The sequence below is a fragment of the Cervus canadensis genome, chromosome 11 (genome assembly GCF_019320065.1).
Source record: "Cervus canadensis isolate Bull #8, Minnesota chromosome 11, ASM1932006v1, whole genome shotgun sequence".
In the NCBI taxonomy this organism is placed as follows: Eukaryota; Metazoa; Chordata; class Mammalia; order Artiodactyla; family Cervidae; genus Cervus; species Cervus canadensis.
Window position 1 is genome coordinate 32,036,716 of NC_057396.1, and position 72,089 is coordinate 32,108,804.

At 38.8% G+C, this 72,089-nt stretch overlaps 1 protein-coding gene across 2 annotated transcripts; it reads right to left on the reverse strand.

Annotated features, from left to right (window-relative positions):
* Positions 1 to 10,322: 10,322 nt before the first annotated feature.
* Positions 10,323 to 50,615, reverse strand: NUCB2 (nucleobindin 2). Of its 2 annotated transcripts, XM_043481649.1 has the most exons (14): positions 50,469 to 50,615; positions 45,218 to 45,371; positions 32,305 to 32,448; positions 31,588 to 31,695; positions 27,715 to 27,841; positions 22,085 to 22,188; positions 20,854 to 21,039; positions 20,481 to 20,571; positions 19,849 to 19,907; positions 19,659 to 19,751; positions 18,425 to 18,514; positions 11,202 to 11,372; positions 10,852 to 10,930; positions 10,323 to 10,435 (listed from the first exon to the last, which is right to left on the reverse strand). In XM_043481649.1, the coding sequence occupies exons 3-13, from the start codon at positions 32,446 to 32,448 to the stop codon at positions 10,856 to 10,858; spliced, it is 1,248 nt and encodes a 415-aa protein (XP_043337584.1). In that variant the 5' UTR covers positions 45,218 to 45,371; positions 50,469 to 50,615; the 3' UTR covers positions 10,323 to 10,435; positions 10,852 to 10,855. The 2 variants fall into 2 exon arrangements, with proteins under 2 accessions (XP_043337584.1, XP_043337586.1); XM_043481651.1 differs by lacking the exon at positions 45,218 to 45,371 and having other exon boundaries at positions 50,469 to 50,599.
* Between the last annotated feature and the right edge of the window lie 21,474 nt (positions 50,616 to 72,089).

The following is a 72,089-nucleotide window of genomic DNA, read 5'->3' on the forward strand; positions in this document are numbered from 1 at the left end:
TCCTATATGCAGGACAGAAAAAGAGACACAGATGTATAGAACAGACTTTTGGACTCTGTGGGAGGAGGCGAGGGTGGGATGATCTGAGAAAATAGCACTGAAACATGTATATTATCAGGTGTGAAACAGATCGCCAGCCCAGGTTGGATGCATGAGACAAGTGCTCAGGGCTGGTGCACTGGGAAGACCCAGAGGGATGGGATGGGGAGGGACGTGGGAGAGGGGACCAGGATGCGGAACACACATGTAAATCCATGGCTGATTCATGTCAATGTATGGCAAAAACCACTACAATATTGTAAAGTAATTAGCCTCCAACTAATAAAAATAAATGAAAGAAAAGAAAATTAATCCTGTTTTAATAAAATCACCTCCAAATTTTAATTAGTAATACAACAGACTTCCTTAGAGAAAAGATTAATAGTTTAGGATTACAAGGGAAGAGGAGAATTTATTTCAAATACTAGATAAGTGCCATGAAGATGGTGGCCATGAAACCTTAAGATGGCCAACAATGATACTACAACTTTCTGCACCCCTCTAAGCTTTCTCTGGTGATTAAGGAGGTGCACTGGAAATACAGTAGTGGAAAAGTCAATACAACAGTAGAAAAATGGTAGAGTACTTAGAGAGGAAAGAACTTAATTAAAACTCAGATCATCCAGGCAAAAGTAATAATTCAACAATACACTATGCTACTTCTCATCTAATCAGTGAGTGCATGTGCTAAGTCACTTCAATTGTGTCCAACTCTTTGTGACCCTATGGACTGTAACCCGCCAGACTCCTCTGTCCATGGGATTCTCCAGGCATGAACACTGGTTGCCATGCCCTCCTCCAGGGCATCTTCCTGACCCAGGGGTCAAACCCACATCTCTTAAGTCTCCTGCATTGGCAGGTGGGCTCTTTACCACTAGCGCCACCTGGGAAGCCCCTCTCTTCATATCAGAGATTGTCAAATTTATGTCCTGGTCTTCCTGTTCCCCAAAATACTTATTTTCCTTTACTAACAACTGTAAGATGGAAAATGTCTGTTGGGATGCACAAAGTATTTTCATAAACACTATTATTATTTAAGGAGGGTATTAAAAAGCTAAAGAATTGGACAAGGGACATTTACTGCAGTCTGAACGGATGCTTTTGCTCCATAACCTTCTGTTTCACTCTGTTAAAGGGAGGAAGTCAGGACATCTCTACTCATGAGTCAGAAACTTTCTTCAGGGTTAGAAACACTCTCTGCAATGCTCAGAAACCACTCTGAGCAGAAACCACTCTGAGCTCAGAAACCACAAGGAAGATTGCCTTGTTGCCTAATGAGCCCTAGAAAACCTGACTTTTCTGCAAACATGGTTTTCTTTTCCCCAAGATCAATTCTTGACTCTCAATGAAAGAGATGTGTATGTGTTTTCAGAGAATGAAACACATCAAAGGAAACAAGAAATAAATACAGGATTAGGACGGAGTTTTAGTCAGGGAAAGAGTTAAAAATACAAATTCTAAGATACCTTACTCAATGCTAGAGAACAAGAAGGAAAAAAATGCTTCAATACTACCATTAAAAATGTTTAAAACATCAAGGGACATGGCAAATATGTCTCAAAAAGGAAATAATCTTTAAAATATCACTATCCAAATAAGGAAATATTTATGAAGGAACAATCCCAAGAAAAGAAAGGATAAAGTTCAAAAGTAAAGCAAACTTAGATCACTTTAACAAATGTAGTGTAACAGTGGACTGTTACACACAATGGGTAAAGTCACATGGAACAAAACAAAAACAGAATGGCATAGGCTGAACACAAGTTTCTTACTCCATACGCAGGGACTCTAAAGTGAGGATAAGGATTTAATTAAAGGGCACATATTCTCATATCACTAAAAAAGAGCATTTTAAATGGACTAAAATTTAAAAGTAACATTTTAATACAATGATTCCCGGGAGGTGGCAAAGAATACTAATAGATGGAATTTTTTTTTTCTCCCTTATTTTTAAAACACTCAGACAAGGAAACTTTAAAATTAGAACTTTAAAATCACATGGAAAATAAATTATTCATTTAAAAATTTCAAGAATTGTAAAATGAAATTTTTTTTTTGCAAGCAAATAGGATTTGTTAAGAAAGAAAGTACAAAGCTCTCAACATAGAAACTGAGAGGGGATAAACAGTCCCTTAAAATGAAATATTCTAACACTTTAATTGCAAGATATATTTTCATAATCCTGGACAGTCTTAGGAAACATACTCATCACTAAGGATAAAACAAAAGGAGGAGGAATTCCCTGATGGTCCAGTGCTTAGGACTCGACACTTTCACTACTGTGAGCCTGGGTTTCATCCTGGTTGGGGAAGTAATATGCCACAAATTGTGTGACATGGCCAAAAAAAAAAAACCAGAGGCAAGAAAATTTGCACAGCAAAAGTCGTATCTATTGCTTATAGTAGATTGTAAACAAATTATAAACAAAACAAAACTTATTTTTAAAATTATTTTTTTAAAAAAAACCTTGTTTACAGGCAGGCAGAGCTTGGAAAGCAGCTGGAACGGTGAGCCTGTAATAACAGTCAAGGGCTGGCTGACCAAGCTGGTACACAGTGCATCATCCAGACTATGACTAATATCAATTAAAATACAAAATAAATTTGTGAAAATTATAGACGTCTGTAAACATGAAATGTTTTATTTTGGGGGGCTCCAAAATCACTGCAAATGGTGACTGCAGCCATGAAATGAAAAGATGCTTGATCCTTGGAAGAAAAGTTATGACCAATCTAGACAGCATATTAAAAAGCCTCTGTTTTTCACTTTGACAACAAAGGTCTATCTAGTCAAAGCTATGGTTTTTCCAGTAGTCGTGTATGGATGTGAGAGTTGGACTATAAAGAAAGCTGAGTGCTGAAGAATTGATGCTTTTGAGCTGTGGTGTTGGAGAAAACTCTTGAGAGTCCCTTGGACTACAAGGAGATCAAGCCAGTCAATCCTAAAGGAAATCAGTCCTGAATATTTGCTGGAAGGACTGAAGCTGAAGCTGAAGCACCAATATTTTGGCCACCTGATGTGATGAACTGACTCTTTGGAAGAGACCCTGAAGCTGGGAAAGACTGAAGGCAGGAGGAGAAGGGAACGACTGAGGATGAGATGGTTGGATGGTATCACTGACTCGATGGACTTGAGTTTGAGCAAGCTCCGGGAGTTGGTAATGAACAGGAAAGCCTGGCGTGCTGCAGTCCATGGGGTTGCAAAGAGTCAGACACCACTGAGCGACTGAACTGAACTGAACTGAAAAATGAAATGTAAGTGTTTTTCTACATAATTCTAATAGGAAATATTTGGAGGGAAATCCTACATTTCTAAAATGTAATAAAAGGTTTTATTGGTTTTGCTTTGTTTTTGTCTCAATAAACAGGTTGGTAGTGCTGGCAACCATAAGTCCAAATTTTTCAATTTGGTGTCTTCACCAACTTGCTGCTTCTGCTTGCTGTGGCTCAGTTCTTGAATTCTCTAAGCATGGTTACTAATTCATAATAACTATACAATCATAAAAAAGAATGAAATAATGCCACTTGTAGCAATATGGAAGGACCTAGAGATTGTCATACTGAGTGAAGTTAGTCAGATAAAGACAAATGATGTCACTTATATGTGGAATCTAAATAAATGATACAAATGAACTTATTTATAAAACAGAAACAGACTAACAGACATAGAAAACAAACTTATGGTTACCAGGGGTTAAGTGCACAGAGGGATAAATTGGGAGGTTGAGACTGACATATACCCACTACTATACATAAGATAGATAACTAATAAGGACCTACTGTACAGTGCAGGGAACTCTACTCAACACTCTGTAATAGCCTATATGGGAAAAGAATCTAAAAAAGAGTGGATATATATATATAACTGACTCACTTTGCTGTACACCTGAAATTAACACAATGTTGTAAATTAATTATACTCCAGTAAAAAAATTTTAATGGAAAACAACAAATAAATTATAGCAGCACTATTTATAATAGCCAAGCAATCTAAGTGTCCATAAGCAAATGAATGGATAATGAAGATGTGGCATATATATAGCTATATGTGTGTGTGTGTGTGTGTGTGTATAAAACAATGGAATATTACTCAGTCATAAAAAAGAAATGAAATATTGCCATCGGCAGCAACATGGGTGAACCAAGAGATTATCATACTAAGTGAAATAAATCAGAGAAAGATAACTATATAACTCATACGTGGAATCTAAAAAATAATACAAATAAACTTATTTACAAAACAGAAACAGACTCACAGACATAGAAAACAAACATGGTTATCAAAGGGGAATAGAGGAATGGAGGGATAACTCAGGAATATGGGATTAACAGATACATAACACTATATATAAAACAGATAAACAACAAGGATTTACTGTACAGCACCAGGGAATTATATTCAGTATCTTGTGAAAACCTATAATGAAAAAGAATCTGAAAAAGTGTGTGTATGTATATATATATATATATATATATATATATAAATCAGTTTGCTATATACTTGAAACTAACACAATACTGTAAATCAACTATAGTTCAATATGAAATTTTAAAAACTAAAAGCTGGAAAAAATTACCATTTATTAGATCTAAGTTGTTGGATTTTCATTAACTAATTGATTAATTAAAACAGTATGAAAAGACTGAAGTCCTGCTAATGATATTGTGTTAAAGAAAAAACAAAAAGCAAAGAAAAGATCTGATTTCCTTCAAATCTCATACCTTGAAAACAAGCTGTCATTATAGTCTTCCATTTTATCATCCACAGGAACTCTGCATTTTACTGAATATACCTTAGTCTCTCAATTCCAACAAAACAAATGCATTAAAGTATCAAGTTGACGTACTTGGTTAAGGGTAAAGATGATCTTCTCCAGCAGCTTTTTCAGGAGACACAAATCTTGCATGAAAATTATAAAAGTCATCATCTAACTGCTTCTTTTTCAATTTCTTCTTTATTTACTGTACAGCTACAAAAGAGAAATTAAACTTTAGGCACTAACCAGAACTAGACTTGTCAATGTGCTTAGTCACTCAGTTGTATCCGACTCTTTACAACCCCATGGACTATAGCCCACCAGGCTCCTCTGTTCATGGGATTCTCCAGGCAAGAATATTGGAGTGGGTTGCCATGCCCCTTCCAGGGGATCTTCCTGACCCAGAGATTGAATCCATGTGTCCTGCATTGCAGGCAGTTTCTTTACCATTGAGCCAGCAGGAAAGCCCAGACTTGTCAATATTTCTCCCTAAAAGAACACATTTTGGCTGTTCCTGGTGGCTCAGTGGTAAAGAATTCATCTGCCAATGCAGGAGACATGGATTCCATCCCTGGCCCACCAAGGTCCCACATGCTGCGGAGCAACTAAGCGCATGAGCCACAACTATTGCGCCTGTGCTCCTGAGCCCAGAATCTGCAACTACTGAGCCCGTGTGCTGCAACCAGTGAAGCCCACGCACCCTGAGGCCCGCGCTCAGGAGCAGGAGGAGCCACCACGATGAGAAGCCCACGTGCAGGAACTAGAGAAAACCCACACACAGCAATGAGCACCCAAACTGGCCAAAGAATAAATAAATAAATATTGAAACACACACACATTTCTCATCACCTTTTTTATTAGCTTGACTATCTTTAAAAAAAGTCACATGATCGCGAATTTTTTCTTTTTCTTTTTCATGTGAAAAACAGACTTGCTCTTAGATTTATGGTAATACAAATATGTTCAATTAGCATGAAAAAATGCTGTTGTAAACAAATCTTGGTTTAAAAAAAAAAGAGCCATCTCTCAAGAAGATCTTTTACCACTACTTCTAAACTTCTAAATTTCAGTTTCCTTCAGTGAGAGTCAAATATTATAGAGGACTATTGTCTTTGAAAATATAGTTTTAATTATATATACCTAAGTACGCTATAGGGCTTCCTGGTGGCTCAGTGGTAAAGAATCCGTCTGCCAGTGCAGGAGGCACAGGTTTGATCCCTGGGTCGGGAAGATTCCCCTAGAGAAGGAAACGACAACCCACTCCAGTATTCTTGCCTGGGAAATTCCATAGACAGAGGAGCATAGTGGGTTACAGTCCATGGGATCGCAAAAGAGTTGGACATGACTTAACAACTAAATAAAAACAAGTATACGATAAAATGTTTCATAGAAATTCATACGTGAAACAAAATTCCAAATTACTTATACATACTACTAAGTCAACTAAGCCAAAGACTTTTTAATATCTAAACAATATAAAAATGAATGGGGTAAATCAAACAGAGGGCCAATACTTTGTAAGAGAGCTGGAAAGAATACGATTAGCAACTCTTTAAGAAATAACCCTCAGTAATAAATGCCCAACACTTACAACAACTGGAATTCCTTATGTCCATAAATAATCTTAGGCTAACAATTCTATTTTTAATAAATTACAATTTGTTGGAAACTGAGGTATATCTACATTAACATCTGTCCCTTATCTATTCATGCCAAGAATGTTTTTTTTTTCAAGAATGTATTTTTAAAAATTTTTCTATGCTCTCCTCCAATTAATTTTTTTACTTGAATATATTTGATATATGACACTGTGTAAACTTAAGGTGTAGAACATGTTATTGTTTAGTCGCTAAGTCATGTCCAACTCTTTGCAACCCCATGGACTGTAGCCCACCAGACTCCTTTGTCCGTGGGATTCCACCAAAGTGGGTTGCCATTTTTCTTCTTCAGTAAAACATGTTACTTTGATATATTTAATGTATTGTAATATGACTGCTAGGTTTCCCAGGTGGTGCTAGTGGTAAAGAACCTACATGCCAATGCAACCATAACAGACACAGTTTCCATCGTTGGGTCAGGAAAATCCCCTGGAGAAAGGCATGGCAACCTACTCCAATATTCTTGCCTGGAGCATCCTATGGACAGAGGAGCCTGGCGGGCTGCAGCCGGTAGGGCTGTACAGAGGTGGACATGACCGAAGTGACTTAGCACATATGCAGTGCGACTGCTGTTGTATTGTTCTTTGTCACATAAAAGTCCAATATCACTGTCTCCACCACTTTCTGATTTGACCCCAGTCCAACATCTAAAAAGTTTCATCCTATGTGAATCCCTGTCTTATCACAATATCAGTTACATATAGAGCCATCAACAAAAGGATACCCCAGAGCATTTAAAAATATTTCCTACAATTTAAACAACAGAAAGAGGAATTCTTCCCCATCTCTAGAAAAATAGCATTACTCTGCTGAGTGATTTTGTGGGTTTTTTTTAAAGATACATATAAGTAGAACTTTTCTAGATTGCTACAGTCAATTCTAGGATCCATGATTTAAGGGGAAGAAATCTGAAGTGTTTGGAGGAGATTATTTTAAAATTTATAAAATGAGAACTGTTTTTAAAATTATTAATGTTAAGAGAAGCAATTAAAATTTTGAAGTATTACTATGGATTTGTTCACTTAGCAGCTGTAAACATGCTACAACAGGGGTAGGAAATTAAATATTATTTCCCAACCTCCCTTGCAGCTGGGATTCCATATATGATTGGTTCAAACAATTGGTTGCACTCACTTGAAACTTTTACTCAGAGCTGAGTTCCATGGGGAGAGAAGCAGGACATGAAGTATCCATTTGTGCTGATCTAAAGTGTGGCAGTGGTGGTGTGGTTCTGGAGCTGGCAACTTCATGGCTTCCTAATCCAGTGGGTGGCTTCCTGATTTAGTAGACAGCTTCTCACCTGTTCCCAAAGCAGCAGCTTCTTCAGCAGCCTAGTCTTGTGATGCAGTTCCTAGAAGCTCAGACTAAGTTCCCTTCTTTCAGCCCTCCCAAAGATTCTGTGAGCTATCTATACACCCCTCCCACATTAATCCCATTCTGTTTGATAGCTGAAGAAGATTCAATGACCTACAATGAAGAATCTTAACCTGTAGAGAATTTGGTAACTAGAAGTAAGGTACAGCAAGTAAAGCGATATTAAGAATGGAACTTGCTTATTGAGGAGGTCAGGTTTGGGGCAGTGATATCTCATGCAAACTCAGGATCAGGTATTAGAGAAAATGGTAGTAGAATTTCAAAATGCTAGCACGTGTAGGCTCTGCCTTCCCTCTTTCAGCAAAGTCCAACAAGATAGATGTGACTTAGGCTAAGAATGATCAGGTCTAGAGATATGGAAGGGAATGTAGCTTTGCTGAGAGAACTGCTATCTACCAAATAAATTGATAAAGTCCCATATCTGGAGCCCTGAAGAACTGAAAAAGGCAACTATTGTACTACCATACTCCAGACTAAAACAATTATAAATAAAGATTCTGAGGAAGCTGCTAAAGCTTTCGCAACCTTTCCAAGAACCTTCCCTTAAGAATTTTCTGCCAAGTAATGGGAACCATCCTAAAGAAAAAGATTAGAGTAAGGCTCTTGTTATCCCATCCCAGCCTACAGTTCAAAACAATCCTAAGTAGGTCCCACTCATTTAAGACCCAAAGGGAGAGAAAGAACATAGAGGCCAGCAAGTAAAAGATGAGGTTCTTTGTTAAAAGCAATCTTGATAAGATCTTTGTGCTTTCTCTTGGTAAAAATGGAAGAAAACAGACCAGAGACCTAATAAGTTTTTAGGGAACTGTTTTGCCAAAAAGCAGAAGAAAACAAAAAACAAATAAAAACCCTAAGCCCAAGCTGAAACAGCCTGTAACTATCTAAAACAATCCCCAAGGCCCTAAACCCATAATAACAGGAAGAAAAGTGTAAAAGCTGTCCACTCTTCAAGAAAGGGACACTTTCCAAAGGCCACTTGTGTCCTTGAAGGTTACTGGGCAATAAAAACATCCTAGAGGGCAATGCCAAGGGCCCCTGAGGACATAAGAGAAGGGAGTTCCTCCCAGAAAGGTGAAGCAGGGGTTACCTGATAGAAAAACCAAAGAAGAAAAAAAAAAATAAAAAAAAAAATAAAAAAGAAAAACCAAAGAGTGTATTTATGGACAAAGCAGAGAGCTATTAGCACCTTGCTATTTTTGCCACAGAGTATTTTTTTTTTTAATTTCCATGGATGTATGACTACTCTGTTTCCCGTTTTCCTCTCTTTTAAAAGGTTGATTTTACTGCAGTTATCCTGTACCTACCTCATTATGCATACGGTGCTCAGGGGGCAGACATGCTGCTTTATAGTTTGCAAGTGGCCAGAACGTAAGAAAACCACATTCTATCCTCACGAAGGGGACTATACTCAGACATCATAGGCTTTGTGTTACAGTCATTAATGGATTTGATTTTGGTGGTTTCCTTTTATGGTGGGGGAAGTGAGCGTTCTCTGTTTCAGAAGAATGTACACAGATATTTAGGTCACCAAAAGGCTCATTAAGTTTTCAGAACTATAGTTGCCCATCAAACATTCCCCCTTCCCTTTTGAAACGGAATTTTTCCCTAGTTAAAAAATCCTAACTTTTAGCTGGTCTCACTTACACTGGATTTCTCAGCTTCCCTAGCAGCTAGATGGCAATGTGACACAGCTCTGGCCAACGAGATGTAAATTTAAGTGCTGTGTGGTTCTCTGGGAAAACTGCACCCAGGATGCTGACTCAGCTGGGGAAATTTCCTTTGGTTGCCCTTTGCCCACTGCTTCCAAAAGCCACTTTGGACAATGAAAATGAAATAACTTGAGAATAAAAACCATGCAATGAGGAGAGCAGAGCAGAAAGATGGGAACCTGGACACTACCTACTTACGGATTTCTTTTATGTAAAAGGCAAAAACTCTTCTTTAGTTAAACCGGCATTCTCTTTGGCTTTTCTGTTACATGTAGCAAAACCTGATCTTGAATGATAGACTATAATGCAAAAATACTGTAAATGAAAAATGATCTTAAGGGGTAGGAGAAGCTGTTTGATAGAAGAATTTCTAGCAGTTAATATTGCTGAAAGTTAAAAGTTTCAGGAAAATGTTACCAGCAAACACTGAGGAATACTATGGTATTCTTAGGAGAAGAATCATTAATATCAAAGAGACTTTTATTGAGAGAAGGGATGATAAGCACCCATAAGAGTATCTATCTTTATGAATAAATGAAAGCAATTTATTTTAAAAGCAATGGATGGAGCTTTCTCACTTAAACAGTTACTAATAATTTCATTAAATTATGGCATAGGCTGCTTAATTAAATAACTAAAGGAGAACAAAGGGAAAAGAAGGGAGGTGTGAAAATGACAGTAGGTGTTGAGTTTGTTTCCTTGCTGGTTCTGATAGGCTTCAGTCCTTAAATATCTGTGTTAAAAGAAATATGTTCCCGTTTAAAAAGTATCTTCCTTTATTCCACATATGCTTTAAAATATTTATTGAGCAGAGGAGAAGGAAGGGAGGTAAAAAGATGACACAGATGATGATTCAACAATTTTCTTCCAAGTTCTGGTGGACTTCAGACTTTAAATGTCTGTACAAAAGAAAAATATATGCCCTCATTTTAAAGGTATCTTCCTTTACTCTGAATATTTATACATAGACATATTAAGTATTTGTTTCTTAACCATGCTTAATCACAGATCACAATTTAAAAACATGTTCTCTGATAATATCAATAATTGATTAGGAAGAATTATGAGTAATATTGAAAAAAATCATTTCACCATGTATATGGCTATCAAATTACATAGCTTTTGAAACGTACTAGTATATAAAGATTCTAGAGGCCTTTTCACTTTTCTATAATACAAATTGTTCTATTACTACACATAAAGAGTGCTACTTTGCACAGATATTAATGATTTGAAGTTATATTTGTAACAAAAGTAAATTTCTATTTATTCCATTTTTTAAAATTTTCTCAAACAAACAAATAAAATTACATACGTGGCTAGATCTTTGATTCTCCACCAGGTGCTGATGGGGAAATTTGTTGTAATTTTTTTTGTTCCATCTGCTGTACAACCTAGTGAATGGAAAAAGAATGTCTTAAAAGTAAGTATTATTTGATTTTCTGATATGGATGACCTTTGCCAAAGCACAACGAACTAACTAAAAATTGTTGTCCAAAATGAGATATTCACATTTTAAAATTTAGAGTAGTCAACGATGCAGTTTAAAAAATACTAAAATTTAAAATATAACAGCTACTTGAAATATTACAGTACAAAAACAGAGGCATGTAGCAAAGACCCTAGAATCCTGTTTAATGCCACAAGCCTTTTACAAAATACCACCTGATGGTATTCCAGCTTCTGAGCCTCAAGTTGGTCATGCTGACGTTGTAGGTCTTCTTTTTGTTTCTGAAGCTCATCTGCCTTTTTCTTAAGTTTACTTTCTTGTACGGAGATAAGATTTTCATATTCCTTCAGTTCTTCCTCTGTGAAGAACTGTTGCTGGTCCAATGTCTAAAAGACAAAAAAAAACAATGAGAAAAGAATAACCTTAGAAATAAAACAAAAAGCTCTGATTCAGCTTTCAAATTCTATTATTAACAAAGTACAAAAGAATATCTATAGTATTATATCTTTGGGGTAATAAAGAAGGGGAAAAAGAAAATATATACTTATATTTATCTGGGCAAAAAGTATGACAGGAAGGAAAAATCCAGAAACTACTGAGACTGGTTCTTGGTCCATGAATCAAGGTAAATTGGAAGTAGTCACACAGGAGATTAGGAATCAGTGAACTAAAATGGACTGGAATGGGCAAATTTAATTCAAATGACCATTATATCTACCACTGTGGGCAAGATTTCCTTAGGAAAAAATGGAGTACCCTCTTAGTCAACAAAACAGTTTGAAATGCAGTACTTGGGTGCAATCTCAAAAACGACAGAATGATCTCTGTTCATTTCCAAGGCAAACCATTCAATATCATAGTAATCCAAGTCTATGCCCCAAGCAGTAATGTTGAAGAACCTGAAGTTGAATGGTTCTATGAAGACCTACAAGACCTTCTAGAACTAACACCCAAAAAAGATGTCCTTCTCATCACAGGAGACAGGAATGCAAAAGTAGGAAGTCAAGAGATACCTGGAGTAATAGGAAAATTTGGCCTTGGAGTACAAAATGAAGCAGGGCAAAGGCTAACAGAGTTTTGCCAAGAGAATGCACTGGTCATAGCAAACACCCTCTTCCAACAACACAAGAGAAGACTCTACACATGGACATCACCAGATGATCAATACTGAAATCAGATTAATTATATTCCTCAAAGCCAAAGATGGAGAAGCTCTGTACAGTCAGCAAAAACAAGACCGGGAGCTGACTGTGGCTCAGACCATGAACTCTTTATTGCAAAATTCAGACTTAAATTGAAGAAAGTAGGGAAAACCACTAGACCATTCAGATATGACCTAAATCAAATCCCTTACAATTATACAGTGGAAGTGACAAAAAGATTCAAGGGATTAGATTGCCTGAAAAACTATGGACAGAGGTTCGAGACATCGTAGGAGGAAGGGATCAAGACCATCTCCAAAAAAAGAAATGTAAAAAGGCAAAATGATTGTCTGAGGAGGCCTTACAAATAGCTGAGAAAAGAAGAGAACCTAAAGGCAAAGGAGAAAAGGAAAGATAGACCCATTTGAATGCAGAGTTCCAAAGAATAGCAAGGAGAGGTAAGAAAGCCTTCCTCAGTGATCAGTGCAAAGAAATAGACAAAAATGATAGAATAGGAAAGATTAGAGCTCTCTTCAAGAAAATTAGAGATACCAAGGGAACACTTCATGCAAAGATGGGCACAATAAAGGACAGAAATGGTATGGACCTAACAGAAGGAGAAGATATTAAGAAGAGGTGGCAGCAATACACCGAAGAACTATACAAAAAAGATCTTCATAACTCAGATAAACACAATGGTGTGATCACTCACCTAGAGCCAGGCATTGTGAAATGCGAAGTCAAGTGGGTCTTAAGAAGCATCACTACAAACAAAGCTAGTGGAGGTGATGGAATTCAAATTGAGCTATTTCAAATCCTAAAAGAGGATGCTGTGAAAGTGCTGCACTCAATATGTCAGCAAATTTGGAAAACTCAGCAGTGGCCACAGGACTGGAAAAGGTCAGTTTTCGTTCCAGTCCCAAAGAAAGGCGATGCCAAAGAATGTTCAAACTATCACACAGTTGCACTCATCTCACAGGCTAGCAAAGCAATGCTCAAAATTCTCCAAGTGAGGCTTCAACAGTATGTGAACTGTGAAATTCCAGATTTCAAGCTGGATTTAGAAAAGGCAGAGGAACCAGAGATCAAATTGCCAACATCTGTTGGATTATTGAAAAAGCAAGAGAGTTCCAGAAAAATATCTATTTCTGCTTTATTGACCATGCTTTAGCCTTTGACTGTGTGGATCACAATAAACTGTGGAAAATTCTGAAAGAGATAGAAATACCAGACCAACTTACCTGCCTCCTGAGAAATCTGTATGCAGGTCAAGAAGTTAGAACTGGACATGGAACAACAGATGGGTTCCAAATTGGGAAAGGAGTACATCAAGGCTGTATATTGTCACCCTGCTTATTTAACTTATATGCAGAGTAAATCATGTGAAATGCCAGGCTGGATGAAGCACAAGCTGGGATCAAGATTGCCAGGAGAAATAGCAATGACCTCAGATACGCAGATGACACCACCCTTATGGTAGAAAGTGAAGAAGAACTAAAGAGCCTCTTGATGAAAGTGAAAGAGGAGAGTAAAAAGTTGAGTTAAAACTGAACATTCAAAAAACTAAGATCATGGCATCCAGTCCCATCACTTCATGGCAAATACATGGGGAAACAATGGAAACAGTGACAGACTTTATTTTGGGGGGCTCCAAAATCACTGCAGATGGTGACTGCAGCCATGAAATTAAAAGACGCTTGCTCCTTGGAAGAAAAACTATGACCAACCTAGACAGCATATTAAAAAGCAGAGACATTACTTTACCGACAAAGGTCTGTCTAGTCAACGCTATGGTTTTTCCAGTAGTCATGTATGGATGTGAGAGTTGGACTAGAAAGAAGGCTGAGCACTGAAGAATTGATGCTTTTGAACTGTGGTGTTGGAGAAGACTCCTGAGAGTCCCTTGGACTGCGAGGAGATCCAACCAGTCTAATCCTAAAGAAAATCAGTCCTGAACATTCATTGGAAGGATTGATGCTGAAGTTGAAACTCCAATACTTTGGCCACCTGATGCAAAGAACTGGCTCATTGGAAAAGAACCTGATGCTGGGGAAGACTGAAGGCAGGAGGAGAAGGGGAAGACAGAGTACGAGATCATTGGATGGCATCACCAACTCTATGGACATGAGTTTGAGCAAGCTCCTGGAGCTTGTGATGAACAGCGAAGCCTGGCATGCTACAGTCCATGGGGTTGCAAAGAGTCGGACACAACTGAGCAACTGAACTGAACTGAATGAGATTGGTTACCTACAGAATAAATAGAGAACTGGGTGGTAAGGACAAAGAAAATGTGAGAAAGAAAGTCATACTTCTCTGAATAAATATTTTTGCACAGATGTGATTGCTGGTGATATGTCAATGTTTCACATGCTCAATAAACAAACAAAATCCATAAGGACAGAAAACTTCTCCATATTGAATACAAATAGAAACAAATAAACAATACTTTTACGTAAACAAAATACTTCACAGAAGGGGGAGGGGAAGAAAAAGAACTAATCCAAGAAACTTGTAATCACAGTATTTGGACTATACGTGCTTAGGTTAAAACAATGACAAAAAATGTAAACAAATATTAAAGTCTGGTTTTTCAGAGATATTGATTAGCAATTTTGAAACTCTTTGTAAATCCTAGGATTGAAGAAATAAGTAAATATTATTCCCATGAAAAACCTTACAAATATTTCCTTGGTCCTAGGAATACTACATTGAGAATCTATCTTATAAAATAATCCTGAACACAAAAAAACTTAATATAAAAATGTGTTAATAGCAGCACTATCTTTTTAAGTAACAATAAAAGATTGGAAATAACCTAAATGTCTAACCCTCAGAAAACAGTTAAGTACCTGCAAAGTTATTAAAACAATGCTTACCAATACTTTTGATATGATGTTGAATGATTTTTATTTAAGGATACTGGCAGTGGATTAGACAAGTTACTTTTCATATTACCAAAGGTAAAATAGTAATTTTACATTGGGAAAACCTGGATGACACCACCTTAACCAAATAATCAAAGTTAACCTAGCCAGTTATGGAAATAATCAGCAGCATATGCTTCTTGATATGATGAACTTAGCATCACTTCAGTGATATTCCTACCAAAAGTAGGAATCATAAAGAAACAGCAGACAAATTCAAACTGAGGGTCATTCCACATAATAACTAGTCTGTACTTTTTAGAAATATCAGTTACTTCATGCAAATAGAGGGAGAAAAAGAGGGAGGTAGTGACAGATTTCCTCTTCTTGGGCTCTAAAATCACTGCGGATGGTGAATGCAGCCATGTAATCAGAAGACGTTTGCTTCTTGGCAGGAAAGTTATAACAAACCTAGACAGTGTTTTGAAAAGGAGAGACATTACTCCTCTGACAAAGGTCTGTATAGTCAAGGCTATGGTCTTCCCAGTGGTCACATACAGCTGCGAGAGCTGGACCGTAAAGAAGGTGGAGTGCCAAAGAATTGATGCCTTTGAACTGCGGTGCTGGAGGAGACTCCTAAGAATCCCTTGGACAGCAAGGAGATCAAACTAGTCAATCTTAAGGGAAATCAACCTCGAATACTCATTGGCAGGACTGATGCTGAAGCTGAAACTCCAGTATTTTGGTCATCTGATGGGAACAACTAACTCATTAGAAAAGTCCCTGATGCTTGGAAAGATTGAGGGTAGAAGGAGAAGAGGGTATTGGAGGATGAGATGGCTGGATGGCATCACCAGTGCAATGGACATGAACTTGGGCAAACTTCGGGAGATGGTGAGAGACACAGAGGCCTGGCGTGCTGCAGTCCATGGGGTCGCAAAGTCGGACACAACTGGGCGACTGAACAACTTTTTAGAAATATCAATGCTATGAGATACACTCAGAAACTTCCAGATTCAATGACACTAGAAAGACAGTACAACTAAATCCAATGCATGATCTTGGATTTTCCTTTGTAAAGGACAATACAGGGAAAATTAACAAAAATCTCAATAAAAACTAGAGATTAGAGATTGTATTGCGTATGGCATTGATAATCTTACTGTGATTATATAAGATAAATCTTTGCAGAAAAAACACCCTCAAGTGTTTAAGGTTAAAGCAGCATCATGTGCAACTGTCAAAATAAAAGGTGTTCGGGAATTCTTTGTTTATTCTTGCAGCTTTTTTTTTAAATCTGAAATTAAGTCAAAGTGAAAAAGGTATGTAATTATCTATTGATCCAGTTCACCAGAAGCATTCAAGGGAATTCATGTTCAAATAATCTGAGCATTCTTCTTCTTCACCAATGTCCAGAAATAGTTCAAATGTTAGACAAAAACTTAAAACAAAAAAGAAGCTGATTTATTTAACTTCAAACTAAGATGACCAATTGTCCCAATTTGTCCAAGACCATCCAGGTTAAAACACTGACAAGTTACACATCCTGGGAAACTCCTCAATCCAAGGTAAACCAGGACAGTTGGCCACCTTATTTCAAACTAACTAGAGGTAATTTTATTTTATATAGAAAAAGACAATGTTCTCTTTTCAGTCTACTTCGGTCGGTACCTCTCAACCATTCTTTTCTCTTTTTTTCCGTTTATTTTTATTAGTTGGAGGCTAATTACTTTACAATATTGTAGTGGCTTTTGCCATACATTGACATGAATCAGCCATGGATTTACATGTGTTCCCCACCCTGAACCCCCCCTCCCACCTCCCTTCCCATCCCATCCCTCTGGGTCATCCCAGTACACCAGCCCCGAGCACTTGTCTCATGCATCCAACCTGGACTAGCAATCTGTTTCACACTTGATAATATACATGTTTCGATGCTGTTCTCTCAGATCATCCCACCCTCGCCTTCTCCCATAGGGTCCAAAAGCCTGTTCTATACATCTGTGTCTCTTTTTCTGTTTTGAATATAGGGTTATCATTACCATCTTTCTAAATTCTATATATATGCATTAGTATACTGTATTGGTCTTTATCTTTCTGGCTTACTTCACTCTGTATAATGGGCTTCAGTTTTATCCATCTGATTAGAACTGATTCAAATGTATTCTTTTTAATGGCTGAGTAATATTCCATTGTGTATATGTACCACAGCTTTCTTATCCATTCATCTGCTGATGGGCATCTAGGTTGCTTCCATGTCCTGGCTATTATAAACAGTGCTGCAATGAACATTGGGGTGCACGTGTCTCTTTCAGATCTGGTTTCCTCAGTGTGTATGCCCAGAAGTGGGATTGCTGGGTCATATGGCAGTTCTATTCCCAGTTTTTTAAGGAATCTCCACACTGTTCTCCATAGTGGCTGTACTAGTTTGCATTCCCACCAACAGTGTAAGAGGGTTCCCTTTTCTCCACACCCTCTCCAGCATTTATTGCTTGTAGACTTTTGGATAGCAGCCATTCTGCCTGGTGTGTAATGGTACCTCATTGAGTCAACCATTCTTTTCAAGACATGTCTGCACTCACTTATACACAGTAAACTATGGCATAAATTCAAATACCTTTGGTGGGGAGCAATTTGGCAGCTATGTTTAGAAACTAAAACCTGCTCATAAAACTTGAGAAAAGTTCTATTTCTAGGAGTTAATCTTAGGGAAATCATCACAGATGCCCCAAAATGCATGAACAAATGGATAGTTATCACAATGTTATTTATCACAGTGAAAAAAAAAACAAAAGTCTAAATCTGGAAGAATGGCTATAAAAATTATGCTATCACACAACTGCATGCTAAGTGGTCATTGTTTAAATCATGATTTTGAGACGTGGCTTTGGAAATTTTTCATGAAATATCACTAATTTTACAAAACAGAATTTCACAAAGTCATTTATATAGTATAAAGCCATTTAAAACATATATAGATACGAATTTATGCACATATGTAAACTAAAAATGGGACAGACACTATTTATACACTGTATGCTATATATATGCATATACTAAATACACAAAGGATTTCCAAACTTGCATAACACAATGCATAATTTGTGTCTATTTCTGGATGGCACAATTACATGTAACCTTCAATTCACTCTTCAAATGTATCCATATTTTTAATTTTCAAGAATGAGCATTATTTTACACTTAAGTACAATTTTAAAAAGACTTCTAATAACATGCAATGTGATTACTAGTAGAGATCAGCTGACACAGCTTTTCATGAAATCGAGTTCATTATTTTATAGTGACATTTTATGTGAAAAGCCAAGATGGTAAAACTACCCATGCAAACATAATGGCAAATAAAAGTTAAAATGGAATAAACTGATATAAATTTCTTGAACCACACATCCCATTTCAAGTAGGTTCTCTTACCTCCCAGTTATCCGGCTCTAAGAATTCCTTTTTTTCTGTAGCCTTTAGAAATTCCTCTAGTGTCACCAATCGGTCTCTGTTAGTATCAACCTGATTAAAGGAAAATGTATATGTAAAATAAAATTACTCTTTCTCATTATTTAGACACTAGAAATTCTTCTAATAGATGCTGCTACATAAACATACAGCAATTAGCATTAGCCTAACATCCATAGAAACTGAGGGAGAAAAAAAACAGAACACTCAATATCATACTAGCATCAGAAAATAGATAACTTTCTCTTCTATATAATTCAAATTTGAAAATATCTGAAATCCCCAAAGATCACCAAGTTTGAGTCTGCTGATATGACTGGTTAGACTAATATTATTTTCCTTCCTCCCTACACCATTTCTAATTCCTTTCGAAGCTAAGTGCTTGGGCAACAATCTTCCCAGAAAAAGGACATTTTTAGACAAGAATAAAGGAGTTTAAGTTAAATGCTCACAGCATTTTTTTCCTAAAAACAAACAACTAACTAAATCAAAGATGAAGTTGACAACCTTTCCAAATCCTTCTCAGTGGCTCTTATAGACTATGGCAAATTCAGTTATAAAATTGAACTCTATGATGGCCAAAGAAATTCATTTGTTATGTAAGATGCCAGCACTCAACAGAAATCCCAATTTACCATGAATAGCTCAAATATCAGGTGAAAATCACTGAAGCAAAGCAGTGGGCTTGGGGAATTCCCTGGTGGTCTAGCAGTTAGGACTCTACACTTTCACTGCCAAAGGTCTGGGTTCAAGCGTGCTCAGGGAACTACGATCCCACAAGCTAATCACACAAGCTATGCAGCACAGACAAAAACAGAAACCGTGGGCTTAAGTTATCCTGTCTATGATAGCTCTTTCAGAGTTTTTAGCTTAATAACATGAACAAGAAATAAATATTTGTTGTTATAAATCATTAAGGCATTGAGTTTTTAATTTCTTAGCAAAAATTAATTTTTTACTTCTAAAGAATGTTGTATAGCATTCTTTTATATGCAGAGCATCTTAATCTTTTAAAACATTTTAAAGTTGTTACAAAATAATTTTATTTACACTAAGGGAATCTACTGAGTGTTAATAATCCAAAATGCAAAATACAATTATATATCTATTCTGTATATTTGTTTTCCATTTAACAATAAGATTTATTGCAAGAACTTGAATAATCTGCAGAAGTAACAGGTAAACATTTCAAACATACCTCATTCATTACATGTTCCCTCATTCTAAGCCTTTCTTCCTCCATTTCTACCATATCATCCTCTTCATTTTTGGGGTCATATACTTTCTCCAACTAAAAGGAAAATTTTAAAACCAACATAAAAGAAAGGAAGATAATAGAAGAGAAAAAGAGAGAGCAAAGCCACTGAATACTTAATGAACTCATTTACCTCTTTAGTAAATAGGGCTTCTAATTCTTGTTCATCTAGGAAGCCATCACTATTGACATCTAAAGTTTAAAAGTTACAAATGCAAAAACTGATTTTAATGCCTTAGAAAATAGATAATTAAAGTACAACTAATTACAGGTGGTTTGCAAAAATATTACTTACATAAAGTATCAACATGCTACAGAAAAAGGTTTCTTTCTTTTTATGAAGCCTCCGATCAGTCCAACTGATAACAATTCACTACTTATTCATAATTCACCATAGTTATTGAGAAAAATACATGTTAACCAATTTTTCCCAAAATATAAAGCAATGTGCTTTAAGACTATATTTTAATATCACAGCCTAAAGTCTATTAGATGCAACCTAGCTAGTCACTTTACAGAGAAACTTGCAGTAAGTCACATAATGATTCAAAAATAAAAGCAAGTATAAAGATAGCTACTGAACTAAAATATTTTATACTGCAGACCAGTAATAAAGACTATTATACTACCCTTGAGAAAAACTCTAAATATTTACTATCAATAGGACTCAACTAGGAAAGTTTAGCAGAAATCAATTAAGACTAAAGCATCTTTTATTTTTCAAATAGATGATATAAATATTAATATTTGAATCAACTCTGTTACCATGTAATTTGAAAAATGTCTTGGGGTCGAAGTCATTAGGATCTAATCCATCAGCCTCTTCCCATACTTCTTTAAGCTGATCTTTGCTTCCCTGTGAATCAATTTTAAAAAAACACATAAACTGTAATCCATATATAGAGACTCAAATGCAAAATTGAAAAACTATGAAAAATTAACTCAAGATTTTAAGAACTAATAACATGATAAAATTCTACTATCTGGCACAAAGAAGTATCTTCATTTAATTATGATTTTATATATATTTTGTTTTAATTAATTTATTTTTAATTGAAGGATAATTGCTTTACAATATTGTGTTGGTTTCTGCCATACATCAACATGAATCAGCCATAGGTAAAGTCACAGTCCTTACTGGATGATTAACTTTAGGATGATTTTCATGCTTTTTCTTCATTTCTGCAAATTTAGATTCTTCTTCTTTTCTCTTTTCTTCACTCAGTGTTTTTAAGTATTCTCTCCTTTCATGTTCCTTCATCATTTCATATTTTTTAAATTCTTCATGCCGAGCCTTATCATAGTGTTCCAGATCACTTGTAGCCTATAAAGCAGTATTTAAATTAAATAAGAAGATGTGCTTGAAAATATAAATAAAAGTTTTCTTCCATATAGCATACTCTCTAACAGAAGGTAGTATACGAGGGCTAAAACATACTCAACTTTTGTTTTAAGTTCTACCCTTCTAATTTAGTCATTATTGTCAGAGATGGGCTTCCCAGGCGGTTCAGTGGTAAAGAATCTGTCTGCCAATGTGGGAGATGCAGGTTCACGCTCTGCATGGGGAAGATCCCTTGGAGAAGAAAATGGCAACCCACTCCAGTATTCTTGCCTGGGAAATCCCATGGACAGAGGAGCCTGGAGGGCTACAGTCCATGGGCTCAAAAAGGAGTCAGACATGACTTAGCAACTAAACCCATCAACGCCATCAGAGGTGTAGGCATTCAAAGAAGCTAAAAGTTCAAAGCTAGTTTCAACCTTAGGAAGTTCTGCATAAGCAAGTAATATATAAATTCATTTTAAAAAGAAGAAAAAGGAAGAGACTGTATCAAATCTGTACCATATAGAGAACTAGAATGGTTTCTAACAACTTAACTAAATATAAGAATACCCAGACTAGAACATCTAGTCTACTAACTCCAAACAGTACAACACAGGAGGTCTATGAACTGCTATCTAAAATTCCTGAGGCCAGATGTGTTTCAGAATCTTCAAGATTTTAGAAAAGATATATGGCATATATGCAATATTATGTAACACCCATGAAGAGTATAATCAAATAGATGAGTACTTCTTTATCAAAATCTATGAGTACTCATATTAAGTAAGCTAAGAAAAAAACTATAAACTGCCTTACTAGAATTCAAGCCAGGTTTCCATTTTTATAGTATTTTGGATTTGGGAATTGTTGGCAAGGGATTACAGATCTGTATGTCTACATTATTATCTGTACTATAAGAGTTACACTATCTCCCTTTAAAGATATTCTAGAGAGTATACAAAAGTTAGACTACCACTTCGTGGAATTTGTCAAATTACGAAATCTCAAAGCTACAACAAAAACAATATATTTTGATAATTATTCTCACCGCTTTGATTAGCATATCTAAATCTCTAGATTCAAACTTGTCAGGATTCAGGTGGTTTAGATGATCAAATTGTTTTAGAAGAGCATGGTGGTCTATACCTGTATCTGAAAGAAAATGAGAAAACTGTAAACAATAAGTTACTAGAAGCTAGAATCATTAATTAATATAAATGATACATAAGAATAAAAATTCATATTTTATAAGAAAGCTCAACATTTTAGATTAAAGGTTAATTTTTTTAAAGAATACTGTACACATTATTATTCTAGGCAAAGATAATATCATTGAATCTGGAATGGAATACAATTTAATGTGTGCATTTTAATGTTATTTCAAGAAAGACTAGTTGACTATCAGTGTAACTTACAGTAAAAACTACTTTTTTCTTTTTATTTTTTTATTGAAGGATAATTGCTTTATAGAATTTTGTTGTTTTCTGTCAAACCTCAACATGAATCAGCCATTGGTATACATATATTCCCTCCCTTTTGAACCTCCCTGCCATCTCCCTCCCCATCCCACCCCTCTAGGTGGATACAGAGCCCCTGTTTGAGTTTCCTGAGCCATACAGCAAATTCCCGTTGGCTATCTATTTTACTTATGGTAATGTAAGTTTCCATGTTACTCTTTCCACACATCTCACCCTCTCCTCCCCTCTCCCCATGTCCCAAATATCCATCAACAGGTTCTGGTATATAAATTATGATAGATATATATATAATGGAAATATATGCAGCTGCTAAAAAAAAAAAAGATGGTCTCTGCATATTAATACAGAAAGCTCTCCAAAATATATTATTAAAGGAAAAATACACAGCACAAAATGTATATTGCATATATCTTTTGCATAAAAAGAGAGGAAAAATGAGAACTTTTATTTGTATTTGCTTATATATAAGTAAAGAAACTCAGGAAGGATGGTATTAGGGGGCAGTGGAAACTAATAATGTACAAAACTATCCAGGAACTTTCTTTTTTTTTTTTTTTTTTGAGCCCCTCACCCCCCAGGAACTTTCTTATACTCTCTTGTTTTAAACCATATGAATCTATTGCCTACTTTAAAAATTACACATACACCTCCCCCCAATCCCTGTGGCTCAGCTGGTAAAGAATCCACCCACAATGCAGGAGACCTGGGTTCAATCCCTGGGTTGGGAAGATCCCCTGGAGAAGGGAAAGGCTACCCACTCAAGTATTCTGGCCTGGAGAACTCCATGGCCTGTATAGTCCATGGGGTCACAAAGAGTCGGAAACGACTGAGCAACTTTCACTTTCAAATTAAGAAACATTAAGCTCTTCTTCAAATTATCAGAAATTTTAACTCATAAATTGTGAATCAAGGAGAAAATATTCATAACTTTTCTAAGGATGTAAGACAGTTTACTTTAGATAATTAAATCTAGCCCGTCTTGGAATAAAGAAAACATTGCAAAGATTAAGGAGATGCTGCGGCTGCTGCTGCTCCTAAGTTGCTTCAGTCGTGTCCAACTCTGTGCGACCCCATAGACGGCAGCCCACCAGGCTCCCCCGTCCCTGGGATTCTCCAGGCAAGAACACTGGAGTGGGTTGCCATTTCCTTCTCCAATGCGTGAAAGTGAAAAGTGAAAGTGAAGTCACTCAGTTGTGTCCGACTCCTAGTGACCCCATGGACCGCAGCCTACCAAACTCCTCCGACCATGGGATTTTCCAGGCAAGAGTACTGGAGTGGGTTGCCATTGCCTTCTCCGAGATTAAGGACGATGGAAGTTGTCTAAATGCAAAGAAATCTCAAACCACCTTAGGCCTGGCTTCAAGGACAGAATCGCCTTGTGTGTCTGACTACATGAAGTAGGATGGTATGAGTTAGTTTACCTCTCATTGATGTCCTTGGTTTCAGGATAATGAGTATTTGGTACTTGTTTTCTAAGTCTATTCACCAGCAGAGAGTTTACCCTCTACACTGAAGTGAAGTGAAGAAGTGAAGTGAAGTCGCTCAGTCATGTCCAACTCTTTGCGACCCCATGGACTGTAGCCTACCAGGCTCCTCTGTCCATAGGATTTTCCAGGCAAAAGTACTGGAGTGGGTTGCCATTTCCTTCCCCAGAGCATCCTCCCAACCCAGGCATCGAACCTGGGTCTCCTGCATTGTAGAAAGATGCTTTACCGTCTGAGCCACTAGGGGTCCCCAACCTCTAGGACCTAATGCCTAATGATCTGAGGTAGAATGAATGAATGAATGAAAGTCGCTCAGTTGTGTCTGACTCTGCAACCCCATGGACTATACAGCCCATGGAATTCTCTAGGCCAGAATACTGGAGTGGGTAGCCTTTTCCTTCTCCAGGGATCTAAGGTGGAGGCAATGTAATAATAATAGAAATATAGTATACATTAAATGTAAAGCACTTGATTCATCCTGAAACCATTCCCATCACCATCAGTTCATGGAAAAATTGTCTTCCACGAAACTGGTCCTTGGTACCAAAAAGTTTGGGGACCACTGCTCTACACAATTTCTCCAATATGATCCATTGACCAGAGGTACATGTTTAAAATGCATATTACTTATCCCCAGAAGCAGCATATATAGAGGTGAGATTCAGTAATTTGTATTTTTAAACTAGCTCCCCAGGTGATTTTTATGCAACTGAAGTTTAAAAACTGATATTCTGCCCTTAGTAAATATTCAGATATTTATTGATGACAATGAACCACCCAGATAACCAACCTATACAGGCATATTACAAGGATACAGGAGCCAACTTGAAGGGTATCTCACTTGCCAAATCTGGCCCCTGGGTTTTGATTCATAATTAGAAAGGCCATTCCAAGACAATAAAGGAATTCACTTATGTTGTCAACTTTGCTTTTATGGTTTTATTTTCTACACTGAAATCTTTGATTTATATAAGCACTTATCCTGATATATATGAGATATAAATCTAACTGTACCTTTTTCCAAATGGCTATCCAACTCTATTAAGACCACTTATTTTTTTAAATCTTTATCTAATAATGAGATACCACCTTTAATGCAAACTAAATTCCGTATGTATTTAATTTTATTTCTGGAATTCTTATTTTGTTTCACTGGTCCTCTACTTACATGACAAAATCATAGAGTTCTAATGTCTGGTGTTCAGTGATATATTTTGATATCTAATATATCAAGTCCTTCTTCTTTGTTCTTCCTAAGAGGCATATTGCTTTTCTTGCTTATTTCCCTTTTCATATGAATTTTAAAATTAACTTGGCCAGTACCAGGGGAAAAATGTACATCTTTTTTATTTGGATCATGTTAAATTTATAAATTAACCTAGGAAGAATTGACATGTTTATAATGCTGAGTTTTGTATCAGAAAAATGCTATGTCTTCCTTGTTTTTTCAAATCTACTTTTGTGTCCTTCAGGAACATTTTCAAGTTTTTATCTGTAAGTCTTTCACATCTCTTAACAGGTTTATTTTGGGTATTTTATTTTTGTTGGTATAGTGAATAGTCTTCTCTTCCATTACATCTCCTAACTGGCTGTTCTTTGCACATGTGAAAAAACACTGATTTCTATATATTGTTTGTGTGCATGCTAAGTTGTTTCAGTCAGATCTGACTCTTTGAGACCCTATGGACCATAGCCCACCAGGCTTCTCTGTTCATGGGATTCTCCAGGCAAGAATACTGGAGTGGATGCATGAGACAAGTGCTTGGGCCTGGTGCACTAGGAAGACCCAGAGGAATCGGGTGGAGAGGGAGGTGGGAGGGGGGGATCGGGATGGGGAATACATGTAAATCCATGGCTGATTCATGTCAATGTATGACCAAAACCACTACAATATTGTAAAGTAATTAGCCTCCAACTAATAAAAATAAATGAAAAAAAAAAAAAAGAATACTGGAGTGGGTTGCCATTCCCTCCTCCAGGGTATCTTCCCTAAAGATACCCTGGGATTAAATTCATGTCTCTTACATCTCCTGCATTGGCAGGAGGGTTCTTTACCACTAGCACCACCTGGGATGCCCTCTGTATATTGTTTACCTTACTGAATATTCCTGTTGTATATGCTAAGTTTTTCAGACAATTACATTGAGTTTTCCAAGCACCTATTATCTGCAAATAGAGATGATTTTATTGCCTACTTTCCATTTACTTCACCTCCAACTTTTTCATTTGTATAATTGCTTTGATTAATACCTCCAATACAATATTAATTAGTAGTGGTGACATAGTGAGCATCATTGTTTTGTTTCTAATTTTAGTTAAAATACATATTTGTGTTTCTCCAATAAGTATGTGTAGCTGAGCAGGACATATGTGATCATGTTACAGAAATATCTATTGATTACTATTTTATTACTTTTAAAAAATTAATTAGGTGTGTTAATTCCTGTCAAATGCCTTTTCTGAATATATGGAGGTGATCATATGAGCTTTCTTTGAGATATCTTCACATTTCAAAAACTCTGCTTCTTAGCTGTGTAATCTTCTCATAGTCTAAAATTAGAATATGGGAGGATAAATAGGCAGAGCCAGAGGAGTTTTAGAGCAGTGAAACTACTCTGTATGATACTGTAATGGTAGACACATGTCATTATAAATTTACCTGGACCCATAAACCAAGAGTGAAATATAAACTATGGATTTGGGGGTATCATGATATGTCAGTGTAGGTTCATCAGTTGTTGGGAGATGTTGGTATTGGGGTAAACTGTGAACATTTGGGGACAGGTCGTATATGGGAAATATCTGTACCTTCCCCCCAATCTTGCTATGAACCTTATATTGTACCAAAAATAAAAATCTTAATTTAAAAAAAAAAATTGAGGGGAATTCCCTAGTGGTCCAGTGTTTTAGAGTCCACACTTTCAATGCAGGGAGCCCAAGTTCGATCCTTGGTCAGGGAACTAGATCCCGCGTGCCACAGTGAAGTTCAAAGATACCCCCATGCCACAACTAAGACCAGGCACAGCCAAAGAAATGCATAAATAGATAAATATAATTTTTTTAAAAATACAAATTTGAAAGATTTATTCCAATTCATTATTTGTCCTTTGACTCTGCATGTTCTTTTGTTACCAAAAAATTTTTTCTTCCTGTATCTACACATATAATAATGTATAATATTAGATTTCCTAAAAAGTTAATCTTGCATTCCTAAAATAAATCCACTTGCTATGACAGAGTATTCTTTTAACATCCAATTATTTTGGTTTTGGCATCAATACACGATAAGAGTGTGGAAGTTTCCTTCTTCATTTGTGCTCTGGAATACTTTAAATAGCACTGACAATCTGCTCTCTAATGGTTTAGCAGAATTGCCTTTGGCATTGTCTGAACCTGGTGTTTTTGTGGAGCTAGCTCTGTCAATTTTTATATTTCATCTATGAAAATTGTTCTAATTAGTTTCTCTCCCCTACTTTCTTTTGGTCTTCCTTGATGTTATTTTCCCTCTTTAAAGCAATGGCTTAATTCATTACTTTTCAGTCTTCCTTTTTTGATATAATTATTTAAGCGCAATCATTCTGATTTTTGAATGACATTTTGAAAATTAAGAGAAGCCAAATCAACTCTAACATTAAGTTTTGACTAAAGGAACATGGTCTGTAAACTGACCTCAAAACCAAATATTGGAATTTTCAGACCTTTTCTTTAGCACTTACCTTGAAAAGAATCTAATTTAGCTTTAATCAGCATTCTTAACCTTGCCACTTCTTGCCTTTTCAGTTCATCAAGTTTTGTCCTCACATGGTGACTTACTAAATCCAGTTCTTTGCTTAGCCTCCCACTCTGTTAACAAAAATGAAAAATTAATGTTATCTATAATATTACATTTTTAGATAAGATACAATATATCTAAAATAGGGTTATGATAAAGTAGTGATAAATACTTTGAGATAAATTTGATATTAAAAACATTTCTTTCAGAAGAAATTCAGTTTGTAACTCTAAATAAAGACATCTAACAGCCATAATTAAAGCAAAAACAAGAAACTCAAAAAGTAACTTAAATTGTAAAATGGTGCAGCCACTTTGGAAAACAATTTGACAATTTCTCAAAAAGTTAAACACTGAGTTACCATATGATCCTGCAAATCCATTGCTAGATATATACCTAAAGAGTAGAAACATATGTTCACATAAAGTATTAAATATGAATGTTCACAGCAGCATTTTTCACACTAGCCAAAAAAGTAGAAATAACCCAAATGCCCATCAGCTGATGAATTGATAAAATATGGAATATACCAATATATGCTACAATATGCTGAACATTGAAACCACTATGCTAAGTCAAAGAAGCCAAGCACAAAGGGCCAAATTTTGTATAATTCTACTCATATGAAATGCACAGAATAGGCAAAACCACAGAGATAGAAAGTAGATTAATGTTGGCCAGGGGCTGAGGAGAGGAAAGGGAGATAGACTGCTTAATGGTTACAGGGTTTCATTTTAGAGGAAATAAAATTGTTCTAAAATTAGATAGTAGTGATGGTTATATAACTCTGTACATATATGAAAACCACTGCATTGTATACTTTAAAGGGGCAAATTTTATGGTATATTAATTATATTCTGATAAAGCTTTTTTAAGTAACACGGCTTCCTTAAGCTTTAGTCATTCCATATATAAAAAACTTATCAAAATTCATCTTTTTTAGGTTGTCTCCTTTGATTACTTAGATTATTCGAATAGATACATGCTTCAAATTTTAAGAAACGAAATAGTTGGTGGTTTACTTTCTCTTGTTTATAAATGCATTTGCAATCATAAACTGCAAGTCTAGCTAGCAATCAGGCACACAAACCCTTCAGGCTTGAGTCAAGGGGGCCTGCTGAGGAAGGGAAGGGAAAGAAACTCCACAAGGGACACCAAGAAAGAATGTTCAGAGTGGGGAAAGGAGAGCCAAGAGAATAGTCTGCTACAGAAGCAAAAAGAGCAGTATATTTCAAGGAGAGATGGTCACTATTATTGATAAAACAATAGTTCTCAAGCGGAAGCACCAACGTCACTTGGGAACACCAGATCCGCAGGCCCTAGACTTACTGAATCATAAAGTTGGGAGGTGGGGCCCAGAAATCCGTTTTAACAATTCAAAATTTTGAGAACCACTGAGATAAAATAAAGGAGTCCAGTAAGAAGAGGAATAGAATGTGCTCACTAGATCTGGCAATTAAGAAGTCATGACATCCTTCACAAAAGTACACTCGGGGAAGTGGCACAGGAAATGCCATGATCCTCCCAGTTAGCAATGTTTGGTAAGGGAAGAAATGTAGTGTGAGTCTCCTTTCAAAATGCTTAGCTGAAAAGGAAAGGACAACTTCTAACTTTTTCTCCAGTTTTTCCTGAGAAAAGAGGAACTGCCTAGCTGTTTGAAATGATTCTGTTGGGTTGGGTTTTGTTGTCTAGTTTTACTCATTTCTTTTTCATTAAATAACTGTTTAACTTACTCCATTTTTTTCTCCCCGCCTCCCCAGTCCAACCTCATAAAGAAAAGGAATTGACTGTGAAAGGAAGACAGTTATAAAAGTATTCCCATACCAAATAAGCCAAGCTAGCTGCCTTTTTTCCCCTGGTTATTTCTATATAGTAACTCCCATTATCCACATTTTTGTTGGCCCTCAAATAATGCTCTTAGTCCTAACTGAAGTATTGTAGATAAGAGACACTGAAAGGTCTCTATTAGATATCCTTCATCCCAGGAAATTAGTTCCATAGCTCAAATAAATTTTTCAAGGAAACACAAGATTATTCAGGGGATTGTGGGTATTATCTAAGTGAAATAAATCAGGCAGAGAAAGAAAAATGCTGCCTGACATATGTGGAATCTAAAAAAACAGAACAAACCAACTAAACCAAATGAAAAACAGACCCACACATGCAGAGAACAAATTGGTGGTTGCCAGAGTGGAGGGAGGTTGGGGAAGAAATGAAATGGGTGAAGGGGATCAAGAGGTACAAACTCCCAGATATAAAATAAATAAGCCATGGGGATGTAATACACTACATGGGGTGTGCAGTCAATAATATTGTATTAATTTTGTGAGGTGACAGATGGTTACTAGACCTGTATTTCCCAAAGTATACAAATGTCAAATCACTATGTCCTAAACATTAAACTAATATAATACCATATGTCAAATATATGTCAATTTTTTTTAAAAAAGGAAATTCTCAAATAAAATAAAATAAAGATAATTCAAGGGAATTATTGGCATAAGGCTGCTACCATTCTCCCAGAAAAGTTCACAGCTTCCAAGAGGAAAGCTGTGAACTAAAAGCTACACACAGGCTCTGATAGCAGCCACAACCTTACGCAGTCAGACTTTCAAAAGGGGCCCAGACCAGGGACAGAAACTAAAATAAGAAGGATGCTTGATCCAGAATGTTTCCTTCAAATGAAGTTCTCTAGTTCTGATTCTAGAAACAGCTGAGATAATTTTTTAGGAAAGTTAAAAACAGATAAGAATAATATAAGCAAACCAATAAAACTATCTTGAGAGATATAACTGAAAGTTTAAAATTAAATCATTGAATTTTTTTTTTTTTTTTTTTACTTCTGACTCTAAGATAAACCAAATTAAATGGATTCATTACCCTTCAAGGATGGGCTTCCCTGGTGGCTCAGATGGTAAAGAATCTCCCTCAAGGCAAGAGACCCGAGTTCAAGCCCTGGATCAGGAAGATCCCCTGGAGAAGGAAATGGCAACCCACTCCAGTATTCTTGCCTGGAGAATCCCATGGACAGAGGAGTCTGGTGGGCTACAGTCCAAGGGGTCACGAAGAGTCGGACACGACTGGGAGACTACACTTTCACTTTCACCCTTCAAGGATGGGCTTTAAAAGAATCTCTCATGTCAGATCTTGTTTTTGCAACCTCTTTTCTTTATTATGAGTACGAAGGAGAGGTCTAGGACTAAGATAATGTCTAATAAATGGGGTTCTTAGGACAGAGGCTAATTAAACCTCCCCTATTAAGATAAGATATGGGCCATTACATCCTCTGTTAATCTGGGTCTGATTAAACACCAGAACTAAACTAACTCTAAACCTTTGAATAGCTTCCTGCTGGCCTCCCATCATGTTTCAAGTCTCTTACCATGATGTACAAGACCCTCTATCATCTAGCCCATGATTCCTTCCAACCTCATCTTTAGGCCAATCATGGCCTCCACTTCCCAGGCTAGCTTCCAGAAACATTTGCTACTTCCAGGTTCCTATATATCTCCTGCACCTTGACCTGGGATGCCTCCCAGTCTTTCTCCTTTTCTCAGCCACATCTTTAAGCAATAGACATAATCTCTAGGAAGAAATATGACCCACCTTCCCCCACTGAATTAGGTGTCCAATCTTATATCTCCAAAATACATTATACACTTATCACATATTCATTGTAGTAATCTTTTTCTCGGTATTAGTCTCCCTTGAGGGTTCTTTAAGGGCTGCGAATGAGACTCATCTTTGTAATCCCAATACTTAGCTCAGTGTCTGGCATGCTTAAATATTTGTCAAACAATTATTTAATTACATTTACCTTTATTTCCTCTATGTCTGCTTTCTGGAGCTTTTCTCTGAAATGACTATCTGTTTCCAGCACATCAATCACTTGCTTGAGGTATTCATCATAATAAAGTCCAGTATCCTTCAAATTAAGAAACAAACAATAACTCTTCTGAAAGTTTTTCCTTCCCTGTATCTAAAGATCTCAATCCTAAAAAACAAACAAAAAAACAAATGTCTAGAAAAATGGTACTGAGACAAACCGACTTTGACAGTTTGGGCAAAGTTAAAAAACTGTATTTCTCAAATGAAGAACGTTGTATCAGAACCAATGTCATGTTTTACTCCTATGTAAAAGCCAATTTTCTCTATCACTTAGACAAAGTAGACTTAACCAATAATATTAAAATTATTGAGTTTACCCCATTGTTACCTGTCTCCTTCATTGTTATCTGTCTCTTCTCTGAATATAATACAATGTTTTCTTGGCTGGTTATCTCCATCTTGGAAATACATCATTTAATGTATTCTCTTATATACTATCTAATATACTAATTAGATATATATATATATAACATAACTACATTAAATAAATTTTGTCTAATATTAAACAACAACATTTACTTATTTATTATACATTTTACTACTTTTTGAAAAATAGTTCCTAAATTTCCAATTTTATAAATAACAAATCTTTGCAATATTTTAGCTAAAATTCTTCCCACCAGGTTATCTTTGTCATTTCACTTACTGGTGGTTCTATCTTTGCACTGTCCACAGGCTGAGCAGATTTTACTTTTGTCTTGTCTATGTCTATAGGCACAGCTTCAAGAGTAGTAAGTGAGCACGTAAACAAGAGAAAACAACATTGTGGAAGGATGGTCCTCCACTTCATCTGAAATAAAGGCAAAATCATATTAAGGTTCTGAAAAAACATTTTCAAACTATATATATATATATACCACATTACCACATTAGTACCACATTAATAATACCACAATTAATAATATAATATATTTGATTTTAGGGAGCTTAATTCTAGGAATTCCAGAATTCTAGGAAAGGGGTTAAGAATAGATTATAACATCAAAAATAATGCTTAAAATAGATCACTAAAGAAAATCAGGAAAGAAATGCTTTTCAGCTAAAATTAAAAAAACAAGTAAACAAAATTTTAAAGTTTAAACTGCTTATATAAGAAAACATTTGGTTAATTTAAAAAGCTTCAAATAAAGGTGGTAATGAGGGACTCAATTTTTTAAAAAATAAATAGCCCAAGTTTAAGAAAGGGAGAAGGGAAGACTATATATATATATATTTTCTCAATTAAAATACTAAAGAGCCAAAATTACTTCTGGATATGATATTTAAATTAGCTTTGATCTAATTTTGAAAGTAATTTGCTCTATGAACATAAATTGATTTAAAAAGACAAATAACTGGCTGAAAATATTCTCTTAACCTTACCAGACATTATTTTATCATAGCCAATGTTATTCATTGTCCAGTTGTTAAATCATGTCTGATTTTTTGTGACCACATGGACTGCAGCGTGCCAGGCTTCCCTGTCCTTCACTATCTCCTGGAGTTTGATCAAACTCATGTCCATTAAGTCAGTGATGCCATCCAACCATCTCATCCTCTGTTGCCCTCTTCTCTTCCCATATATGACAAAGTTCTTTTTGGTCAAGAATTTTTCAAATAAATAGGTCAATAAAATATCAAGCAGGATGTAACAGGGCTGAAGCAAAAGAGTAACAACTAGTGCTGGTCCCAGAATATTATTCAAATCTTGGACATCCCTGGTGTTCCAGTGGTTAAGAATCCATCTTGCAAGGCAGAGGATATCAGTTCAATCCCTGGTCCAGGGAGATCCCACATGCCACTGAGCAACTAAGCCTATGTGCCACAACTACTGAGCCCATGTGCTGCAACTACTGAAGCCTGTATGCCTAGAGCCTGTGCCCTGCAGCAAGACAGCCACAACAGTGAGAAGTCCAAGCACCACAGCTAGAGAGTAAGCCCTGCTCTCCAGCTAGAGAAAGCCTGCTCACAGCAACCAAGGGCCAGTGCAGCCCAAAATAAATAAATAAATTTTTTAAAAAAATATTGTTCAAATCTTGCTTATTAATTTTCTACTTCATAAGGATATTTGTAGCTCCAGAGGATCTACTACCAGAATTAGAATGAATGAAAAGCTCATACTTAATTTATTTGATACACATAGACTGATAATAGGATCCAAGTCAAAAATAATGGTCTGACCGTCAATCTGGAATATGCATTATTTAATTCAGAGAATTCCAAACTTAGCTGGCCATGGACTTTTTTTTAAGTAACACGTCTTTATCCACAGAACCCAGTCTGGAAGAATACACTGCCTCATTTTCACCACAACCCTAGGTAGTATATAGCAGTGACTCATTTTACAGATGAAGAAATTTTAATGGAAATAATTCACTCACACAGCATTGTCTTGAATTAACAAAATCACTAGAATTCACATTTTAGTGCTATTTCTAGTATATCAAAATTTTTAGCATCATTATTGAGATACAATTCACTTGCCATAAAATTCTTCCATCTAAGGTACAGGATTTGTCTATTCTATAAAGATGTTACTCAAAGTCTAGTTCTCAAACTTAAAGGATAAAATCATCTGGGAGCTTGTTGGAAATGCAGATTCTCAGGTTGCACCAAAGACTTCTGGAGTCAGAATCTCTGGGGTGGGACCCTGGAATCTGTTTTAACAAACACTCCAAGTGATCCCTACATATGGATACTCAAGTCCAAGACTCACTCTTCTCTAGGACACTAGTCCTTCAACACGACTGTTGTGAGTAAATGTTACTTATAATGAAATTTTGGGAGATACTGGCTCAATGAAGTTAAATATGTTCCCATCTTCATAAGACTTTTAGAACTTGAGACGGGCTACTCAGTGTTAGGAATCTCTAACAGAAGGATGATTTGTCTTCCCACAGAATCTTTTCCCGGCCATGAATCACCTACTCTTCTCACAACGATTTTTTATGATAACAAAGGTTTATTTCTCATTTCATGCTTCATGCCCACTATAGGTATATGCTTTGCTTCTGTTCTTTTGAGATATAATTTACATGCTATAAAACTTACGCTTTTCAATCACACAATTCAGTGGTTTTTAGTACATTCACAAGGCTGTGTGATTATCAACATTATCCAATTTTAGAACATTTTCATCACACCAAAAAAGAAACCACATACCTATTAGCAGTCACTCCCCATTTCTCCTATTCTCTCAGTCTGTGGCAACCATAAATCTGCTTTCAGTCTATATAGATTTGCCTACTCTGGACATTTTATATAAACGGAATCGTATAACATATGGTCTTTTTTATATCTGGCTTTTTTCATATAGCCTTATGCTTTCAAGGTACAACCATGTTGTAACATGAATCAGCAATTCATTCTTTTTTTTTTACAGCTGAATAGATATTCTACTGTATGGATATTCTACATTTTGTTTATCAGTTCATCAGTTGATGAAAATTTGGGTTATTTATGCTTTCTTTTTTTATTAAAGATTACAATAAATGGTCTCCTTTTTTGTTGTTGCTTTAAATTTTTATTTATTTATTGGTCACACTCAGTCTTTGTTGCTGTGAGCGGGCTTTCTCTAGTTGCAGGGGGCGGGGGCTACTCTTCATTGCAGTGCTCGGGCTTCTCATTATGGTGGCTTCCCTTGCTGCGGACACAGGTTCTAGGCTCCAGGGCTCAGTAGTTGCGGCTCTTAGGCCCTAAAGCATGGGCTTAGTAGTTGTGGCACACAGGTTTAGTTGCTTCACAGCATGTGGAATCTTCCCAGACCAGGAATCGAGCTTGTGTTTCCTGTACTGGCAGGCAGATTCTTGGCTACTGCACCACCAGGGAAGTCCTATTTCTACTTTTTTTGGTTAGTATGAATAATACTACTATGGATATTTATGTTCCAGTTACTGTGTTTAACACAACAACTTGAATACTTTTTGTTGTGTATCTAGGAGGAGAATTGCTAGATCAATTCTGTAACTCCATTTATAATTTCTTGAGGAACTGCCAAACTGTTTTCCATGGCAGCTATATCTTTTCCCATACCACCAGCACTATATAAGGGCCCTAATTTCTGCATCCTCGCTAACACATACTATTTATTGTCTATCTTTTATTATAGCTAACCTACTGGGTGTGAAGCAGTATCTTATTGTGAGTTTGATTTGCGTTTTATTGGCTACTGATGTTGACCATGTTTTCAAGTATTTATTAGCAATACATTTTACCTTTTAAAAAATTTAAAAAGTGTGAGTTAGTTTTTTTTTAATTCTGAATTGAAATTTTTGTTTACCTTTGCCAAGTCCCCTATGCCACTGTAAACAGGCTGACCAAATGACTATTAGACAACACTAGAGTTTTAAGTGTAATCACGACTGAAAAGCCCAAGTTATGACTTAACTGCTCAAGTCAATTTTGATGTCTTCTACATATACTTCTGGGGCTTAATTGAGTCTCAATGGCCCCTAACATAGTACACATATAGTTAGAAAATGAATAATTGCTAAAATGATTTGGGCATGCATGCTAAGTTGCTTCAGTCACGTCCAACTCTTTATGACCCTATGGACTGTAGCCCACGAGGCTCCTCTGTCCATGGGATTCTCCAGGCAAGAATACAAAGCAGGCTGGGTACAGACTCCCCCAGTCCCAGGGAAGGTGGGGTCCTGCCCCTAGGATGCTGCAGCAGAGAGGGGGGGCCCGTGTTGACTGTCAGGTGTAGGGGCCACCTTCTCCACCTGTTCTGTCAGGGAGGAGGTAGCCATTATTTGTCCCAGCCTGGGGCTCCCCTCTGGTTTCCTATTTGCAGTTACTTGAATAAAAAAATATCCTTTTCTGGAAAAAAAAAAAAAAGAATACTGGAGTAGGTTGCCATGTCCTCCTCCAGGGGCTCTTCCCAACCCAGGGACAGAACCTGCAGCTCCTGCACTGCAGCCAAATCCTTTACCACTAAGCCACCAGGGAAGCTAAAAATGATTTGAATAGTCTCTACAATGTGCATGTGGAAAGTCAGCTCAGTGTTATACCTCCATAACTTCATTTTGCAAGCCCCACCAGGAACTGTGACTACTATCACTTGATACAGTCAATCCGGAGTTTAAAAGACCCTTTCACACAGACTCCTTCCTCCACCCTGGGTTCATCTCCAATGTTCCTCAGGCTCTCCTTTTCCTACCATACAACACATGCATTAATAAACAGTTCTGCTTAGCAACTGGAAGCTATGTTGTATGCTGTTAAATATGCCCTTTTTAATAGTGTCCACCTTTACTTCAATACACAATAGAAGCCTGAGAGTAATAAAAATAAACCTTAGTTAAATACAGTCTTGGAAGTGGAATCCCTTCACCAATTTGTCATTTCTACTCTCTCATTCTTCTTTCAAGTATATCATAAAATGAAGAGAGTCACGGAGGAACGTGTTTGTATATATGAAAATGTCTGTGTGCACGTGTCCTGATAGCATCTCAAAGTGACAAAAAGTGTCTGAGAATCTGCTCTAAAATAGTGGATGAGTTTATGGTACATAAACATTTAACTGAGTTCTAGGCTCATTATAAACAACAACAGAAACCATCTATTGAGTGTCTACTACGTACTTCCCTCGTGACTCAGCTGGTAAAGAGTCCTCCTGCAAAGCGGGAGACCTGGGTTTGATCCCTGGGTTGGGAAGATCCCCTGGAGAAGGGAATGGATACCCACTTCAGTATTCTGGCATGGAGAATTCCATGGACTGTATAGTCCATGGGGTCGCAAAGAGCCGGACACGACTGAGCGACTTTCACCACCCCCCACACACACACACACACTACGTACTAATCAGTATGCTAAATTTTTTTATTACATTAATTTAATTCTTACAATGGCCCTGTGAAATAAACACTATTATTCCCATTTTAAAGTACAGGAATCTGAAACATATCAGTTAAAAATTTTGAACTGGATCACATGGCAGTAAGTGGTAGATCCAGAGTGTGGACCTGGGAGTGACTGAAAGCCTGTCTGCTTTTAAGCAGTGATTCTCAAAGCATGGTGGTCCCTGAGCCAGCAGCACCAGCACCACTTGGGAATTTGTTAGAAATGATCAGGGCTTATTCCAGATCATCTAAATCAGAGAATCTTTGAGGGAGGTGGGGGGGTGAGGGATGCAAAGTCTATTTTAACAAGTGGTTAAAATACAGGTGGTTCCAAAGTAGCTAACATTTGAAAACATACTGCTTCCCTTAGCTCTGTTATTCATAAACCTCCTCTGCAATGAGAGACAAAGAGAATGCTTATCTGAAAAGTAAATTTGGATCCTCAAGGAAAAGAAAAATGGATGATACTACCATGTGTAAAATAGCTAGTGGGAAGATGCTCTCTAGTACAGGGATTTAGCGCGGTGCTCTGTGATGATCTAGAGGGATGAGACGGGGGAGGTGGGAGGCTCAAGGGGAAGGGAATGCATGCATGATAAGTTACTTCAGTCTCTTTGCAACCCCATGGACTGCAGCCTGCCAGTCTCCTCTGTCCATGGAATTTTCCAGGCAAGAATACTGGAGTGGGTTGCCATTTCCTTCTCCAGGGGATCTTCATGACCCAGGGATCAGACCCCACATCTCTTAAGTCTCCTGCATTGGCAGACATGTTCTTTACCACTAGCGGGAAGTAGAAGGCTCAAAGGGGAGGGGATATATGTATACATATAACTGATCCACTTTGTAGTACAGCAGAAACTAACACAATATTGTAAAGCAGTTAAACTCTAATTTTTTTTAAAAGGTGTTATACCTAAGAAGAGTAAGGCAAATTAAATTTAGGTGTATACACTATCCACTTGCTATAAGACCTCAGTATTATTTATGCTCTTAGATTCTATTAGTAGTTAATTCCACTGAATAAAGTGTAGATCTTTTCTGCTACATTATTAGAAATACTAATAAAATTGCTTGTATTCACAACAATTTTAAGAAATGATTAAGCTATATGATTTATAAACGCCTTTAAACCAAACACTGCTTATTCAATCAGCTGAAAACTGCCTTGGTATATCAAATAGAAAATTTAGGTGGTGGGATACAAAGAACACAAAAATCAACTACCAATAAAATTTCCTGTCTAGATATAGTAAAAAGGAAGTAAAGCCAGGAACGTCTCACACTTTGGATACAGAGTGTGAGACACTGTACACTTTTTAAAGAGTGAATTTTAAGATATGTGAATCATACTTCAACTTTTTTTAAAGTAATGAAAAATAGAGAAAAAAACCTGAGCTTGTAAAAGAAATGTGAACATTAAAAAAGGAACAATTACAATTTGCAAACATAATTTACTATAAAAGTATGGAAGGACTGATGCTGAAGCTGAAACTCCAGTACTTTGGCCACCTCATGCAAAGAGTTGACTCATTAGAAAAGACCCTGATGCTGGGACGGATTGGGGGCAGAAGAGGAAGGAGACAACAAAGGATGAGACGGCTGGATGGCATCACCAACTCAATGGGCATGAGTTTGAGTAAACTCCTGGAGTTGGTGAGGGACAGGGAGGCCTGGAGTGCTGCAATTCATGAGGTCGCAAAGAGTCAGACACGACTGAGCGACTGAACTGAACTGATGTAAGTTTTAAAATTAGCTAAGCTCTATAACTTTTCATAATTATCCAGTTTTTACATTCTTAATCATTTTTGTCTAGATAAAATGACTATTATCATACTAGAAAAGTGAAAATCTTGCACTTTAATTTTGGATTTATCTGTTTTTCCTTATAATTCTGGCCATTTTCCTTTAAATATTTTGAGGCTATGTTTTTAAATGTACACAAACAAGATTTTCTAGGTTTCTGGTAGATTTAATCTTTTTCACATTTGAGTGACCTTTATATCCCAATTTGCCTTAAGGTCTATTTTGATAGTTTTTAAACCAGTTTTTTTTTTTTTATTAGTGTGTAGATACACATACACACCCACACACACATTCTCACACACTTTCTTAAAATTCAGCATACCAGTCTTTCCAACTAGAGTATTTTCTCTGTTTATATTTAATCAAATTACTGACAATGTACTTAATTCCTCAGTTTAACATCTCAGAAATCAGAGTGTTTTTTAGTTAATAGAACATTAAAAAGTGGTTGATTAAGTGGCAATAGCAACATAATCTTTACTGTCAACACACACATGAACTTTATTATAGCTATTCCTACTGCTATTACTTTAGACTGAGTTTTTGCATTTTTGGTCTCTCACAAACTGAATTTAATTGCCATTTAATACATCTTCAAAAGGATTAAATTATGATTTGGCATTAAAATGAAAGGCTATTTGGGGGAGTTCCCTGGTGGCCTGGTTTGACCAGTCAATCCTAAAAGAAATCAATCCTGAATATTCTTTGGAAGCACTGATGCTAAAGCTAAAACTCCAATTCTTTGGTCACTTGATGCAAAGAGTCAACTCATGGGAAAAGACCCTGACGCTGTGAAAGATTGAAGGCAGGAGAAGAAAGGGATGACAGAGGATGAGACGGTTGGATGGCATCACCAATTCAATGGACATGAGTTTGAGCAAAATCTGAGAGATAGTGAAGGACAAGGAAGCCTGGTGTGCTGCAGACCATGCCTTCACAAAGAGGACATGACTAAGCAACTGAACAAGAACAACAACAACAACTGGTGGCCTAGTGGTTAGGATTCTGGGCTTTCACTGCCCAGGGTCAATCCCTGTTCAGGAAACAAGATGCTACAAGCCTTCTGGCCCAAAAAAAAAAAAAAAGAAAAATTTATTTTGTAAACATAGAAATGAAGTAGTTGATATTAGTAAAGCAAATATTTGATGTCAAAGGAATAATAGTAACTTTACATTTTCTTGTAAAGGAACATCTAAGAGTTTCACCTGACTACAGACAGGAAGATATCTACAAATAGACAAAATTACCTTACATTTTGAGATAGAACAAGATTATTTTTAAGCATTCAAACAACGCAAATGAAGGCAGCAGAAACTATGTCTCCAATAAAAAAAATTATATAGAATATAAGACTGATTTGATGGATTCATGAATCATTAAGGCAAATGTCAATTTGTCAGAGACTTCCAACCACCACTGAACAGAAGCCACATAACTTCCAAGTAATTTTGAGGAAAAAACAAAGATGAATTTAGTCAATAGGAAATGCTGAAAAAACCCTGATGCTCTTTTTAGCCCTCAAAATGATACAGTAATGCTAAAGAGTTAGAGACTGATACTCCAAGAATGAGTTACACAAGAAATAGCATATTACTGAACACTAGCATAGGCATCTATGGCCAAAAGTTCTTGCCATATTAAATTCTAAACTACAAAAGAATTTCCCAAAAATGCTACTGTTACATGTAAAAGAGGGATTATGGCTAAGTTAAAGGAAGGTTAACTAAAGCTGGCTTGAATGTCCAAGAGCCTTTAGTAGCCTTCCAAGTGTGTGAGTTTAGTTCTTGATGCATTCTGAGGTTGCATACCTGAATATTTGAAGAATAGGTTACCTGAAAGGCATCCCAACTGGATGCTATTTCTGATGCTATGTCTAGACAAACTGTAACCCCTCAGTGGTAAATAAACCACTGATGGAGGGACTGGGGAAAGAAGATGAATCTGACAACTTCCCATCATCATCTTTTGAAAAGCACCAGCATCAAAGCTTGTAAGATGATGATCATCTTCAGGAATGCACTGGAATCAAAGCTTGCAAAATGAAGGTCAGAGGCTTGGAAGAAAATTCCAGGCAAATGGTTTTAAAGAAACTCCCAGAATTAAATCACATCACTCTCCACAGTAGAGAGGAAAATGTCATGTGGGAAAACACAAACATTCACAATTCTGAATCAAGGAAGCATTTCAGAAGACTTAGGTTATGAATGTGAGTCTTAGAAATACCTTAACTGATTTATTTAGCTTCTTTAAATTTCTTAATGTATCTGCAAATGCGATGTAAGAAAAACCTGTATGTTTAAATATATCTTAAAAAGCACTTTCAGTAAACACAGAATGATATTCTAAGTGATAAAGAACTCAGTTTTATGGGCAATATGTATTCTATATGGTATAAAATGGTGTGTCTTAATATCAGTGTGTTAGGGGAAGCACAGTGACTGAAACCACCCACCCTGGCCAGGCACCATAGTAACCATTTGCATGAGCTGTTTTAGGACAGGAGGTCCTAGTAACAAACACAGAACTAATAAGCCACCACCAATCAGAAGAGTTCGGGAAAGGTCAAAAGGAGAAACACGTGTCAGACCACCTCCCAGAATCCTTCCTGCTGGCATCCATCTTGGCTAAGCAATGCACGTGTCACCAAGGACTCTCAGTCAGAATGACTGGCCAAAGAAAACCCGGAAACTAACCCCATCACCATAAAACCCAAGACTGAGAGCCACGTGGCAGAGCACTTCTCCTGGGTTCCCTTACCCTACTGCTCTCCCCTTGGGCTCCCTTTCCAATAAAACCTCTTACTTTGTCAGCTCATGTGTCTCCTCCGGCAATTCATTGCCAAGTGCTAGATAAGAGCCCACTTTTGGGCCCTGGAAGAGATGGAGTCTCCTTCCTGCAACAAATGGAGTCTTCAGTTCAGTTCGGTTCAGTCGCTCAGTCGTGTCTGACTCTCTGCGACCCCATGAATGGAGTCTTAGAGTCAATGAAACACCACCTTTTGGGGGGCTTTCTATGTACCCTGCCTCTTTACTATTTATCTCCTCTCCTTTCTTGCCTGTGTCTAAATTTTGTTTTTGATTGATGAAGAATTTTTTAAATATACTTTTCCCTTCTATTAATTTTGAATCTCTTAGTGTTTATTTTTATAAATAATTAGGACAATTAACTTACTGCAGCCTAAAGCTAATTAAAACATTTACTCCTTAATAAGGCCTCAATAAAAGTTAACTGCTATCATAACAAAAGAAATGTACATTTTTCTAGCTCATTAGGTATAAAAGTAATGTTGTAAAAATCTCTTTAAATGCCAAGATAATGTCAAATGTGTCAGAGACAAGTTTCCAGATTTTCATGAATCCAGTAATATACGAATGGCCATACAAAAGGAGAGATGAGTGATAAAGAGAGGCAATGCAGAAAAAGGGAAACTAATTTATTGATACTTTTCTTCCACTCTCAGATCAGTAAGAATGGTCTTCTCCTTTCTTTTATCAACCTCTTTGTCCATAAGAACAGAGACCTAAAAAGAAAGTCCTGGGCCAAAGGAGGTTGACACACTAAACTGATCCAAACCAGGATAGGCTGAATTATCACTCTCAAGTAGGATAATGTGAAATTCTAAATCAGGCAGTGATCCCAAGACAGCATGGAACGCACTGATCCCAAAGGCATTGGTGCCTTAAGCAAAAGCACAAAATAAACAGAGTTCTTAAGCCTCTCCTAACATTCAGTAGATACAAAATAATTTCCCTCAATTTCCAATTCCTGAAAATAAGCTTCTCTCTCCTGTCCTGTCTCCACCAAAACAAAATTCCCATTCATACACAGAAGCACATTTCTCAACTACTGATTCTTACCAGTAATTATCTGGATTAAGTCTACCTGGGGTGCGTGTGGATGGGTGGGAGTGGGTGTGAGTGGGTAGGGGTGTGTGTATGTGTGTGTGTGTGTCTGTATGTGTGTGTTTCCTGTTTTGCTTATAGGGACAAATATCCTCGAAGTGGTTAACAAGAATGGTCGTGGGTAAGAAGGGTGAAGAATACAGAAAACTGAAACTAGTTTGTCTCGCTTTCCTTTCAACAATCTCTCTTCCTTCCTCATCTACTGTTTTCTTCCTCTAACCTTCTTGTTTTACTCCCATTGCTTTTAAATTTAAGACTGAATTGAAGTATGTTTTCTTTACTCTGTTATCTGTTATTTATTAATTTAACAAACACTAAGTACCCACTATATTCCAGATATCATGCTGGATACAAAGGTAAGTGAGATAGACATGGTCTCTGTCTTCACAGGGTTTTCAATCCAATGTGGAAGGCAGCCTATTAAGTAAACAATTGCGATTTGAAAAAAGCTGCTTACAGAACAACATATAACATTATTCTTTCTATTAATTGAAAAAAATTTAAGGCATTAAAATTGTATTCAGCAAATAAGATATTCTCAGTCAGATGACTTACAATGCTAAATGCTCCTTATATTCTTTCTAATATCCCTAAATGATGAACTGAATCTTTAAGTTCTTCCCTCATCCAATTTCCATTCCCTAAATTTCAGTTTCCTTTTCTCAAAATTTTATTTCAATTCACTTTCTTTACAAATAAAATGGCAATTGAATCATTTCATGTGACAAGTATAGGGTATATTTACATAGTATTTATCCATAAACTTCTAGAAGGAAATAAAATATTGGTATACCTAAGTAAGTTAGGCAAGGGAGAGTAGTTAAGTAAAAGGAAATTTCAAGACAGTTAACAGTTGAGTGGTTAAAAAAAAAAACCACAACAATATCTTTTAACCAACAAAGGCAACAATGTTCCTTGCATGACAACATTGAACTTAAAAGTATCTTAAGGTGGATAACAACTTTCAACATAAATTTACTTCCTGATGATTTATTATGTGATACTCTTTGGATCACTTATCTCTGTCTTTTTAGTACTTTGCATAAAGCAAGTGGCTCAATAAATGTTAGCTATATAACAAACATATACTATTGAATATTTATGGGTAATTTTTTTTTTAATAACCAGAACAAATACCCAATTAAGACAGAAACCTTCTGCAATGAATCCTGGGATAAACATAAAAAAAGAAAAACAATTTGTTAGATGAAAGTTATTTCCTTCTGGAGATAATGACCAGACTTAAAACTCTGACATGACAAATTACTGAAGCTTCTTTGAGTGCTTATCACAGCACACAGATCTCAGGGATGAAAGAGAAAAAGATTCATATTGTGCAAACACTTCTATTTGCCAGTCAATATCCAAATCTTCCCTTCCTCTGCAATAACAAAAGCCCAATTTTATTCAAGGCAACCATGCATTCAGTTACATTTCCCTGCTTCCCTGGTTCAGGACAATCTTTTGGTTATTATATAACCAAAGGATAATTCCTTTGGTTCAGAATAATCTCCTTAAAGGGAGAGGTTGCATCCTTCTTGGCCTTTGCCTTGCTACCTGGAACTTTGCTTTGATGGATACAGCTCTGGCAGCTATTTTGGACTATGAGGACCAGGGCCACATTTTAGGGATAACAGATGAAAGAACTGGAAAAAGTTTAGGTCCCTGGCAACTTTATGAAGCTACTATCCTAGATTGCCTACTTTAAGAATTACTTTACACGAGGAAATAAATATTTTATGTTTAAGCCACCACTAAGTCTGTTTTCAGTTTTGCTTTCTGAACTGATCGTGCAAGTGTGCTAAGTTGCTTCAGTCGTGTCTGACTCGTTGCAACCCTATGGACTGTAGCCTAGCAGGCTCCTCTGTCCATGGGATTTTCCAGGCAAGAATACTGGAGTGGGTGGCCACGCCCTCCTCCAGGGGATCTTCCCGACCCAGAGATCAAACCCATGTCTCTTACATCTTCTGCCTTGGCAGGAGGGTTCTTTACCACTGAGCCACCTGGGAAGCCCTCTTAACTGATCACTTACCTTCAAACAGGTTAAGAATTTCTATCTCCTTTTTACAGATGAGGCAACTGAGATCCAGAGAGGTAAGGTGACTTGCACAATATCAAATTAGTGAAGAGGTGGGTCTGGCTCCTGTCTCAATGCTTTTTCAGTAAGAACTGACTCTTCACAGGTTCTGAATATTAAAAAATAAATAAAAATAAACATGAACATAAATTTAGGCTTATTAGTGGTAGTGGCACATTATAGTGTATATATTTGTCAAATTCTGTAAAAATAAAAGGTGCCAAAATTTCTATACGGTGGAAGGAGTCTATATCATATCCCAGTGGGGAAGGAAAAGAAATATATTATCTAAATAGAATCAAAGACCAAAATAAGCAAAGATATTTATTTACATGCCAAGATTTTACCATATTGCTCTTCTTTGAAATAGTTAAGAAAAGTTCAAACTAAAAGCTTATTTTGCCTCTTCAGTGAGACTTCAATATACAGTCTAAGTTTCCCCATTCAATCCTTAACTGGATTTTTTCTTAAAATCTTTACCTAGAATCCTTTTTTACTGTTATTACCACTTTTAAAAATTAAGCTTGGCTCACGCCTAAAACACAGAGATCAGTAATAAAGCACAACATCTCAAGTTCTTTTTTGAAACCCACCACCCAACTGTAAAACATAAGGCAGTTATATTGCAAACTCACCAGTGAATATAATCAATTATTTCAAGGCAGTATATAAAGAAAATAAAGAAATAAAATATCTTCAAATTTTAAGAACACATATTTATTTCTTTTCATGGTACTATAGTTAACAAAAAATTATCTAAGCAGGAGAGTGATCATATGCAAGTTATGTTGGAAAGGCACATGACTTTTATTAGCATGGTCAAAAATAAACTGCAGATTGAATCCTAACCACTCCCATTTACTGCCAAGCTACTTGACTCTCTGAGTCTCGATTTTCCTATCCATAAATCAAACTAATACTTCTTCATAAGTTTTTGACTGGATGAAAATAAGAATGAATACAATGGAACTAGCACAGTACATGGCAACAGTAAATGCTTCATAAATAGTAATGCCCTTCCTATCTTGAAAATTTAATATCTATATATTTAAATAATAAAAATCTGTGTTGTAAGCACCCAAAGTCATTGAACTTAAAAAGCAATAAGCCAGTTTGACATACAACCTTAAAATGTCTTTTTTTTTTTTTGAAAGGCCACATTAGAGCTCTTTCTAGAGCATTGCCACAGCCAAAGTATTGGTGCAGGTCAGTGAAAAAAATACAACCCACAAAAGAAGAATACAATCTCTTCCTCCCTGACATTAAAATAAAGCTTCTGAAAGAGACCCAGGTTTCTTCCTTCAAGTCAGGAAGCTTGGGTTGTTTCATCCTACTGTCAGTGTCAGAATTCTGACGGAGAAAAGGAGTGGGGTGGAGAAAAATAGATGGCTTCTAAATTTCTCCATGGCAGCAGTGAAAAGGGCAAAAGGCAACCCACTGCTCAACTCCATTTTTCCATTTGAAAGTGAGTCAATAGGAAAGTGAGATTTAAAATAAAATATCAGATGTATGACCAGCTGAGCTGTATTCTAACCCTTCCCTGTATCAAGATATCAGTATAGATCCTAGTGTCTTTGATGCTCATATCTGTAGAAAAGGACACCAATCAAGAAAACCAGTACTTTGCCTTTTTCCCAATCTTAACAGATGGCTATAGTATTAATTTTTTTTAAATCAACTCTTTTTAAAAACTGAAGTATAACTAATTTACAATGTTGTGTTACTTTCAGGTACACAACAAAGTGATTCAGGTGTATATATATATTCTTTTCAGATTATTTTACATTATAGGTTATTAAGATATTGAATATAGTTCCCTGTGATATTCAGCAGGTCCCTGCTGCTTATCTGTTTTATAATTGATAATGTGTGTATATTAATCTCAAACTCCTAATTTATCTCTCCCCAGTCCCTACAGCATGCTTGATAATGAGTTTCTGAAAAGCAAGTACTGTTGCTCACATGTATATTCAATAAACATAAAAGCAACAGCAAAATTTTTTAATTTATTAAAATTACAATGTCTTCATTATTTACACATACTGTACTTCAGAGCCTCTTGAAAGTGAAAGAGGAGAGTGAAAAAGTTGGCTTAAAGCTCAACATTCAGAAAACAAAGATCATGACATCCAGTCCCATCACTTCATGGCAAATAGATGGAGAAACAGTGGAAACAGTGACAGACTTTATTTTGGGGAGCTCCAAAATCACTGCAGATGGTGACTGCAGCCATGAAATTAAGATGCTTACTCTATGGAAGAAAAGTTATGACCAACCTAAACAGCATATTAAAAAGCAGAGACATTACTTTGCCAACAAAGGTCTGTCTCGCCAAGGCTATGGTTTTTACAGTAGTCGTGTATGGATGTGAGAGTTGGACTATAAAGAAAGCTGAGCACCGAAGAATTAATGCTTTTCAACTGTGGTGTTGGAGAAGACTCTTGAGAGTCCCTTGGACTGCAAGGAGATGCAACCAGTCCATCCTAAAGGAGATCAGTCCTGAGTGATCATTGGAAGGACTGATGCTGAAGCTGAAACTCCAATACTTTGGCCACCTGATGCGAAGAGCTGACTCATTTGAAAAGACCCTGATGCTGGGAAAGATTGAAGGCGGGAGGAGAAGGGGACGACAGAGGATGAGATGGTTGGATGGCATCACTGACTCAATGGACATGAGTTTGAGTAAACTCCAGGAGTTGGTGATGGACAGGGAGGCCTGGCGTGCTACAGTCCACGGGGTGGCAGAGTCAGACATGACTGAGCGACTGAACTGTACTTCAGATAACTAAAATACAGTATGTCAAAAAGTTCTGCCAAAAAATAAAAGAAATGCAGCTGCTATTTAATTTTTCATTAGGTTGCTTTAGATTTTTAAAATCAGAACATGCTGGAATCAGAAATGATCTTAGAAGTGGTTCAGTTCAGATCCTACTTTTATAAAAGGTTTAAGGCACAGGGAAGTTAACTGACTTGGCCAAGATCACATGGCAGAGCCAGGATTGGAATCTGGCCTTTAGAATTAATTCTAATGAAATATAGTTTTTACCAGATTGTGGAGGTTTTAGAAAATTTAGATTAGTCATTCAAGTTGTCAAGGTTTTTCCTTGAATAAATTATTTGAAATTGTTAGAAACCTGTTTTTTAAAGTCTATAAACTAACTGCATGTATTAAGCATAAGAATAACAATTTCCCCATTTTAGACCTTCAATTATTTTTAAAAAGTTAACCATCTATCATGCAAATACAGTCAACTCAACTACTCACAATACTTAGAGGATTATTTATTTAAGAATTATTTTTGATACATTTTAAAATCTTACACTTGATTCCTCCAGCTACCCAATACTTATAAGGGTATTTTACACACTTCAGTCACCCAAACGGTCCTTAGAAAGTGGAAAACACTTAGAACGTGCGTATTCTAAATAACACAAAAATTAGTTTGATATATCTAGGAGGTATATAATATGCCCCAAAATAAAATGACACTGGTATTGAGCATGCTACCTATACTCTATATTAGTGCCCATAATCAATAGCCACTGTTTTGAAGAGTACCTTTATCACCTTAATTGTGCAAGTCATTTTAACTGGCATTTACAGAGCACAAATCAACTTAGCAAAAAGCATACTGAAAGGGTATATACAAAATGTGTGGTATAAACAATAAATACCTCGGGAAATCAGATATGTAAACGCAACATGGACTCCACCCTTGCAAAGCAGATAAAACTAGAATAGATGGAGAACAACATGGACAACTACAAGGAGACAAACGAATTTCTCACTCATCTTGGAAAGCTGAAGCAGATCATGGGGAGTTTCAAGACCAAGATGAGAAACAGAAGTTCCTATGTTCACCCTAGTAACAAGAGGGATATTATTTGATATTTCATTTCTAATTCTAAATTTCCATGTTTTTCTTAAACTTGGAACTCTACTAACTGAGGAAGAATTGTTCAAATATCTGTTTGTTCAACATTTGTTGAACTTAGTTTTCAAATTTATAAAACAAGAAATACAACTTGGCTTAAATCTGAATGAATCCAAGGCACTATCTATGAGGAACAAGATACAAGAATCTGGAGACTGTCTCACACAATTCAATCAAATTTATGAGGGAGGATCTTAAGAAACAAGGAATTTAAGCAGGCTGCAAAAAAAAAAAAAAAAAACCACTATAAGCTACCCGATCCAAATCTATTATACCACTAATCATATTATTTTTCATCCATTCCTTAAAGCAACCATCTCATCAATTCAGTTCTTATAAGGAAAGTCCACAATTTCCTTCAAACAAAATTGACAATCAGATATAATTGCATTTAACCTCTCTTCTCCCTCCTTCTCCCTTTTCTAACCAAAGTAATACATAGTTTGGTGTTCATATTCACCCACGGATTTAATAGCTTTACTAAAAGGCTTAGATGGCACCATTCTTATTCAATTGTGTAAATGGACAGTATCCAGTTTAGCAGTTTAATAGACACTTTGAGACTTTCAAGAGGTTTCTGTCTCCAAGAAACGAGAATGGTTCAATGGTTCAAGTTCATATTTCCTCTCTTGCTTGACTTTATAAAAATAATTGTCATCCAAAACCACTGCCCAGAACCAACCACAACAATAAGCATATTTAGTCACTCAGTTACCATTTAGCAGGTGCAACAAGACAGTGCCGTCTTTCTCAAACTCCATACCACCATCTCACATCTAAAGATTTGTCACTTAGAGAACACAATACCGCAACTGGCACGAACTTTCTCCTCTCCTGCTGTCAGCGGCTGCCGGCTTAACAGAACCGGTAGAAGAGCAGGATTCACCGGCCTAGCTTAGCTCGGTGTCGCGGGATGTGGTGAGCATCAGCCTGGAAGTGGTAGGTGTACTCTCTTCACCAGTGAGCACCTCCCTTGCCCATCGCCCTGCCAAGGCCAGGCTGGAGCCCACCCTGGGACTCGGTCCTGCACTTACCGCCCCTCGCCTGCTCTTCGCCAAGAGCCTGCCCCTTGATAGACCCCAAAGAAAGCACCGGTGCCCTGCAGAGAGTGGAACGGAGAAAGGGACCCCGCGCCTCCAGCTAGAGCTGGAACCTACTCCCCACGGTGCCCGTCCATAGTGGAGTTCCCACCATCCTCACTGCTGGGGCAGGGCAGGCGAAGAACTGAGCTTTATCTCAGGACCCGCCCCAGCCTCCCGATCCTCACCCACCTCGAGGCCGCCAGTTTTGCGAAGCCGGGTCTCCAAGCGCAAGGCTCCGCCTGCTGAACGCTTGCAGGGAACAGGCTGGCCTCTAAAGCCCCCAGCCGCCGGCTCTGCTCTGTACTTCTACCCACGGCGCGCTCCCGCCTCCTTGCTGCCATGGCGACAGCCCGGGTAGCCGGCAGCCGCTGATTGGTCCCACCGGGAGAGTGGAAGGTGCCGATTGGCTAGGGCGGAGACCAGGCGGTGCCGGAGGGCTAGGAGGCGGGCGGTGTGGAGCTCTAAGGCGTAGGAGCCTCGAGGAGGGTGAGCCAAGAGGGACGTGGCGCTCTGCGGCGCGGACTAGGAAGCCGCGCCCCTTCCTTCTAGGGCTTTCATGGAGAATCCTGTGGAGCAGGATTTGGGTGGGTGAGGTGCTTACCCGGGACTGGGACAAAAAAACAGGTGTCTCCTACCCCTCGGCCGCCGGTGCGCGCTGGCAGCGCCCAGCCTGGTCAGAGACAGAGGGTCAGGCGGTTGTCTCCCGCAGGCCTCCTTTGGGTCTAACACCCCGGGCCTCCTCCATGGCGGGAATCTTACCCGTATTTGTAACCTCACCTACCCCGGTTTTGTTATGCCGTGGGCCACTGTGGCTTGATTCCTTTTTGTTTCACCTTCTCTCACACCCGTCTGCGGTATCTTTCTTTTCTCCTCACCCTCCTTCTTATAGAACTGAGACATCTGTTCCACACCCATCATTTTAAAGATGGGGAAACTGATCCTCAAAGATACTCGTGGCTCGAGGATTAGAGAGACTTTTGGAGCCTCGAGGCTGCTTTCGATTGAGTCTGCTAAGTAATGGCATCTTTCTCTGAAGCTGTTTTCTTGCTTGTGAAAATGGTGTTTATCTCAGAGTTGTTAGTGAAGATTAGATAAGATTCCAGAAAATCAGTATAGAACCTGCTGCATATGTTAGTAATGTTAGCTGCTTTTAATCAGGAAATAATACAGGGTAGTAGCTAAATCACCTATTTGGAGCCCAACTGCCCACATGAAACCAATTCCTTGACTCGCTGCAAGTTACTTAAGCGCTCTGTGCCTCACTTTCCTGGTCTATAAAATGAGAATAATAATGGTATCCTCCTCTTTACAGCATAAGTAAATAGAAAAGTGACAGGCGCATAGTAAATGTTCGATAAATGCTAGTCAGTCTCATGTGAGTGGCTGAGCCACGACTGTAATTCAGCTCTCTAGATTCCAAGACCAGCCATCTCTACTCTTACACAACTCTCATCTGTACACGTAGAACAATGCCTAGAAGTTCCGCTTTTTTTAAGGTTCAGGAGGAAATGCTTGTCCCTTTTCTTAAAATCTCAAACTATCTCCCTTACTGTCATGAAAGTCCTAGAATGTTGTGACTGCCTCCACTGAAGGTTTAATAGCAGAGGCAAATGTAAGGAAAATAATCATACTCAGTTCTGATGGACAGATTGAAGAATGAAAGCACTACAGTAAGAAAACATGCTCAAGAAGTTATGGTGTAGGAACACTAAATCTCTATCTGAAAAATATAAATACTAATGTGAGGGTATTGGTAATATTAATATGTCATTAGTGACCAATGTTAGTGTTAGATTAAGAGACAAGCCACATCCCATCCCTGTGGAAAATATTAAATTGTAAATACATCAAAAGCAGGAAGTATCTTCCACATTTTTATTACCCATTATCTGCCACAGGGCCAAACACACTGTGCTTGATCTAAGCCCTAACATTTGAATTAAACCCTTTAAGGAGAAGCCCTGAAAGATATGGTAATTATCTACACTATTATCAAGATAAATATTATTTATTATTATTATCTAGTAACCCAATGGAAAATAAGAAATTGGATTAGTCCAACACCACAATGAAAAAAGAAAGAACCATAACTGGGTGACTGAGATGTCAGCAATATTCTCAGCAATATTCTGGGGTGAAGGAAGAAGAAAACAGGAAGACAGGGCAAACAGAGACGAAACAGCAAGATTCAGGATTAGGAGAGATCACTAAGGAAAATATTTCAATATGTCATGTGCCTGTAAAGCAGGCAACAGCATCTATACTAGTAAAGGTGCTTTTGTGATAGAGAAAAATAAGAATGTTAATCATGAACCCTGGAACTGTGGGCTGAGGGACTTATAAGGAAATGTTACTTTATTTATTAGTTAAAACTCAAAACTTCAGGCTTTAGCACTAATGGAAAATCTCCTGATGGGGAGGAGGACGGAAGAACACATTACTGCACTGTTCAAAGAAGAAAACAAGGCTTTGGAGTCAGAACTAGGTCCCAACCCTGCCTGAATTAAAAACCCGGTTCTATCTTTATTACCTGAGTGTTCTCTGCCAAGTAACTTAACCTCTGTCCATAGCATAGCTTCCTTATTTATAACATGGAGGCAATAATAGTTCCGACTTCATAAACGTGTGAGGATTAAATGAGTTCATATTTGTAAAGCAAAGGGGTGCTTGGCACATAGTAAGTCCATAGCCCATATATTAATGTTGGATAAAATACTGATATCAGTTTCTCTATCTGTAACCTGGGATCATAATAGTGAACTTACTATAAGGGTCCAAATGATGTATGTAAACTGTTAGAGAAGAGATGCTCGTAGACATTATTTCTCTGCCCCTCCACCCCTACAAGCCTCCAACCTGTTACCTCTGAACTCCTTTATGATTAACCCTGCCACTGCCATCAAGGGGCTATTGCTCAACCTGGTCTAAGCAAGGACAAAATATCATTGCATGATTTTTCTTGACTCAGGTGAAAAGCTCAAGATGAGTTTACTAGAGGCCAGGAGAAAATGAAAGGGAAACAACTCCAGAGAACCAGCTGATGTGAAGCCTATCCCCATACTTTGGGTCCTCCAGGGGAAAAAAAAAAAAAACCAAAAAGGTGTCAGGGGGATTCTGGCTTTTCAATACTTCTACTTTCCCCTTCTCCCTTTTTCTAGGGTCCCACAGGATATAACCTGGCCAAGTTCTTCATTGTGTTTGGAATGGAAGAGAGGGAGGCAGTAATACTTATAAGAGACAGTAAGTAATCTGAAAGAAGAAAACAACAGTATACTCTACATGGGCACCAAGACTTAGTAGTTTTATATGGTCTAGGTCAGTGGTCAGCAAACTATGGCCCTTGGGCCAAATTACCCAACTGCCTGTAAGGTATAATTTGGGCTGAGGCAGAAAAGAAGGAGAGATGACCTCATGGAAGTAGGTTACCTTTATTCATGCAAAGAGGGGCAACAGTTGGCCTAACGACCAGGCTGAGAGCAAGAGGGATCAGGGAGGCTTCATATTTAAAGGGAGGTTTGCGGAAGCGATAAGGGAAACATTAGTCAGGCGGGATGTTTTGGGTATTCTTTAGTTGAGATGGCATTTGTAGTTGGGCAGGGGGTGATAAGTCTCAGATAGATACAGCCTGGAGCATCAAGGCGGGACCTAAAGTTCAGTTTTGTTTTCTCTGAAGTTAGATGATTCAGCAAGGGCCTTTGACACTGTTGTTTTCTTTTCTAGGCCCAAAGACTCCTTCATTCCAGACCCTGAAATCATAAAAAATGGAAAAAAGAGTGCCGTATCTCTCTGGCTGCTACCTGCTCGATAGGGGTGATGGTTTTGGGTCTGGAATGGAGGATCATTCTAGGGCCCAGGGTCTCCTTTTCCTGAGCTTGGGATGAGGCTCTTGAGAAGAAGAACGGTCTTGACCTGGTCTCGAGAGATGGCCCAAATCAGTTCTTGGAGAAACCTTTGAAAGAGATTGAAGAGACAGGATCCAAATAAGAGGAATAGAATGATAAGTACCAATGGTCCCAGGAAAGGGAGCAACCAAGGGAGGATCTGTTGGAACAGGTTTTGGGGAGTGTAAAGGTTTTGTAACTTTTCTGCAGCGTTCAATTCTGTCTCTAAGTTCTTTGACTCTGCCCTGGACTATTCCCATTTAATTAACAAAATAGCAGCAGTCCTCTCCTAGGAAAAGGCAGGTCCCTCCCTTTTCTGCAGTGAGAAGGTCCAGGGCTCACCTATTTTGTAGGGCCACAGAAGCTAATGAGTTAATTTGTCTTTGGACTGAAACAAGGGCTCCACTACCTGCTCCATGTCTTCATTAAGTTCTTGGGACAGCTTGTAGTAAAAATGGGCCAAGGTCGAGATGTCCCCAATCCCGGTGCCTAGGGCTGCTGCTGTGCCAGTCCCAATCAGGAGGGGGGATATGACAGCTCGTCCTTTCCTGAGGGAAAGTTCCCCTTGGGGGTAGACTGTTTGTTCTACCTCTTCTTCTTTGAGGAATGTTAGACCTGGGGTCAGGAAGACCAAGATGCAAGGTCCAAGGGAGTCCAGGGGGAGACATGAATATGCATAGGTCCTGCAGAGAATGAAGAGTCCCTGTTTGGTGCAATTATTTGTGCTGTTCCAGAGAACCCAAGTGGAACAGAAGGAGGGAGCGGAGTTTGTAAGACCAGCGTAGTTGGGACTAGAGTAGTTGATACAGGTTTGAAGAGGCTGAGAGTAGGACATTGTCAGAGACTGGCCCAATGAGTTGTGTAGTTTTTTGTTGGGAAGGGGAGGTATACTTGCCCTGTGATAGCCAGGTTGAGGGTAAGGGAATTGCTATGTGTGGTGAGGGAGACAGTGACATGCATATCCAACACTGGGATGTGTATTGTGTGTACTGGAAGAATTGGAAAGAAGAGTTGAGAAGGCGGGTAAGGTGTAGGTTGCCAGAGGGAGGTTTTAGAAGAGGCCATAATTGGGAAAGGAGGTCTAGGCATTTATAAGTTTCAGGGGTCGCCTATAACTAGGAAATTATGTTCTTTATGACCTGTTCTTGTTTCTTTTCCCCAATTTTGATCTCGTACCCTGCCCCCGTCTGAGTACCCCCAATGGGTAATGGGATAGAAAAATGTTTCTTCCATTGGGCTTATGGCAGGTGCTCATGAAACTCCCTCTCTTTTGTACTTTACCAGTGAGTAGGGATTTGGACTTCCCCCCCACTGAGGTTCATGGTGCATGATCTTGGAGCCATATTATAACATAAGGAATGAACATAAGAATAAATGTCTGAGCAGGGGCAGGGAGTAGCCAGAAGACTGGGGAGTGCAGCAAGGATAAGGAACGGGGGAGTCATGGGGCTGTTAGTTAGGCAGTGCAGAGGAAGTAGCACCCTAAGAGTAGAACACAGCTAACAATGTAGGCAATACGGACGAAAAGACGAAGGATAGGTGACCAGTCCTGAGGGGAGACAGTTACTAGGCCTATAGCAAGGACTAAGATTAAGAGTGCAGTTGTAGTTAGAAAGATGGGGAGAGGCCAGTCAGGGCAAGGGGCAGAAGGCCCCAAGTTGGTGGTTGCTTGAATCTGAGGAGGAACAGTGTTCATTAGGATGTAGAATGATGTAGAGAATGAGAGTAAAGAAATCAATTTCACCTGGAGTCAGGTTGTAGAAGGTTCGCTGAAGCCACAGTTGAGACACCAATGTGGTCAGGTCTTTGAAGGAGGTTCCTGTCGGGGCGCTGGTCCAGAGGTCTTGTAGTAGTTGGGTCAGGAACAGTTGTAGGTTGAAGAGTTTCCAGATCATTCAGTGTCTTCTTGGATGGTTGACAGAGGTTGTCGCCAGGTGATTTTTAAGGAGGTTGATCCTATGAGGGAGACCTGATAGGGGTCAGTTAAGGAGGGCAGCGCAGGATCGGAGGTTACCTGTTTTAGGCGAGAGAGGTGTATCCAGGGAGTGACCTTCTCAAGTTTAGCTGCAGTTAGGGTAAGGAATATGCATAGATGATTTTGAATGGTCCCTGCCACTTTGGGGTTAGGTCACCCTGGGGATTATCAGACAGATAGACCATGTCCCCTATTTGTAAAGGGGGCTTGGGGGTCAGGGGCGGGCAATTTGTGGTTAATATATTTCCAGATGGCATTGCGGAGTTCCGCCAGCAGAGGGGGATGTAGGAAGCTTGGTATGGGAGGAGGTTCAGGGGGAAGTCCAGGAGGGAGCATGGGCCTTCCATACATCACTTGAAAGGGACTCAGCCCTAGGGGCTTTCTGGGCAAAGCCCGTACTCTGAGGAGAACAACTGGCAAAAGTTTAGTCCAATCCAGATGTACCTCAAGGGTTAGTTTGGTAAGAGTTTCTTTGATTATTCTATTCATCCTTTCTACCTTTCCTGAGGACTGGGGACACTATGGAATGTGAAATTTCCAGGGTATCTGTAAGAATACCTGTAAGATTGTAAAAATCTGTAAAAAAAAAAAAAAAAATCTGTAAGATTGGACAAGTTGTTGGGTGACCTTGAACGTAAATTCCGGGCCATTATCAGACTGTAGGGATGAAGGCAGACCAAATCTGGGGATAATTTCTGTGAGGAGGATTTGGGCCACAGTGTGGGCTCTTTTGTTTGTAGTGGGAAATGCTTCTACCCATCCCAAAAAGGTGTCCACAAGGACCAGGAGGTATCTGACTCTTCAAACCAGGGGCATATGAGTAAAGTCTATCTGCCATTCCTGTGCTGAGAGGCTGCCTTGCATTTGATGGGTTGGAAAGGATGTCAGTTTAAGGTTGGAATTGGGATTAGTACGTTGACATGTTTGACAGGAGCGGGTAAGGTTATCTAAATATTGTTGGTCAGCAGTGGATATGGGGAAGTGGTTATGGAGGAACTGTTGGAGTGTTTTGGACAAGGAATGAAAGAGTGAGTATAGATAAAAGAGGATTTCTCTGGTGGTGGGAGGGTCGGATGGAGTCAGGGCTAAGATGACAGGGGACTGGAGGGAAGGATGGGACAGGGCTATCTCCTTTGCCTTCTGGTCTGCAGCATTGTTGTAGGCTGATATGAGACTTCCCTTTTGATGTCCCCTACATGGCGGCTTTGTTTGGTAAGAGTGCTGCCTCTAGAAGTTTGTGGATCTGGTCTGAATTAATAATGGGGGATCCCTTTTCGGTTAGGAAACCTCTTTCTCTCCATATTAGGATGTTTGAGTGAAGTATGTTATAGGCATATTTGGAGTCTACGTGGATCTTAACCCTTAGATTTTTAGCCAGAGTCAAAGCTCTGATGAGAGCTATCAGTTCTGCCTGTTGGGAGGTGGTGTGAGGTGGCAGAGGTGAAGCTTCAATTGTCTGGGTCCCGTGATTGTGACGAAGGTCCCCTGGATGATGTCATATCCTGCTGTGAAGGGTGGGGATTTTTGAGAGCTGCCATCAGTGAACCAGTGTGGGGTGTCTGGGTCTAGGATAGGCTGATCTATTAAATGTTGGAAGGGGTTTGGGGTAAGATCTCCTGTTAGGCTGCAGCTATGTAGGAGGGGGTCTGTTGTAGAGGATGTGGGTAATAAGCTGGCGGGGTTAAGGGGAGAGCAGGGGGAGAATGAAAGCTGAGGATCGAGGAGAAAAGCTTGTAGGACCTGTACGCTGGAAGGGGGAAGGGAAAGGAAAGCCCAATGTGATAGTAAGTCTCAGAAGGTGTGTGGAGAACAGACTGTTAAAGGGGCATGCCTAGAGAGTTTATTTGCTTCGGGTACAAAGGCTGCAATAGCAGCCTGTATACAGGGAGGCCACCCCTTGGTCACCATGTCCAGCTGTTTTGATAGATAGGCTATGGGAACCCAGGTGTCTCCAGCCTGCTGACATAGAAGTCCTAGGGCCTGTCCTTGGTTGGAATGAGCAAAGAGAAAGAATGGTCTGGTGTGATCTCGCAGGTAGAGAGTTGGCACTCAGAGGAGGCTCTGGGTGAGCTGGCAAATAGGATTGGCCAGCGAGGAAGGGTTAAAGAGGGGCTCATCCAGATATTCTTTAGTTGCTTCATAGAGCAGCTTTGTAATGAGGGAGAAGTTAGGGATCCAGATATGGAAAAAGCTCAGGAGGCCAAGGATAGACAGGAGTTCCCTTTTTGTTTTTGGAAGTGTACAGTTAATTAAGGCCTGGATTCTCTCTAGGGGAATAGTTCTTTGTTGGTGGGATGTGGAGAGCCCCAGGTAGGTGACTTCTGTCTGGGCTATTTGGGCCTTGGATCGGGACACCCAATAACCCCAGGATCCCAGGGCCCCAAGGAGTTTGGCAGTATGTTGGAGGCAGAGTTTTCGAGTTGGGCTTCGAAGGAGGAGATCATCTACGTATTGGAGATGACTCGGGGCTAGGTCGAGTGTCTGTAGGTCCTTTTGTAAAGCCTGTCCAAAAAAGTGGGGGCTGTCTCTGAACCCCTGGGGGAGAACTGTCTGTGTCAGTTGTTGGGAAATGTGAGTCTCAGGGTCTTCTCGGCAAAAAGGGGTTGGGAGAGGGCATGGAGGGGGATGGTGCAAAACGTGTCTTTGAGATCTAATACCGTGAAGTGGGTTGCAGTCAGAGGTATGGCGGACAGAAGGGTGTAAGGATTAGGGACTACCGGGAATGTTGGCGTGATGGCCTCATTGATTTTTCACAGATCCTGGACAAGTCTCCAAGAGTTTGATCCCTTTCTTACTGCCAGAATAGGGGTGTTGTGTGGTGAATGGGTAGGAATTAAGATAGAGGCTTGAAGAAGATAGTCTATGATAGGCTTAAGTCCCTCGTGGGCCTCTGGGATGAGAGAGTACTGTTGTTGGGTGGTTATAGTCGAGCGGTCCTTTAGGGAAATGTGGACTGGGGGATGATGTCTGGCTATAGATGGGTGATCAGTGTCCCAGATTTGGGGGTCTACAGTGGGTAGATCCAAGGGAAGGTCAGGCGTGAGGGATAGGGATGGTCCAGGTGCCATCTGCATACAGAATATAGAGACTGTATCAAGATGGGCTATGGTAATAAAGACCCCCATTTTTGATAACAAATCTCTCCCTAGGAGTGCTATCAGGCATTGAGGCATTATGAGGAATGAGTGTATGAGGGTCGATTTTCCAAATTGACAGAGTAATGGAGGGCTGATTTTTGGCCTTAAGGGAACTCCAGAGACCCCCTTGATTGTGAGTTCTGAGTCTTGAGTTGGGCCAGAGTAGGAAGTTAAGAGAAAGAAAGCAGCTTCAGTGTCTACTATAAAGGAGGTCTTTTTTCTGGCCACTACCCCATCTACCCTAAGTTCCGAGCTTGTGTCTGGTACACGGGTCGGGGGCTGGAACCCGGGCCCTGTCATTGGAACAACTCTCATAGGGTTGTGCTGGGGATTTGGGGAGAAGTGGGGATCTCCCCAGGAGCGCCAGGGCGCCCCTGTGGACATTCCACTCTCCAGGTCTGGGAGGTGGTGACCTCCACAGGGGTGTCAGGGCGTCCCTGGGGACAGCCCATCTTCCAGTGTCCCCATTGACCACAGGTTGGGCATGCTTTTGTGGGGGGCTGCAGGTTTTGGCATGCCTTTGCCCAGTGTCCTGACTGGTTGCATCAGAAGCAGAGTCCAGGGTGGCATCTTAACCCCCATTCTGGGATGACTTGGGCCGGGCTGATCTCTTCCCTTAATTGCTGCCGCCAAAAATGCATACTTAGCTTTTCTCTCACAGTCTTTTTCTCTCTTAGCCGCCTCCTCTCTATTATTGAACACCTTGAAGGCTACTTCTAGAAGGTCTCTTTGGGGGAGGTCTCAGGGCCCTTCTCTAGTTGTCAAAGCTTGCGTCTAATGTCAGGGGCGGACTGGCTGATAAATTGAACATGAAGGTAGAGTAACCCAGCAGGGGTGGTAATATCTAGGTTGGTATACTTCTGGACTGCCTCTGTGAGGCGTGCCAAGAATAAGGCTGGATTTTCGTCTGCCCCTTGGGTGATTTCCCTGACTTTATCATAATTGACATGGATATGAGTATTTTTCTGCATTCCTTTTAGAAGGCAGGTAATCATATGATTGAATCTCCTGAAACCTGGGTCACCAGGCTGGTAAGTCTAGTGGGGATCTAACTGAGGCACCACCACATCAGCAACTGGGCTATCCCAGTCCTGGTTATGTAAGTGATTGGCATGGGCTTGCGCCACTTGCCAGATACGGTCTTTTTCATCTGGGGTGAGAGTGGCATTTAGGATACAATATATGTCACTTCATGTGAGGTTATAGTTCTGGGAGAGTCTCAAGAATTTTTTTCTGTATCTGGTAGGATTTTCAGAAAATGATACTAACTTTTTTTCTATGTGGCTCATGTCTGACAATGAAAATGGCACATGAAGGGCGGTCCTAAGATGGCGGAGGAATAGGACAGGGAGACCACTTTCTCCCCTACAAATTCATTGAAAGAACATTTGAACGCTGAGCAAATTCCACAGAACAACTTCTGAATGCTGGCAGAGGACATCAGGCACTCAGAAAGGCAGCCCGTTGTCGTCGAAAGGAGGTAGGACATATTTTGTCTTTTATATTTTAAAAGATAAAAAGAGAGACAAGAAACCCTCTCACCAGTGGGTCTGTGGGGAGTTTTGGAATCCCAGAGGGCAACATAACCAGGAGGAAAAATAAATAAATAAATAAAACCTACAGATTACATGCCCAATGGCAACTCCCAGCAGAGAAGTAGCCCAGACGCTTGCATCTGCCACCAGCAATCAGGGGCTGAACAGGGAGGCGTGGGCTGCACTGCTTAGGGTAACTGGGCCTGAATGCCCTGAGGGGAATCTAAGGGAACTAATGTGAGATAGCAACCCAAACTGTGGGATAGCCAGAGAGAGAGAAGAAAAAGAGAGAGAGAGAGAACTATCCCACAAAAAGCCCTAACCTGAGGCACTGCCAGGCCCGCTAACAGAACAGGGGACTAAGTGAATACCAGAGGAGAGCTAGCCGGCTGTGGACCGGCCCAACCCCCACCGGAGGCATGGAGGCAGGTGGGGGGCAGCCAGAGCCAGAAAGGGGCAATCTCGGCCCCAGAGATGGCATCCTCTACCAAACTGTGAGCAGGCTCCCAGTTGCTAACCAACACTTTTTGGGATTCTGGACGGTTGACATCCGCCGGGAGGGTTGCAGCCAGAGACCAGCTCTCCAGAGGAGACAGACACATGGCACACCTGAGACGGGTGCGCCTGCTGCCACCCAGGAAGCCGAGTGGTTGGGACCAGGGAGGTGATAAGACTCACCGCCCACCTGGTGCTTGCCAAGCACCTGGTCGCCTGAGCTGCTCAGACCTGGGAAGGGCACAAAACGCAGGCCCAACTGAGTCTGCACCTTTGTGGAATAATGGAGAACCTGCACCTGAGCAGCTTAGACCTGCGAAGTGCACGCAACCCAAGGCCCGCCTCAGACAGTTCCCTGGCAGAGCAACCTAGAGCCTGAGAAGTGTAGACTGAGAAAGCACACACGCCAAGAGCAGGGCCAAACCCAGTGTGCCCGAGACACTGCAAGCGCACCCCACACACACCAGTGATATTTGTTTGCAGTGTTCCTCCCTCCCCACAGCACGACTGAACAGGTGAGCCTAAATGTGTGACCACCTTTGCCCCCTTGTGTCAGGGCGGAAATTAGACACTGAAGAGACCAGCAAACAGAAGAAGCTAAAATAAACAGAGGGAACTGCTTTGGAAGTGACAGGTGCAACAGGTTAAAACCCTGTACTTAGCACTGACTACATTGGAAGGGGCCTGTAGATCTTGAGAAGTATAAGCCAGATCAAGGAACTATCTGAAACTGAACTGAACCCACACTGCCCGCAACAGCTCCAGATAAATTCCTAGATGTATTTTTATTATTATCATTTAAAAAAATTTTTTTTATTTTTAAGTTCTTTATTACCCCTTTAATTCATTTTTATAACCTATTATTACCTTGCAAAAAAAAAAGACTCTATTTTTAAAGCAAACTTCATATATATATATATGTATATATATATATATATATACATATATATATATATAATAATTTTTGTTACTTTGTATGGTTTTTTTAAGATTGTATTTTTGAGAGTCTAACCTCTACTCTAGATTTTTAATCTTTGCTTTCTGGTATTTGTTACCAATTTTTGTACCTTTAAGAATCCAATCTTCAGTACCCATTTTTACTTAGGAGTGTGATTACTGGCTTGATTACTCTCTCCCCAGCTTTGATTCTCCTTTTTCTCCTCCCTCCCCCTTCTCTTCTCTACCCAATGCTGTGAATCTCTTTGTGTGTTCTGGGATGTGGAGGACACTTAGGGAACGGATTATGGGCTAGATCTGTCTCTCTCCTTTTGATTCCCCCTTTTCTGCTCCTGGTCACCTCTATTTCCTTCCTCCCTCTTCTCAATGTAACTGTGAGAACCTCTCTGAGGGGTCCAGACTGTGGAGCGAACATAGGGAATTGATTACTGACCAGCTTGCTCTCTCTCCTTTTGATTTCCCCTCTTCTCCTCCTGGTCACCTCTATCTCCCTCCTCTCTCTTCTCTTCTCCATGTAACTCTGTGAACCTCTCCGGTTCACTCACAGTGTGAGTGTGTCCCTCACTGTAGAGAATCTTTTCATCATTAACCTAGATGTTTTATCATCAGTGCTGTATGGATGGAGAAGTCTTGAGGCTACTGTAAGAATAAGACTGAAAACCAGAGGCAGGAGGTTTAAGTCCAAAACCTGAGAACACCAGAGAACTCCTGACTCCAGGGAACATTAATCAATAAGAGCTCATCCAAAAGCCTCCATACCTGCACTGAAACCAAGCTCCACCCAAGAGCCAACAAGTTCCAGAGCAAGACATACCACGCAAATTCCCCAGCAACACAGGAACATACCCTGAGCTTCAATATACAGGCTGCCCAAACTCACACCAAACCCATAGACATCTCAAAACTCACTACTGGACATTTCATCACTCTCCAGAGAGAAGAGATCCAGCTCCACCCATCAGAACACCGACACAAGCTTCCCTAACCAGGAAACTGTGACAAGCCACCCGTCCAACCCCACCCACAGTGAGGACCCTCCACAATAAAGGGGAACCACAAACTGCCAGAATACAGAAAGGCCACCACAAACACAGCAATCTAAACGAGATGAAAAAACAGAGAAATACTCAGCAGGTAAAGGAACATGATAAATGCCCACCAAACCAAACAAAAGAGGAGGAGATGGGGGTCTACCTGAAAAAGAATTTAGAATAATGATAGTAAAAATGATCCAAAATCTTGAAAACAAAATGGAGTTACAGATAAATAGCCTGGAGACAAGAATTGAGAAGATGCAAGAAATGTTTAACAAGGACGTAGAAGAAATAAAAAAGAGTCAGTCAATAATGAATAATGCAATGAATGAGATCAAAAACACTCTGGAGGGAACCAACAGTAGAATAATGGAGGCAGAAGATAGAATAAGTGAGGTAGAAGATAGAATGGTAGAAATAAATGAAGCAGAGAGGAAAAAACAATTAAAAGAAATGAGGACAAGCTCAGAGACCTCTGGGACAATGTTAAATGCCCCAACATTCAAATCATAGGAACACCCAGAAGAAGAAGACAAAAAGAAAGGTCATGAGAAAATACTTGAGGAGACAATAGTTGAAAACTTCCCTAAAATGGGGAAGGAAATAGCCACCCAAGTCCAAGAAACCCAGAGAGTCCCAAACAGGATAAACCCAAAGCAAAACACCACATGACACATATTAATCAAATTAACAAAGATCAAACACAAAGAGCAAATATTAAAAGCAGCAAGGGAAAAACAACAAATAACACACAAGGGGATTCCCATAAGGATCACAGCTGATCTTTCAATAGAAACTCTTCAGGCCAGAAGGCAATGGCAGGACATACTTAAAGTGATGAAAGTGAAAAACCTACAACCCAGTGTACTGTACCCAGCAAGGATCTCATTCAAATATGAAGGAGAAATCAAAAGCTTTACAGACAGAAAAACAAAAGCTGAGAGAATTCAGCACCACCAAACCATCTCTTCAACAAATGCTAAAGAATCTTCTCTAGACAGAAAACACAGAAAGAGGGTATAAACTCGAACCCAAAACAACAAAGTAAATGGCAACGGGGTCATACTTATCAATTATTACCTTAAACATAAATGGGTTGAATGCCCCAACCAAAAGACAAAGACTGGCTGAATGGATACAAAAACAAGACCCCTATATATGTTGTCTACAAGAGACCCACCTTAAAACAAGGGACATATACAGACTGAAGGTGAAGGGCTGGAAAAAGATATTTCACTCAAATAGAGACCAAAAGAAAGGAGGAGTAGCAATACTCATATCAGATAAAATAGACTTTAAAATAAAGGCTGTGAAAAGGGACAAAGAAGGACACTACATAATGATCAAAGGATCAATCCAAGAAGAAGATATAACAATTATAAATATATATGCACCCAATATAGGAGCACTGCAATATGTAAGGCAAATGCTAACAAGTATGAAAGGGGATATTAACAATAACAGTGGGAGACTTTAATACCCCCTCACACCTATGGATAGATCAACTAAACCAAAAATTAGCAAGGAAACACAAACTTTAAATGATACAGTGGACCAGTTAGACCTAATTGATATCTATAGGACATTTCACCACAAAACAATGAATTTTACCTTTTTCTCAAGTGCACATGGAACTTTCTCCAGGATAGATCACATCCTGGGCCATGAATCTAGCCTTGGTAAATTCAAAACTATTGAAATCGTTCCAAGCGTCTTTTCTGACCACAATGCAGTAAGATTAGATGTCAATTACAGAAAAAAAGCTATTAAAAATTCCAACATATGGAGGCTGAACAACACGCTTCTGAATAACCAATAAATCACAGAAGAAATCAAAAAAGAAATCAGGAGGGGAGGAGCCAAGATGGCGGAGGAGTAGGATGGGGAGACCACTTTCTCTCCTACAAATTCATCAAAAGAATAACTGAACGCAGAGCAAACTTCACAAAACAACTTCTGATCGCTAGCTGAGGTCATCAGGCGCCCAGAAAAGCAGCCCATTGTCTTTGAAAGGAGGTAGGACAAAATATAAAAGATAAAAAGTGAGACAAAGGAGCTAAGGACGGAGATCCGTCCCGGGAAGGGAGTCTTTAGAGGACGTTTCCAGACACCGGGAAACCCTTGCACTGGCGGGCCTGGGGGAAGTGTTTGAATCTTGGAGGGCAACCTGACTGGGAGGGAAACAATAAATAAAACCCACAGATTACGAGCCTAAAAGCAACTCCCAGCAGAAAAGTACCCCAGACACCCGCATCCACCACCAGCAAGTGGGGGCTGCACGGAGAGGAGTGGGCGGCATTGCTTGGGGTAGGGTCCGGGCCTGAATGCCCTGAGGACAATCGGAGGGAGCTTTTGTGAGTTGCCAACTTGAACTGTGGGAGAGCAAAAGAGAGAGAGAAAATTAACCGGCCCGAACACACTGCCGGCTGTTCGCAGAACAAAGGGACTGAGAAAGTCCAGAGAAGAGCTCACAGACTGTGGACCGGCCCAGCCCCGCCAGAGGCAGGAGCAGGTCGCGGCGAGACACAGGGCGCAGGCACCCGACCGGCGCGGGCAGGGACTGGGGCTGGGGACGCGGAGGGCAGAAGGCACAGGCACCCGACTGGCACCGGCGGAAACTGAGACTGGGACCGCGGAAGGGAGTAGGCGCGCCGCACCCGGGGAGAGTGCGCCCATCAAGCCCCTGGCTGCCTGGACCGCTCTGACGGGGAAGGCACAAAGAACAGGCGCAGCTTTCTGTTCCGCGCTTTTATGGAACACCCGAGGGCTGGAACCTCGAGCAGCGCAGGGCGCGCTCCATATCGATCAGCTGGGAGCCTGAGCAACGCACACGGAGAAAGCAGCGCCAGCCTCTCCCCGCAGCACCAGCCCCTCCCCACAGTGCCAGCCCCTCCCCGCAGCGCGACAGAACTAGCTACCTGAATAAGAGTCCACCTCCGCCCGCCTGTGTCAGGGCGGAAATGAGGCTCTGAAGAGACCGGCAAACAGAAGCCAAATAAACAAAGGGAACCGCTTCAGAAGGGACTGGTGCAACAGATTAAAATCCCTGTAGAAAACACCGACTACACCGGAAGGGGCCTGTAGATGTGGAGAAGTGTAAGCTGGAACGAGGAGCTATCTGAAACCAAGCCGAACACACACTGACTGCAACAGCTCCAGAGAAACTCCTAGATATGTTTTTACTTTTTTTTTTTTTAAGTAAGAAAAAAAAAATTTATTTTTTATTTTTTCTTTTTTATTTTTTCTCTTTTGTTTTCCTTTAAAATTCCCTATTACTCCCCCATTACTCCTTAACTTTCATTTTCATAGATTTTTACGGTTTTTTTAATTAGGGGAAATTTTTTTTCCTTTCTTTTTTTTTTTCCTTTTTCTCTTCTATTTTCTATTTTTCTTTTTCTCTTATTTCTTTTAAAGTCCTCTAGTACTCCTCTACTACTCCTTAATTTTCATTTTCAATACACTATAACCTTACCAAAAAAAAAAAAGAAGAAGAGAAGCCCTATTTTTAAACTGAACTTCATATATATTTCTAAAATTTTTTTGTGTGTGTTTTGGTTTTTGTTTTTAATATAGTATTTTTAAGAGTCTAACCTCTACTCTAGATTTTTAATTTTTGTTTTTCAGTATATGATATAAATTGTGAACATTTAAGAATCCAATATTCAGTTCCCATTTTTATTCAGGAGTGTGTTGATTATTCTCTCCCAATCTTGACTCTCTGTTTTCTACCTCAGAACACCTCTATTTCCTCCTTTCCCCTTCTCTTCCCAATCCAATTCTGTGAATCTTTGTGGGTGTCTGGGCTACGGAGAACACTCTGGGAACAGACAACTGCGTAGATCTGTCTCTCTCCTCTTGAGTCCCCCTTTTTCTCCTCCTGCTCATCTCTATCTCCCTCCTCCCTCTCCTCTTCTTCATGTAACTCTGTGAACCTCTCTGGGTGTCCCTAACGGGGGAGAATCTTTTCACCATTAACCTAGAAGTTTTATTATCAGTGCTGTATAGTTGGAGAAGTCCTGAGACTACAGGAAGAATAAAACTGAAATCCAGAGGCAGGAGACTTAAGCCCAAAACCTGAGAACACCAGAAAACTCCTGACTACATGGAACTTTAAGTAATAAGTGACTATCCAAAAGCCTCCATACCTACACTGAAACCAACCACCACCCAAGAGCCAATAAGTTTTAGAGCAAGACATACCATGCAAATTCTCCAGCAACGCAGGAACATAGCCCTGAATGTCAACATATAGGCTGCCCAAGGTCACACCTAACACATAGACCCATCTCAAAACTCATTACTGGGCACTCCATTGTTCTCCAAAGAGAAGAAATCAAGTTCCACGCACCAGAACACCGACGCAAACTTCCCTAACGAGGAAACCTTGACAAGCCAGTCGTCTAACCCCACCCACTGGGTAAAACCTCCACAATAAAAAGGAACCACAGACCTCCAGAATACAGAAAGCCCACTCCAGACACAGCAATCTAAACAAGATGAAAAGGCACAGAAATACCCAACAGGTAAAGGAACATGAAAAATGCCCCACCAAGTCAAAACAAAAGAGGAGAGATAGGGAATCTACCTGAAAAAGAATTTAGAATAATGATAATAAAAATGATCCAAAATCTTGAAAACAAAATGGAGTTACAGATAAATAGCCTGGAGACAAAGATTGAAAAGATGCAAGAAATGTTTAATAAAGACCTAGAAGAAATAAAAAAGAGTCAATTAAAAATGAATAATGCAATGAATGAGATCAAAAACACTATGGAGGGAACCAAGAGTAGAATAATGGAGACAGAAGATAGGATAAGTGAGGTAGAAGATAAAATGGTGGAAATAAATGAAGCAGAGAGGAAAAAAGAAAAAAGGATCAAAAGAAATGAGGACAACCTCAGGGACCTCTGGGACAATGTGAAACGCCCCAACATTAGAATCATAGGAGTCCCAGAAGAAGAAGACAAAAAGGAAGGCCATGAGAAAATACTCGAGGAGATAATAGCTGAAAACTTCCCTAAAATGGGGAAGGAAATAGCCACCCAAGTCCAAGAAACCCAGAGAGTCCCAAACAGGATAAACCCAAGGCGAAACACCCCAAGACACATATTAATCAAATTAACAAAGATCAAACACAAAGAACAAATACTAAAAGCAGCAAGGGAGAAACAACAAATAACACACAAAGGGATTCCCATAAGGATAACAGCTGATCTATCAATAGAAACCCTCCAGGCCAGAAGGGAATGGCAGGACATACTGAAAGTAATGAAAGAGAATAACCTACAACCTAGATTACTGTATCCAGCAAGGATCTCATTCAGATATGAAGGAGAATTCAAAAGCTTTACAGACAAGCAAAAGCTGAGAGAATTCAGCACCACCAAACCAGCTCTTCAACAAATGCTAAAGGATCTTCTCTAGACAGGAAACACAGAAAGGTTGTATAAACGTGAACCCAAAACAACAAAGTAAATGTCAACGGGACCACATCTATCAATAATTACCTTAAATGTAAATGGGTTGAATGCCCCAACCAAAAGACAAAGATTGGCTGAATGGATACAAAATCAAGACCCCTATATATGCTGTCTACAAGAGACCCACCTCAAAACAAGAGACACATACAGACTAAAAGTGAAGGGCTGGAAAAAAATATTTCATGCAAACGGAGACCAAAAGAAAGCAGGAGTTGCAATACTCATATCAGATAAAATAGACTTTCAAATAAAGGATGTGAAAAGAGACAAAGAAGGACACTACATAATGATCAAAGGATCAATCCAAGAAGAAGATATAACAATTATAAATATATATGCACCCAACATAGGAGCACCGCAATATGTACGGCAAACGCTAACGAGTATGAAAGAGGAAATTAATAGTAACACAATAATAGTGGGAGACTTTAATACCCCACTCACAACTATGGATAGATCAACTAAACAGAAAATTAACAAGGAAACACAAACCTTAAATGACACAATGGACCAGCTAGACCTAATTGATATCTATAGGACATTTCCCCAAAACAATCAACTTCACCTTTTTCTCAAGTGCACACGGAACCTTCTCCAGGATAGATCACATCCTGGGCCATAAATCTGGTCTTGGAAAATTCAAAAAAATTGAAATCATTCCAGTCATCTTTTCTGACCACAGTGCAGTAAGATTAGATCTCAATTACAGGAAAAAAAAATGTTAAAAATTCAAACATATGGAGGCTAAATAACACGCTTCTGAATAACCAACAAATCATAGAAGAAATCAAAAAAGAAATCAAAATATGTATAGAAATGAATGAAAATGAAAACACAACAACCCAAAACCTATGGGACACTGTAAAAGCAGTGCTAAGGGGAAGGTTCATAGCATTACAGGCTTACATCAAAAAACAAGAAAAAAGCCAAATAAATAACCTAACTCTACACCTAAAGCAATTAGAGAAGGAAGAAATGAAGAACCCCAGAGTTAGCAGAAGGAAAGAAATCTTAAAAATTAGGGCAGAAATAAATGCAAAAGAAACTAAAGAGACCATAGCAAAAATCAACAAAGCTAAAAGCTGGTTTTTTGAAAAAATAAACAAAATTGACAAACCATGAAGTGAAGTAAGCCAGAAAGATAAAGAACATTACAGCATACTAACACATATATATGGAATTTAGAAAGATGGTAACGATAACCCTATATGCAAAACAGAAAAGGAGACACAGAAGTACAGAACAGACTTTTGAACTCTGTGGGAGAAGGTGAGGGTGGGATGTTTTGAAAGAACAGCATGTATATTATCTATGGTGAAACAGATCACCAGCCCAGGTGGGATGCATGAGACAAGTGCTCGGGCCTGGTGCACTGGGAAGACCCAGGGGAATCGGGTGGAGAGGGAGGTGGGAGGGGGGATCAGGATGGGGAATACGTGTAAATCTATGGCTGATTCATATCAATGTATGACAAAACCCACTGGGGAAAAAAAATAAATAAAGGAGAAAAAAAAAAAGAAATCAAAATGTGCATTGAAATGAATGAAAATGAACACACAACAACCCAAAACCTATGGGACACAGTAAAAGCAGTGCTAAGAGGAAGGTTCATAGCAATACAGGCTTACCTCAAGAAACAAGAAAAAAGTCAAATAAATAACCTAATTCTACACCTAAAGCAACTAGAGAAGGAAGAAATGAAGGACCCCAGGGTTAGTAGAAGGAAAGAAATCTTAAAAATTAGGGCAAAAATAAATGCAAAAGAAACAAAAGAGACCATAGCAAAAATCAACAAAGCTAAAAGCTGGGTCTTCGAGAGGATAAATAAAATAGACAAACCATTAGCCAGACTCCTCAAGAAACAAAGGGAGAAGCATCAAATCAACATAATTAGAAATGAAAATAGAGAAATCACAACAGACAACACAGAAAGACAAAGGATCATAAGAGATTACTATCAGCAACTCTATGCCAATAAAATTGTCACCTTGGAAGAAATGGACAAATTCTTAGAAAAGTATAAGTTTCCAAAACTGAACCAGGAAGAAATAGAAGATCTTAACAGACTCATCACAAGCATGGAAATCGAAACTATAATCAGAAATCTTCTAGCAAACAAAAGCCCAGGACCAGACGGCTTCACAGCTGAATTCTACCAAAAATTTAGAGAAGAGCTAACACCTATCTTACTCAAACTCTTCCAGAAAATTGCAGAGGAAGGTAAACTTCCAACCTCATTCTATGAGGCCACCATCACCCTAGTACCAAAACCAGACAAAGATGCCACAAAAGAAGAAAACTACAAGCCAATATCACTGATGAACATAGATGCAAAAAACCTTAACAAAATTCTAGCAAACAGAATCCAACAAAATTTTAAAAAGATCATACATCATGACCAAGTGGGCTTTATCCCAGGGATGCAAGGATTCTTCAATATCTGCAAATCAATCAATGTAATACACCCATTAACAAATTGAAAGCTAAAACCCGTACAATTATCTCAATAGATGCAGAGAAAGCCTTTGACAAAATTCAACATCCATTTATGATAAAAAACCCTCCAGAAAGCAGGAATAGAAGGAACATACCTCTACATAATAAAAGCTATATATGACAAACCCACAGCAAACATTATCCTCAACGGTGAAAAATTGAAAGCATTTACCCTAAAGTCAGGAACAAGACAAGGGTGCCCACTCTCACCACTACTATTTTTTCAACATAGTTTTGGAAGTTTTGGCCACAGCAATCAGAGCAGAAAAAGAAATAAAGGGAATCCAGATTGGAAAAGAAAAAGTAAAACTCTCACTGTTTGCAGATGACATGATCCTCTACATAGAAAACCCTAACGACTACACCAGGAAATTACTAGAGCTTAATGAATATAGTAAAGTTGCAGGATATAAAATTAACACACAGAAATCCCTTGCATTCCTATACACCAGTGAGAAAACAGAAAGAGAAATTAAGGAAACAATTCCATTCACCATTGCAATGAAAAAAATAAAATACTTAGGAATAAATCTACCTAAAGAAACAAAAGACCTATATACGTTCAGTTCAGTTCAGTCGCTCAGTCATGTCCGACTATAAAACACTGATGAAAGAAATCAAAGACGACACAAATAGATGGAGAAATATACCATGTTCATGGATCGGAAGAATCAATATAGTGAAAATGAGTATACTATGCAAAGCAATCTATAGATTCAATGCAATCCCTGTAAAGCTACCAATGGTATTTTTCAGAGAATTAAAATAAATAATTTCACAATTTGTATGGAAATACAAAAAACCTCGAATAGCCAAAGTA

Coding starts and splice junctions, on each gene's coding strand:
- NUCB2 (XM_043481649.1), bottom strand. CDS start 32,448: ATGAAGTGGAGGACCATCCTTCCACAATGTTGTTTTCTCTTGTTTACG. Junction 31,696..32,304: donor GTGCAAAGATAGAACCACCA/GTAAGTGAAATG, acceptor CTTAATTTGAAG/GATACTGGACTTTATTATGA. Junction 22,189..27,714: donor TAAATTAGATTCTTTTCAAG/GTAAGTGCTAAA, acceptor ATTTTCTTTCAG/ATACAGGTATAGACCACCAT.